Here is a 72,089-nt window from a genome sequence, read left to right on the forward strand (position 1 = left end):
TTTAGCAAATATCTATTTTATATGAAATACAGCAACAGCATAACTTTGTAGAGTTATGTACCTACTCTCCATGCAGCTTACAATTAGACAAAGGTATGAAAGCAAAGGTAAATATTGAGACCCTTATATGGGAGGGAGATATAACTGTTGGAGGAATGGGACCAACCCATCTTTTGTTCCATATGTGAATACTTAGCATGCTTGCCCAGAAAGTATCAGACTTGGGTTTCAACCCAAGTAGTCAAAGGGGAACCCACCTCTCCCATTTTCCAGGAGAGTGCATTAACTACTAAGCTATACCCTTCATCTCGCCTGTTGAATCAAGCCTCTCTGAGTAAAATGGGATGCAAGAGTCATGGAACCAAAAGGAGAACATACAAGAAATATGTAACAGCTGGTGAACACTCCTCTAGGAGGGAGAAAATCATGGATTCTGGCCTATCCTCACTTTTCTTTTTATACATTTCATTCAATGACTGTTTAATTCAGAATAGACTGTTTATTAAATTGGTTGTTACTACTTCTGCCATCAGAACACTCTTCTTCATCTACTACCCCATTGCGTAAAGTGCTGTGCAGATCTTGAGTAAATAGATGGTCTTTGCTGAAGAGAGTTTCCAATGCAATACTAGAACAGTTGTGTTCAATATTTGACCCGTGGGGTTGTGTCATCTGGTCCCTGGTGCTCCCCACAGGTCTAGAGATCTGTTGTGGGGAAGCAATGGCAATATTAATTGCTGCAGCTCTGGAAGTCTTGCCACGGAGCGTCTTCTTTATTCCACATCTTATGTGGAACCACAGTGTCTAACACTGCTACTACTCCCTCGTCACCAAATTTCAGAACTCAAATTTAGGGAGCCCTGCAAGCCAGCTCCATGTGCTGGATTATGGATTATCCTGTGTGTGGGGTCAGACTGGTCTAAGACAAGAGACAAAAGCTAGATACATAAGATATAGGATTGTAAGAAATGAGACAACTTTCTCAGCAATATTATGCAGCAGGGGTCTCAACATGCTATTAGGACCTAAAGAGGGCCTCTCATAATAAAAGGTGCCTTAAAGCTGATCTTAGTGACAAAACTGGAAAGACCTATAAGACCTATAAAATATCAGCCTGTTGTTCAGCTGTCTTATCTTTGTAGATAAACACTCTTTACTTTTGTAGATAAGCACTGTTTTTTGAATTGTTAATGGTTTTGCATACAGGGGTGTATATAAAAATTTAATGAGTGGGTAATGAGCAATGGTAACATAAGCTGATCAACCCCTTGATGTTGAATGAGGGAGGATAAGTTGGATGAAGTTGGCCATGAAGGGCTTATGTTTGATGTAATAATGAAGACAGAACCCGGGGAGGAGGAGTGTAGTGAGATGGTAGAAAAAGCCCAGTGGATGGTAAAATAATCTTTGTAGCAGCACTGTGAACAAATGGGCAAGGAAAATTTGCATTTTTCAAGAAAACAGAAAAGGCTACTCAGTACTGAAGATGTGAGGATGAAAGTCTGGATAAGAGTTTTGGCTGGACAAATAAAGAAGCAGCAATGTATGATTTTATGCAAACAGAACCTGCATGACTTAGACATAGCATGGATCTTAGGACCTACAGTGATGTCTGAGTCAAAATGATGCCTACGAAATAAGTCTGAATGAGCATGTCTACATTAGATGTTTTCTGTACAGTAGACTAATGGACCGTGAAGTAGAGCATCACTGTCTACACATGCAGGTACTTACTCCACAGTAAATTAGTCTACCATGTGGTTAATATACTACCTGAAAATGCAGGTAGCAACTTAACCCTGCCATAGTTACTGTGCAGTAGTGCAGGTCTAAAGGCCACCCTACAGGTCAACAGGTCTAGTCAGTCCCACCACCAGGGGGCCACTCTCAGACTAGCCTCAGGGTCATGGAGCTTGGAGCTTCTCCAGCCCTGGGGCTGGGATGGCTCTTTGCCTGCCCCAGAGTGCCCTTTAAAACTACAGTGACCCTGTGGCTTGTGCCACCTTCTGCCTGTCTCTGGGTCCTGCAGCAATGGTCTCAGGCCAGTTGCAGCAGCCTGCCCAGAGCCCAGCGCTGGCCCTTGACCTAGCCCTACCACCTGCTTGCCTGTCCCATGCCATGTCCCTGTGCTGTGTGCTGCAGGCACCTCTCCAGGCCCAGCAGACCTAGACTCTTGTGCACCTCCCCTGAGCATCATTGAGGGAGCTATGCTGGCATTGTCCCCGATGCAACACATTGCATTCTGGGAGCCTTACTGGTCCCAAGATGAGACATCAGACCTCATTGCTCTGTGGGGAAAGGCTGAGGTGCAAAGCCAGTTCTCTTAGGGCAGGTGCTCCAATGTGCACATCTATGAGGACCTAACAACCTGCGTGCAGGAGTGTGGGCACAACCGGTTGGCATGCCAGTGTCACATAAAGGTCAAGGACCTGTAGCCATAGTGGGTAATAGTATCATAGTATCATAGTGCTTGGGGTCGGAAGGGACCTAAACAGATCATCAGGTCCGACCCTCTGCCCTAAGCAAGAACGGGTGCCGGGGTCGTATAACCCCTGACAAATATCTGTCCAGCCTCCTCCTGAAGACCTCCAAGGTAGGAGAGCATACCACTTCAGAGACTGGCAGCCCTAACCATAAAGTAATGTCTGTTACCTGTCAGGTCTGTCTTCCTGAGGGAGGCCTAGAACCCAGCTTGCTGGACTTACAAAGGACTTTTTCTATTCACCCCCCCCCCCCACTCCCCACGCACACATACACATACCTCATCTAACCAGAACTAAGCAGAAGAAAGGTTTAATAGGCATCTCGGGCCACATATTCCCCGGTCCTGCTATGGGAGGCCTATTTAAACTTGATTGACTAAAACTCAGTTGCTGGGTTAGGGAATGCTGAGGCAAGAAACCGAGTCAGAGAGGGTATGGGCAACATTTAAACAATGGTTAATAGTTCATCATAATGTCCAGCCCGTTGGAGCCCTGCCCACAAATGCTGTCATACTTTTTCCAGGATGACTGGTGGAAGTCCTCCCCACAAAGTTTATGAACACTCCAAGTAATCAAGTCCTTTAAGTAAGATTTGGAAGTCATGCTAAACTGAGGCTTATTCACAACAGGTAAAATACAAAACCCTGATGCTGCAAGCATAGCTAGGCCTTCTGAGAAGAAACAATGAGGTATCCATATTTTCATAGTTTCATATTTTCATAGTTTCATAGTGAGTAGGGTCAGAAGGGACCTGAGCAGATCATCAAGTCCGACCCCCTGCTGTGGCAGGAAAGAGTACTGGGGTCAAACAACCCCAGCAAGGTCTAGCCTTGTCTTAAAGACCCCCAGGGTAGGCGCCAGCACCACTTCACTTGGAAGTTGGTTCCAGAGCCTACCCGCCCTGACAGTGAAGTAGTGCCTCCTGATGTCTAATCTGAATTTACCCTCTGCTAGCTTGTGACCGTTATTTCGAGTCACTCCTGGGAGTGCTTGGGGGAACAGGGACTCCCCCAATGCCTGCTGGTCCCCTCTGACTAGTTTATAACAGGCCACTAGATCCCCCCTCAGCCTTCTCTTATAGAGGCTGCACAGGTTCAGGTCCCAGAGTCTCTTCTTGTAGAGCCTGCCCTGCTGTCCTCTGATCATGTGAGTGACCCTCCTCTAGACCCTCTCCATGTTGTCCACATCCCTCTTGAAGTGCGACGCCCAGAACTGGATGCAGTACTCCAGCTGCGGCCTGACCAGTGCCACATAGAGGGGGAGGATCACCTCCTTGGACCTGCTTGAGATGCATCTGAGGATGCATGACAAGGTGCGGTTGACCTTCCTGACTGCATGCCCACACTGCCGGCCCATGTTCATCTTGACATCAGTGATGACTCCAAGATCCTTTTCTCCTCTGCACTGATGAGAAGGGAGTTCCCAGCCAGTAGGTATGGTGCCGGTTCTTCCTCCCCAGGTGCATCACCTTGAACTTGTCAGTGTTGAATCCCATCCAATTGTTGTCCACTCACCCCTGTAACCTGTCTAGGTCTTATTGTAGCCTGCTCCTTCCTTCTAGCATGCCCACATCCCCCCACATCTTAGTGTCATCAGCAAATTTGAACAGGGTGCTTTTTACCTCCTCATCCAAGTCACTGATGAAGATGTTGAAAAATGTGGGCCTGAGGACCAATGCCTGTGGGACCCCACTGCCCACATCCCTTCAGATCAAAAATGACCCATCCACTACCACTCTCTGGGTGTAGCCCTCCAGCCAGTTGGTGACCCATTTGACTGTGTGGGTGTCGACACCACAGTCCCCCAGTTTCTTAATGAGAATGGGGTGAAAGACAGTGTCGAAGGCCTTCAGAAAGTCCAGGAAGACTATGTCCGCTGCTACCCCTGCATCTAATGATTTGGTGACCTGGTCGTAGAAGACCACCAGGTTGGTCTGACAGGACCTGCCTCTAATGAACCCATGTTGGTTTCCCCTAAACCTGTGTTGGTTGCCCCTAAACCTGTATCGGTTGCCCGTAGACCTGTGTTGGTTGCCCCATCCAGTATATCTTCTATTCATAAGAATTTCAAGCTGGCTCCTAAGTGCTTGGTTACTTCTTAAAATCTTATGTTTTTCCTGGTTGTTAATCAGTTTCTTGAGATGTTCCAAACCAGATAACCCCTTGTCACTAGAAAAGACAATTATTTACACAATTAAAAGAATGCTTTGAAGAGGCTGGACTAAGGGTATAATAAGCTGTGAAAACCAGCAAACAGTATGCTATAAGAGGGAGAAATCTCTCTGACACCATCTGCTGTTGTTCTCAAGAAGCTGGACGAAAAAGATTGTCTCTTTCTATAGTCTGTTTAACCATCAATGATCATGCTAAGAACTTTATCTGTCAGCAAACAACCCAAGTGCATTGGAATGGTAAGTTCCCAGCTCTTGTTCTCTCTCTCTTTCTCTTTTTTGCTCTAGGCATAGATTTCTGAACCTCAATTGTATTATTTAAGCTTAAGCTAGGTTTCCGCAAATACTCAATGAAACCAGGGTAATATTGTAATTGTTTTTGTTTGTTTTCCCTTGCATGTCTATTACTACTAGTACCTTTATAAATTTCATATACTTAGTAATAAATAACTTTTATAGTTAAACTGGTTATAACTGGTTATATTTTTCATTCTCTACTTCCCTTTTTCCACTTTCTCTGAAGCAACACTTCTTTTACCTAAGCCAAAGATCCCTGTGAAGCACCAAAATACTGTGGCGTCTGCTCATCAAGAGGTTACCACTACTAGGACAGTTAGAGCAAAAGATTGGGATGTGCTGAGTTTAAGACACAAAAGGAGATCTGCTTATATAGGCTCGTTGACCCAGTTTGACTCACAAGGGCCCTAATAAACTGAAAGCTGGCCCATAAGGGTGTCAGCTGGACACCCAGCTGGATTCATAGGTATTCTGCTTACCTGTGTGCTTGTATCTCACTGCATTTTATTGTTACCTCAAAGAACTGATTCCTGGCATATGAGGGTGTCTGCCTGTCCATGCTGAACAACCTGGCTGGGTCAGGCGTGTCACGTTAATCTGTGTGTGTGCATGTATTTGACTGATTTGGTGGATGGAGGAACCCAGCCCCATTGAAACTGGGTCCTGCAAGACAGCTCCATTGAGGTGATGACTTACAGAAGAGAGAGATACAGGTCTATATAGAAACACCAGTAGACAAGTAGCACATTGATAGAATTACAAAGACCCTAGAATCATATCCCTAACAAATGAGCAAACCCCAAAGTGATGGGCAAATCTGGTAACATATCTCATCAAGTCCAGCCTAAACCTTCTCTCTAACAATTTGTGGGCATTATTCCTAGTAACCCCCGGTGGTGCCCAGGGGAACAGAGCTGCCATTACAGAGTTTGTAAATGGCCACCAGATCCTCTCTCAGCCTTCTCTTGTGGAGACTGAATAGATTCAGGCCCTTTAGCCTCTCTTTATAGGGCTGCCTCACTGCCCCTTGACCATGAGAATGGCCTTCCTCTGGACCCTCTCAATACTAGCCACATCCCTTTTGAAGTGCTGCACCCAGAACTGGATGCAGTACTCCAACTACAGCCTGACCAATGCCACACAGAGGGGAAGGATCTCCCTGAACCTGCTTGTGATGCATCTGTAGATGCACGACAAGGTTCAGTTAACCTTACTGACCGCTTCCTCGCATTGGTGGCTCATGTTCATCCTGGAGTAAACAATGACTCCAAGATCCCTTTCTGCCACAATGTTTACAAGAAGGGTGTTCCCCAGCCTACAGGTGTGTTGCTGGTTCCTTCTCCCTAGATCCAGCACCTTGCACTTGTCTGTGTTGAATTCCATCCTCATATACCCACCTCTGTAATTTCTCTAGATCTAGCTGGTTTCTGTTCTTCCCCTTCAGCATGCCCACCTCACCCCACAACTTGGTGTTATCAGTGAATTTGGACAGTGTGTTTTTCACACCCACATTCAGAATGCTGATAACAATGTTAAACAGTACAGGCCCCAGGACCGAGCCCTGGGGAACTCCACTGCCCACATCACTCCAGGTCAAAAAGGACCCACCCACCATCACTCTCTGGGTACGACCGTCTAGCCAATTTGCCACCCATCTGACTGTGTAGGCATCAATGTCACAGTCGCCTAGTTTTTGTAAGAGAATGTGGTGGGAAATCATGCTAAGGGCCTTCTTAAAGTCCAGGAAGATGACATCCACCCAGACACCCTCGTCCAGGGACTTTGTGACCTGATCACAAAAAGAAACCAGGTTAGTCAGGCAGGACCTGCTCTCAGTGAACCCATGTTGGTTGCCCCTGAATATTACCTCTCCTGCTGGGCCCTTGCAGATATGCTCGTTAATAATTTTCTCAAAGGTCTTCCCAAGAACCAAGGTTAAGACTGACTGGCCTATAATTGCTAGGCTCCTCCCTTTTCCCCTTTTTGTAAATGGGGACCACATTGGCCCTTTTCCAACCCTCTGGTATTTGGCCAGTGCCCCATGAGCACTTATGGAGCTGTGCCAGGACCCCACTATGACCTCCACCAATTCCCTCAGCACCCTCAGGTGAAGAGCATCTGAACCTACTGATTTAAACATGTCCAGCCCCTCCAAAAGTTCTCTAAGTAGGGCATTGCTGACTCTAGGCATGGTGGTGCCTCCCCTAGGTCCATCTGCAATTGTACTGGGGGAGATGTCACAGTCCCTGTTCAGGAACATGGAGGCAAAGAATTCATTAAAGAGGTCAGCTTTTTCATTTGCTACAATCACCAGATTGCCAAGTCTACCCTGTAGGGGCCACACATTAACTGGTGCCTTCTTCTTACTTCCTGTGTATTTGAAAAAGGACTTAATTCTGGTCACTAGTCCTGGCTCCATCTCTGCCCTGGCCTTCCTAACAGCCTCCCTGCAGTCCCAAGCAGTGGAGGTGTAATCCTTCTTGGTGATAGCTCCTTGCTTTCACTGTTTGTATGCCTCCTTTTTTGCCCTTAGGCATCCCTGGATGCCTTTGCCAAGCCATGGGGGCTTCTTAGCACTCCTGCCCCCCTTGGTGCACATTGGGATTGACTCCCTTTGAGCTCAGAGGATCATCTCCTTAAGGAACAACCACCCATCTCGGACTCCCATCTTATTGAAGCTCTGAGACACCAATGCCTCTCCTACACCACTACCCCAACTGCTATTTGGGGGCAAACCACAGGACCTTGCATTTTATGCAGCCCATAAAAGCTTCATAACCAGGGAAAAGCTGTACTATGTATTCCAGCACAGGTGGCATGCCAGAGCCTCTGCCACAGCCTGGCAGTGGTGATAAGATGTCAGCAGGGGAAGGTCCCTCAGGACACCTTGTACTGCCAGTCCCCACCCCCAGCATTGTCCAACACTTTCGGCAGCCCATGCCAATGCCTGCCCTGTCAGCTTTGGAAGGGGAGCCAGCCTGGGGCTGGCACCACCCACCCTGATGATATCCAGTTTCTCCCTGGAGGGGACCCCTGAAAAGCCAGTCATGCACTGTGCCCCTGCACCCCAGGATGTCATTGCTGCCCATAGGGACAGACTCAGATCACCTGGAATACCTGCCACACCCACCCAGTAAGCCCCACATTAGGAGGATGGCTCTTCCTGATCTTGCAGCTCCCCCTACCCCTTCCCTGCCCAGCCTGGCCAAGTTCCCCCTGGCCCATGGAGTTTCCACACAGGGAGGTGGGAGGTAGCGCAAAACTTGATTGAGCAGCCAAGCTACCCGTATCTAGGCAGGCATGGGCCTCTCACATATGGAGAAATATGTCAATGCTAGCAGTGATGTTGTTTTTGGCTGTGAGGGGCAGGGACGTTGGGTAGGCCAAAGGCGGGCAATTTTTTGGGCCGAGGGCTGCTTACCAAGTTTTGGCAAGTTGTCAAGGGCCACATGTGTAGCCCCACCCCTGGACAGGTGCCCTGACCCCTGGTCACCATCTGGGGACAGGAAATCCCACCCCTAATCACTGATCTATGACACTGGAAGTCCCTTCCCTTGTTCCTGGAAGTACTCCTTTTGGGAAGAGGGTTTGCCATCTTAGAACAAGGGAAAAAAACAAATTATATACAAAAATCAAACACCCATAATAATATATTTAAAATTAATTAAAAAAAAAACAATTGCTCTTATTTGTGTGTGTTTGTGCTGTGTATGTAGAAGTGATTGCATAATAGCTCAAAATGCAGATTTAGTTCAGGTAAATCTTCTATATTGTGTGAGGTGTGCAGGGGTGACGAGGGGTATGCATGGATTTGTGTGGGGCTTGTAGGGAGCTGTGGGTGTGTGTGTGGATGTCAGTGGCTGGGGATGGAGGGGTGTGGATGTGTGTGTGGATCTCTACTTGTGGGGTGTGCAATTGTGTGTGGGGAAAGGTGTAGCTGTGGGGTTTGTAGAAAGGGTTTGAGGGTATGTGGGATGTGCATGGGAGCCCCCCCGTGTGCATCCATCTCAGCACCTGCCTCCACCCTGCAACAGCTCAGAGCCTGAGCACCCTGTGGTATCTCCCCACCACCCCCAATAGCACGCAGCCCCAGCATGCACTGCACCTGCTCTCCAGCACCCAGTTGTGGCATGTCCTGCCACCTCTGAGCATGCAGCAGCAGTGGTGGGGACCAGAACATGCAGCTGCAACCCTGCTTATACCAAGCTGGCTCTGGGCTTGCCTATATAGGCTGAAGGAAACGCTACTCAGCATGGGGGGGAAAGAGGTCCCTCCCCATCCTACTGCCTGTGCTTCCTGGTGCAGCCACCCAGAGCCCATGCAGGGCTGCCCTGCATCCTCTCTGCACTGCCACTGCTGCCCCATGGTGCAGCCCAAGGTGGAGGTGGTGCAACGGAGACACAGGGCATCCCTGTGCAGATTTCAGGCAGATGCACCAGGAAGCATCAGCAGTGGGAGGGGGAGGGGCTACTTTTCCCCCACACTGAGCAGCAGTTTGTTCTGTGCTGCCACTGCTCAGCCCAGATGGACAAATACGGGGTGCATGGGGTTGGGGCTGCACATGCTGGTCCCCCTCCCCTGTACCACAGGGCTGAGGTGGGGAGGGAATTTGGAGAGAGTGGGTGCATGGGAGCACAGCAACAGGTGGACAGGAGTGTAGGACCTGCACCAGTGTCCTGGGGCCAGCGCTGGCAAGGCCCAGAGTGGGGCAGCAGGAGTGCAGGGTCCTAGCTGGCAGAGGCTCTATGGAGCTGGGTCAGGTTCCCTCTCTCCCTGCTGGCACAGCCCAGTCCAGCCCAGCCCAGCCCAGCCCAGCTCCATAGATCCCTGCCAGTCCATGCTCCATGCTTCTTCCCTCCTGCTCTGGTCCCCGCTGGTGCTGGCCCCGGGACACTGGGTCATGCATGCTGCTGGCTGCTCCTGCACCACGTTGCTCCCAGTTGCAGGGCCCTGATGGCAGGACTCAGCAGGAGCCAGCACATCCCTAAGAACTGGGGCAATCACCCACAGTCCTCCCCTGCTTCCCCCCCCACCTGAATTTCTTGGTCCAGTCCAGGCAGGCACAAACAGACTCATAGTCCCAGGCCAGAAGCCCCTGCAAGGGAGGAGCTTCCAGTTGGGGGTGGGGGGCTGCTGGCTCCCCCTGGGTCCTATTAACTTTGGTTCCTGTCATCTTTGACTGGCAGCCAGGGGCAAGTAAATACTAATTTTATAATTTTTCTAGGGGCCCCACAGCCCGAATAGAATGGCCTGGTGGCCAGACCTGGCCTCTGGGCCGTATTTTGCCCACACTGATGTAGGCACAGGTACCCCTACAAGTACAGCCTGGCTTGTTGCTGCTGCCAGGCCACAGCAGAGGGTCTGGCATGCTGCCCATTCTGGAATACATGATACAGCCCTGGCCAGGGTCCTGAACTGTGAGGATGTGGTCCTGCTGCTGCATAAAGATCATCGGCCTGCAAGCACCCCTTGACTGGCAGTTGTAGTTGGGGACACTGACCCACTGCACCCAGAGGGCCTAGACCTTTATGCAGCACTGGCACACTGACTGGTTGTTCCTGTGCTCCCTCATGACACCTGACAGGCCTTCACAGACATGGGCAGGGCTGTCCCCGGGTCGGGGGGCATGTATTGGGGTGACCGTCTTGGGCCCTGCACTTTTTGGGGGGGGGAGGCTGTGGAGTTGGGCAGAGTGACCATGGTGAGTCAGAGAGGAATCCGGGCATTCACTAACAGCTTCCCACCCCTGTCTTCTTCACATCGGGTGCATGTGGGATCAGGACGGGGTTGGGGCCCCACATGAGCTGATTTGTCCTGGGCCCTGCACTCTGCCTGTGTCAGCTCTGGACATGGTTACTGGAACACCTGCTCTGAGCAAACTGGCTCCAGACCTCAGCCTTACCCCACAGCTCCATGAGGTCTACATTCTCCACTTTGGACCAGTCCTGTCACCAGGAGGTGGTATGTGGAGTCAGGGATGACTCCAGTGTGGCTCCCTTGATGGGTCTCAGGGGCTGCATGTGAGAATTTGGGCTTGCTGGCCCTGGGTCAGTGCCTGTAATGCATAATGCAGGGGCATGGCATGGGACAGATGGGCTTGTGGTTGGGTTGGCCTGGGGGCCAGTACCTGAGTCTTGGCAGGCTGCTGCAGTTGGCTCAGGGCCACTGCTGCAGGACCCAGTGGCCAGTGGCCAAAAACAGGCTTGGCCTTTAAAACACTGATGAGTTTTAAAGGCCAGGCCAGCTGCCCTAACCCTGAGGCTAGAAAAACCTGGGTCTTGGGTCTAGCCTGTGGGTGGCCCTGGTGGTGGGGTTGACTGGCAGCAAATTTGCTCCCAGTTGGTATCTACATGTAAGCTACTGCACAGTAACTATGGTGCAGTTAAGTTGCTACCTACATTTTCAGAAAGCATATTAACCACACAGTAGATTAATTTACTACGCGGTAAGTGTCTGCACATTTAGACAGTGACACTTTACCATGGGGTAAATTTGTCTACTGCATGGTAAAGTGTCTCATGGAGATGCACCCAGTGAAGGCAAGATCAGATAGAGATAGAAGGAGAAACAGGAAGGGATGGAGAAGATGGGTGTGAAGGATAAGATTTCAAGAAGAACTTAGTCAATGTCAACAGGGGCTGATAAGCCTTGGAGGAAGAGGATGAAGTATTAGGTATTTGGCTAAGAAAAGATAGAGACTGGTAAGAGCTGAATTCAAGGAGTGGAAGCCTGATGCAAAAATGTCTCAGATGGAGTTGAAAGACAAAAATGCAATGAGGTGACTGTAAATTGAAAGCTCAATGGTACAAACTAGTTTTGTTCCATGAGGGTGCCTGGTACTCACTGTAGAAAGAATGTTTGAAATTCTGTTTAGGACTAGTTTTAGATTTCCTACTTTCAAATTTTTATTTTAAAAGTTATTTAAAGAGTATATCAGATACTTTAAAATAAATACTTATTGTTTATACTGAACCACCTCATTTGTTCACTTCTATGAACTATAACTGTATGGTCCTTTTCCTTTCTGATTGGCTAGGAACAGTTAAAAAGGCATTCATAGTTTTAAATATAATTAGGTTGGTCTTGACATCTGTAATGCTTTCTGAGGACATGTCTAGACTGCAAATTTACTGTGCCAGGCAGTACTAATTAGCTGGACCTCAATGTTATGTAGGCTTGATTACATCGCTTCTGGTCCAAGAGGTAGTACCTGTAGAGCAGAGTGGCATGTTTGAGACATGCTGGCTGTCAGAGTAAGTTACAATCATAGCCTGAACACCTTAAAAAAATAAAGCTAGCTTGAGCTGCAGGAATCAGAGTGTAATAATAGTGACACATTAAATCTCACCAAAGATATGCTTGCACTTACACTTTATAATCAATCACTAGTTTTACATATTCTCTATGATTAGGGGTTTAGTTTGTCATTTTTGGATTGTTCCTTTCCACACACTTTTCCCTTTGCTTATGACTGTACTGTTTGAAGTCCATGCCTGTGGGTCAGAGACACATTGAGATGGAACTTTATTTTACTCCCTTTGTCATGGACAGGAACACAGATAAATCATAAACTGACAGCCACAAGTCAGGAGTCCCATAAGGAGCATTTTTAACAGGGCCTTAAATTAGTGCATCTTGTCTATGAATTGGGCAGGTTCTCCATCATCTGAAACCTTTTTGCAGACAACCAGATATGTCTGGAAAAAGATGTAATAGAACTCAAGAAAGAATTTCAGGTTTGATATCATCCACAGATTAAACTCTTTGGGCCTAGGACTGTTCTACAGACCCAAAAACAATGGGATCCTGGTCCCATATCCTGCTACACCAAATCATAAATCATAATAGAAATCATTGAATAAAGTCCTGTAGTTTAGATTGTGCAAGAGGTCAGACTAAATGGTCATGACAGTTGCTTTTGGCTTAAAAATTCTGAACTAAATCTGATTCCAGTGGTTGCATTGTATTTGATGGGGCTTTTCTGTGCAAGTCTATTGTGTATTGCCGTATGATGTTATGATTTATGTGGGGGGAGATTTCCAAGTGCACCTATTGGAATTAGGTCTCCAACTCTCATTCCCTCTCAACACAAGATGAGGACTGCTTCCCAGAGGACTCTTATAATCTCCTCTTTAGCTACTAATGCATCCATAGAAATGTAAGTGCAAATGGTGCAAAACAGCAAAGAATGAAGAAACAAGTATGAGTTTGTAAATGCACATATGCAGGCTGTTTCAGCATGTTTCACATGCAGTTTCAGTGGATGAACTCTCTCTTCTACAAACCAGTAATGACTGCACATTAGCCAGACTTACTGACAACATGTTTATTCAGTGCAAATAACAATAGATGAAGAACAAGTGAATTTCAAACCCTAAAAAAGACCATATTTAAAACAGGTTCGAGGTCTCAAAGAGATCAACTGGTAGCAAAGGACTGATGGGCAGCTTGAACTATTTGATCCAGCTGTGAGACGTTTCGGTCCCTGATACAGTTCAGCAGAGATTCGGCCCAATTCAGTGGCTGAATCTCTGAATCTGAATCGAATGAGATGACTTTTTAAACTCGGATTTAATTTAATTTAATTGATTTAAATCAATTCGGAGAGATTTGGACAGATGTGGCAATTTGGACATAGATACAGCTTTAAATGTTTTTTCTTTTTTTACTTACCTTTAGGTAGCAGGGGAAGTACTTCTGAATCTCTTCTGGGTTTGCTGCTGAGCACACTGGAGAGCCTCCTGAGCTCCTGTGGGACCCTCCATGGGCCCGAGCACCGCAGTGATCACAAGCCTCGCTGCTACCTCATGGTATGTAGAAAAACTTTTAAAGCTGGGCCTGTGTCTGAATCGCTGCTTCCCTGAATCTTCAGATTTGGATTCAGCTGGACCAAATCAGGGACAGTGATCTGAATCAATGGATCAAATTACTGTCCCCGATACAAGCCAAATATGAATTGAATAGGGCCTGTTTCTCACAGCCCTACCATCTGATGGAAAATCAGTGTTCAGTGTGTGCATGAGCAGTGATCACTCTCTCCGCTCATGCAATGAGGTCTTAAGTCTGCAACAATTCTTAATTCTTACCTGTAAAGCTGCAGAAACACCTAATTACCTCCAAAATTTTAGGCCTTTAGCTTGAAATTGTAGATTCCTATGGTCCAACCTTGATTTCTACTTGCAACCAAAATTATAGTAGTTATATTACTCCACCCTTTTATTGCAATGTAAGGCAATACATAATATTTCTTTTTTCCCTTGCTGCAAGGAAATCCCAGGTCTGTAGGCTAAACTCTATTGATCAGTTGGAAGCTCCTGTAAAACATCACTCCCTTACAGCAAAACAAAGGCATTTTTAAAGAGCAATGATTGTAAAAATTTTCCTCAGTTTGCTCTGGCCAGACCCTACTATTCTCGGGCATCGTAAATAACAATTTTATTCTATTGTGTCACTTGTTCCCAATCCCTGTTCACAATGGGCAACATTAGTTATTTGTATTATAGAAGCACTTAGAGGCATACATGATATCAGGTCCTATATTGCACTATGTTAAGCAAACATATATTATGAGAGAAAGGCAATTCCAATTAAAGACCTAAGTGCTTACAAAATAATATGCCTCAGTACCTGTTAGGCACCTGATCTGCACAGTGGTATCTGAATCCCAGAGTTTGGTGGCTAGGCTCCCTGCAGTTAGCAAGTTAAGGAGCTCCCTACAGTTAGAGAGTTAGGGTGATATAAAAACTCTCATGCTGAGCAGGACTATTATATTCTTAGGACTCTTTCTGTTTCTTATTCAGTGGCTATAAACTGTATAAACAGACCTGCAGAAAAACTTAGGTCTCCCACTTCTTAGATGAGTACTCTATTAAGTATGATATGAACTGTGGGTGGCACCTCTCCACAATGTTTTTGAATGAAGGGGGCCATGGGTGCTGTGCTGAACACAGTACTTTTGGAATTCATAGGTGTTCTTTAAGCATATCTACCTGATTAGATCTCCCAGGAGACTTAGGGGTTTCTAACTAGACCAATTACCACTAGCACATTGGTCCTGAAACTGGGCTAGCTCTAGGCATGTCCAGAAGCAGAAATGAAGTGCCAGAAAAACATGCATGTTAAAAAGGAATTTTGGATGGGGTCTGAGCAGAGTTTTTTTGCTCATTGTAGTTTTGAACTAAAGTCGATCTCTGTCTTGTTCTACATGTTTAAGTTCTTTTTCAGATCTGGCCTAGGCTCCTTATCTCAAAAAGCAGTTGCCTTCAATCAGGCTTAACTTTAAGTTAGACCTTCCTTCCTGAAGAACAATGCCATCAACCACATCCCTAGATATAAATGTGTGCTGCAGAGTTTTACAGATTGGGGACCTAAACCACAGTCACATGGAAAGTCCTTGGTGGAGCTAAGAACTGAGCCCCAAACTTCTGAGTCCCTGTCTGATGCACTTACCACTGGAACATTACTTCCGCCTTCCTTACCACATGGCCAATTATCTTTTCATTTATTCAGAACTAAACCAGACCAGACAATCAAAAAACAACTCTCCTCCTCCCAGATATCTCAGACCACAACTAACAAAAAAAAAAAGAAATCAAAACAAATAAACAAAAACACCCTCCATGAAATAATAGAGAACCTCGGAGGTTAGCGCATCGAATTAACGTCAAGTAGAATCTCAACATCTGTATCCACTCAGTAGGATAGCGCTAACATCCTCATCACTGATTGTAAAGGATGTCATTGAAAACTCCAGGGTGTTCTTTGAAGGCATCCACAGATCCAGTATAAAACAAAAGCTGTTAGAGACCTTTGTCTCCAGTTGGTTTTTTATTATTATTTCCAAAGCTGTCATACACTCAAAAGTTACATTACAATCAGTTAATGATTTAATGGAAATAAATAAGACAATTTCCTCAGAGCTAGTAAAGCCCCAGGATTAGACAAATTTCTGTCAGGTTTTAATAAAACTCCCCAACACCTACTGGGTCCAATTTCATACCTCTTCAAAGAATCTGATAAAACACAACCCATAAGCAGAAAAATCGAAAGAGCTCTTTAATCGCTTTTTGTGTCCTTAAAATAGTACAAAGTAATCTCATAATGACACCAGCACATGTAAAATGAAACCAACAAAAAACTTTTAAGCACCTCTATTTAATGTTTATTTTGAAGTGCAGAGACAGAGACCGAATCACCAGTGAGATGCACCATGGTACAACATGGTCTGCTGATGAAACCAAATTTACTTTCCCTTGTAGGATCACAACTGTAAAATGGTCAGCAGCTATATAGCAGATACAGAAGCTCCACTACCACCCCAAAGTTGCTACCAGTTTATTAGGGAAAAATGATGTGACAGGAGGAAAGATGACATAGTTGCTATTGTGTGCCATCTGTGTAAGTATGCAATGAAGACTGATACCAACCTATAATTTAGAATATCTCTTTTCCCCTGGAGTAACTACACCTCAAAAGGAAGGGAAGGCAGGGATAAGGTTCTACCATGGTTATCCTTCACGATCTGGAATATAGAAGCAGTGCAAACTACATCCTTCAGGGGCATGGGGTAATAAGCACCATGCCACCCGCTCCATCAGACAGGATATGTCATAACGATGCCTGGCAACTGGTTCCCAAAACAGATCCTATACTCCCACCTCACTGATGGTCATACTATAGAGATGGGCAAGAGAAGAGATTTCAGGACACCTTGAAAGCTAGTCTGAAGAAATGTGATATTAACATCAATACCTGGAAGATGGGAGCACTGAATCATTCCCAATGGCATTTTGAGGAAACTTGCCTTACTATTGAAGCAGATAGATGAGAGAGACAAAGAGAAAGAGCTGTGACCCAACATCACCAGGATCCAATTCTCTCTCCCTGGAACTATTTGGCATGTTTGCAGGTGAATGTGCACATCTCAGACTGGCCTCTTCAGTTATCTGCAGACTCCCTATTTACTAGAAGACTGTCATGCTCGTATTGAGGAAGTACCAATGGCAATGGCTGTAGACTGAGGTGCTGCCATGTGTAGCCTTGGTCTGAGTTGCAATGTCTCTACTTCTGCTATTCCATGGTATCTCATCTAAGAAGAGGCATGTCTACATATGGTGCTTACTGTGCAGTTGCCTAATTAGCTGCACAATAAACATCTCAGTGTTTACACGTGAGCCCCTGTTAGGCCACACAAGATGAATAAACTCTACAGCATGGTAGGACTTGTCAATACAAGTGCAACCCTGCTGTGGAGTTTCTTTGTGCACAACAGTGCATGTATAGATACTATCTGGCTGGGGCATGAGGGTGCTTCCGTGCTAGGGCTCCCTGTCGGTTATCTCCATGCTGAAACACCCTTGTGCCACAGCCAGCCCCTCCACAGCACATTCAGCCCAGGAGACTTATTAGGTTTCTCCATGTTGGCTAGCAAAGATCTGTAAATAACTAGACTTGGGCTGCTACACATGCTCCAAAGTGATTCATTTGCATGTCTACCTCCTGCCTAAACTCTGCTGCTATCTAAATTGGCCTGTAAGCACCTAAAGTGGAATTATGTTATCTTTTCTGCGTCTAAGTGGTACTTACACAGACCTGTATGTGGACTTTTAGGCATTTACACAGTTTTTAAAATTCTATTAGTCCCTATTGTGCTTGCAGTATGGAAGTATAGCCTATGTGCATATACTGAGCATGCTCAGAAGGCTACACACTGGCTGGGCAGATATGCAGTTGCCAGCTGGGCATATACATGCCTAGTGAATAAGTTACCATTTTTTTGTTGGGTTAAAAAATGAGAGAGAGAGAGTTTAGTGGATCTTAGATGGAGGAGGGCCTTCTCATGTTTTATCTCTAGTGGGATAAAAGGTTAGGGAATTCATCTAGAAAGACAGAGATGCAATTTCTAGATATCAGTCACCCAGAAAGGGCTTGAACTTTACAGAATCATAGAAGTAGGGTCAGAAGAGACCTTATAGATCTTCAGGTCCCACCCCCCGCCTGGGCAAGACAAGAACTAGGCTCAAATGACTCTGGCCAGGTAGCATCAAGCCTCTTCTTAAAACCCCCCAGGGTAGGACCCAGCACCACTTCCCTTGGAAGTTGGTTCCATATCCTAGCTGCCCTAACTGTGAAGTAGTTCTTACACTTCTTCTTAAGTATGTCTAATCTAAACCTACTCTCCAACAACTTGTGGCCGTTATTCCTTGTTATGCCAGGGGGCGCTAGGGGAAACAAGGTCTCTCCCAAACCCTTCTGGTCCCCTCTAGAGAGTTTATAGACTGATCCCAGGTCCCTCCTCAGCCTTTGCTTGTGAAGGCCGAACAGATTCAGGTCCCACAGTCTCTCATTGTAGGGTCTGCCCTGTTGTCCCCAGATCATGCAGGTGGCCCTCCTCTGGACCCTCTCAATGTTGTCCACATCCCTCCTGAAGTGGGACACACAGAACTAGACACAGTACTCTGGCTGTGGCCTGACCAGTGTCGCATAGAAGGGGAGGATCACCTTGGGCCTGCTTGAGATGCACCTGTGGATGCACAACCAGGTGTGGTTAGCCCTGTCAACTGTGACTGCGCATTGTTGGCCCATGTTTATCTTGGAGTCAGTAATGATTCCAAGATCCCTTTCTGCCTCCGTGCTCTCAAGAAGGGAGTTTCCCATCTTATAAGTGTGCTGGTAGATACTACTGCCCAAGTGCAGAACACTGCACTTGTCAGTATTAAAACACATCTTGTTTTTGTTAGCTCACCCCTGTAGCCTATCCAGGTCTTGCTGCAGTCCTTCCTTCCGTACTAGTGTGCTCACCTCACCCCAAATTTTGGTATCATCAGCAAATTTAAACAGGTTGCTTTTCACCCCATTGTCCAAGTTGCTGATAAAGGAATTGAACAGTGTGGGCCCAAGGACCAAACACTGGGGGATTATACTGCCCACTTCCCCACAGGTCGAATATGACCCATCCACCACCACCCTCTGAGTACGACCCTTCAGCCAATCTGCAAGCCATCTGACTGTGTAGGCATCAATGCCACAGTTGCCTAGTTTTTTCATGAGGATGGGGTGGGAGAAGGTGTCAAAGGCCTTGCTGAAGTCCAGAAAGACTACTTCCACAGCGACACCTGCATCCAATGCTTTTGTGACCTGATCATAAAGGGCAATCTGACGTGGCCTGCCCCTAATGAAACCGTGCTGGTTGCCCTTCAGCATCATCCCTGAAGTTGGCCCATCACAGATGTGCTCCTTGATGATCTTATCAAAGAGGTAAGACTGACAGGCCTATAGTTGCCTGGGTCCTCCCTCCTCCCTTTTTTAAAGATGGGGACCACGTTGGCTATCTTCCAATCATCTGGCACCTGGCCCAAGCACCACAACCACTCATAAAGCTGTGCCAGGGGACCTGCAATAAGCCCTGCTAGCTCCCTCAACACCCTGGGGTGGAGAGCATCTGGACCTGCTGGTTTGAACACATCCAGTCCCTCCAGAAGCTCTCTAACCTGGTCCTCCCCAAATTGAGGTCTGGAGGCATTCTCCTTGAGTCTGTCTTGCATCACGGTGGGGAAGTCCCCGTACCTGCCCAAGAAAACAGAGGTGAAGAATTGGTTAAAGAGGTCTGCTTTCTCCTCTGGCGCAACCACCAGATTGCCCAGTGTATCTTGCAGGGGCCCCACGTTTTCCAGTGCCTTCTTCATCCTCCCTATATATTTGAAAAAGGACTTTTTATTATCTTTGATCTTGGGTGCTAGTCCTAGCTCTATGTCTGCCTTAGCTTTCCCGACAGCCCCCCTACAGGCCTGAGCAGAAGAGGTATACTCCTCTTTGGAAATAGCACCTCCCTTCCACCGGGTGTATGCTGCCTTTTTGGCAATCAGGCATTCTTGGATGTCCTTGATGAGCCAGGGAGGCTTTTGGGCACTCTTGCCCCCCTTGCTTCTTGTTGGGATGGACACCCCTTGGGACCTGAGTATAGTCTCCTTAAGGAACAACCACTCATCTTGGGCAGTGAGCTCCCCTGCCCTTGAGAACCCCAGCGCCTCTCCCACTAAACTCATTGAAGTTGGCCCTCTTGAAGTCTAGGGCTACTGCCTTACTGCAGGCCCTTGACACCCTGCATTGGATGGAGAATTCCAGCAAGTGATGATTGCTATCACCCAGGTGGTCAAGAACCTGGAGGCCCCTTACCAGGTCGTCGCCTGTGGCCAGGACCAGGTCCAACAGAGCATTTCCTCTGGTGGGGCTGTGCACTTCCTGAATTAAGTGGAGGTCCTGTATCTCGGCCAGGAACCTCCTGGAATGGTCCAACCTGGCTGACTGTTCCTCCCAGCAGTGGTCTGGGTAATTTAAATCACCCATGACAACTACATCCCTTGTCTTAAGTGCCTTTGCAAGCTGGCCTGAAAATTCCCGGTCCAGCTCCTCCCCTTGGTTGGGGGGTCTGTAGTAGACCCCCACCATTAAATCCCTCTCCCCACGGCCCCCTTGTATCTTGACCCAGAGCACTTCAGCTTGCCCCTCCTCTGACCCCATTCTGCTGGCAGAGGATGTGTATTGCTCCTTGACATACAGTGCCACACCCCCACCTTCCCTTCCTTCTCTATCCTGCCTGTAAAGCCTATAGCCCCTAATGCTAACTCCCCAGTCGTGGGATGAATCCCACCACGTTTCTGTAAGCCCTATTATGTTTGGGTTTGAACTGGCTATTCTGAAGGCAAGTTCCTCCTGTTTGTTCCCCATACTATGAGCATTGGTATATAGGCATTTAAGGCCTTGCACAGCTGCGTGTGCCACTCCCCGATTTGGGAGACTGTCTGGACCCCTGTTTCTTACCTGGGCACTCCTTGCATTTGTCACCTGTCTTGCTCGGGTGATGTCTGCATGTCTTCCTGTGGCACTTTCTCCCAGCAAGGCTAGTTTAAAGCTCACCGTACAAGATCAGCCAATCTGGAAGAGAAGACACGCTTGCCTTTAGGAGAGAAGTGAAGCCCATCCCAACCCAGCAAGTCCTCCACCCGAAAGCTTGGGTCATTATCTAGGAACCCAAGGCCTGCCTGGCAGCACCAACTGCAATAGCACTGGTTGACCTTGCCAATGCAGGCCTCGTGTCGCAGTCCCCACCTACTCACCAGAAGAAGAGAGGAGAATACCACCTGCACCCCCGTCTCCTTAAGCTTGTCCCCCAGAGCCTCAAATTCCTTCATAATGTGGTCAGGGTTGCCCCTGGCCATGTCATTCATTCCCACATGGATGACAACCATGGGGTACTGGTCTGCAGGTCAGATGTAGGCCAGGATCCTCTCCGTGATGTTCCTAACCCAAGCCCCAGGCACAAAGCAGACCTCTCACGCCATGGGGTCAGGCCAGCAGATGGGATCTTCCAGTCCTCATAGGATAGAGTCTCCAATGATGAGGACCCAGCGTTTCTTCCTGCTGGTGTTTGCTCTCTGCCTATTCCTTATCATGTGGGGATTGGCATCATCCCCGCAGGAGGCAATTTCTCTGTCTTTCTCTGTCACAGCTGCCAGGGCATCAAACCTGTTCCCCAGATGAACCTGGGGAGCTTCCGCCACTCTAGGCCTAGCAGCTCTGGATTTGGACACCTTCTGCCACTCCTGAGTTGGATGTGTCTCCTGTGGGGGCTGTACGGTGGGCGACCGGGCCTGCAGAGAACAGAGATAGGCATCGATTTCATCCTCTGCATCCCTGATCCCCCTCAGCCTGCTCACCTCAGCCTGGAGCTCCCTCACCTGCTCCTCCAGGGCCCTAAGTCATGCACAGGAGGGACAGGCAAAGGAACCACCAGCCCCCCCCAGGACCTCACCGAGCCCCCCCCCACAGACAGGGGGGCAAGGGTCCACTGACCCCACCATGAGCTCTGTCTGGGTAGAGGCTTCAGAAGAGCCCATGGCAGGTGGCAGTGCCAGGGCGGGGCCCCTGGCAGCTGCACTCTCTGTCTACAACATGTCTGCAGAGCTGCGCCTACTGCTTTTGCTCACTGGAGGTGCCGCTCTGGGCAGCTACCTCATGCCCACCTTATGCGAACACCGGCGCAAATGCTGGTGCGCCCTTACAGAGTGCACCTGTTTGTGCTCACTGTTCGCGCATGCTGCGTACGCGTGGCTCCCTGTCAGGTGAGCTAAGCGGGCTCCAAAGGGCTTCCCCTCCAGATCTGCCTCAGCTGCGCTGTACCCTCTGCCCCACTTACCTTAGGGGGAATCAGCTGTTGCTGCACCCACCGCTGTCTCCTCCGCAGCTGCTGCCCCCGCCACCAAGGTAAGGGGGTACACGTGTGTGTGTGGCACATGTGCGCCCTGCTCCCTCTGCTCTTGCTCCCCAACTTTCTGTTCCTCCCTTGCTGTCTCCTGCCTCTTCCAGGAATTAGGCCACTGCGTGTGTTCCTGTAGCTACCAATCATGTGCATAGCCTACTCAACATGCACTGCATAAAAGCCTGCACTTCCACATCTGTTACACTGCAATGATTACACAAGCACAATCTGTGCCTAAATGCCGGAAAAGGCACTTACACAGCTAGGCAAATGCCATTTAGGTCTCCAAAGACTAACAGAATTTTGCCCACCGGGCACAATTCTACACATGCAATTAGCACAGAGCAATAAACTCTGGCACAGTTCATGCTGGAGTTTATTGTTCCCAGGCACCATGTTTATATGCACACCTGGGACCACAGAACATTCAGCCAGGTCAGAGCAGCCCTGGCTGGCACAGGACCCTCGGGGTCAGGTTCCCAGTCTGGGGCTGTTCCAACCAGGCTCAATGTACTGGCTGGCTACTTCAATGTGGGGCTGCTTCAGTGTGGGGTTAACTGGCAGGCAGCCCCTGTACTGAAGCACCCTCATGCCCCAGCTAGTTTCGTCAGCATCTAGGTGTGCATTGCAGCTTAGCAAATAACACCACCACAGGATGGGACCTGTGTTTACAAGTATTAACTTATGGCAGCATAGTTTAGTGTGCCCTCGTATGGGCATATGGATAGACACAATCTTTATTGTAAGGCTAATTAGGTAACTAGTAAAAATCTCATGTAGATGCTCCCACAAAATCTTCCTAAGTCCCCAATTCCTCAGATGCAGGCGAAACACGCCTAATAACTGAAAGGTCCTGAAAAAATGAGTTTGGCTCATTACAAAATGCTAAGAATAGCACCTACTTTGTTCCAAATAGGGTAGTGCTTTGAGTACTTGCCCAAGACATGGGGTACCTGGATTCCAGGCTTCAGTCTAAACAGACTCAAAACCATGTCTCCTCCTTCCAAGGAGAGTGTCCTAACTACCCGAATAGTGGGTAGGCCTTTCCCTTCTCCTGTTGAAGGTGGTCCATTGAGCAACCAAGAGTGCAAAAATACCTTAAAGACTCTTTTTCTTTCTTTGGACGGTAGACATTGTTAAGGCACCAAACTGTATATTTTGTAATGTGTCAGGTAATTGTTAATAATACGTAGGTAATAGCATCAGTGTACAATGGTGGGTATGTGCCTCATGAATGTTGCACTTGAGCCAGACTCAAGTATTATCAAATTCTTACAATTAAAGTTATTTATGTTAATAAATCCAAGCTTTTCAGTATAGATGTATTTTTATATCAGTTTCTTGGCTATTCCAAAGGACTGAAGTTCACTCCAGTAAACAGAGGGATACATTTCATCCTTAGGGTTTAATTATGCACCCTTAATTGTCATTAAACATTGCCCAGACATCATCATGTATACAGAGACACAGCATGCTTTTCTACTCTTCCCCAGGAAAGAAGAAAGCAGTATATGCTTTTGAAAATGTATTTGTTTCTCCTGAAAAATCTTAGCTACAATGTATCTTAATTCTGGAAGGAAAGAAGCCAGACATCAGGCCAGAAAGAATCTCATGGTAACTTGTTTGTTTCAGTTTCAATTCTACATTGATCTCTCTCCCCTCAATTCTCATATTCACTACTAAATCAGGTGTAGAAATTGGGACTGTAGTTATTGTAATAGAGTGTTACAAGTCACCCAGTATTATCCAGGTATTAGCAATTTACTGGGGAGGCAGTCCCATTTACACATTCACTGTTCCATTTCTAATTGTCTGACACCTATTTAGTATTGAACGGAAGGACACAGCAGGGATCATCGAAGCACGGCTCTCTACTCTTCCCCAACCGGTCTGCGTGGCTTTCTAAGGCATTTTTGAAACAGACACTCACTTGCTCTCTGTTACTACAAGAATTGAGAAACCCAAGATCCGGAAAGGCACCAATTACAGTATTTTATGGGAATATATGTTGTTCATTTTTAAGGCGATGGAGGACAAGGAAATTGCTTTTTCCTTTTAGAATACTTGACTGCCCCTCTCATATTAATCAGAGCACTTCCCAGCTCAAGAACAGCTAGGAATATATATTTTTAAAATGCCTCATACCTGTCTTACTCTATGAAACTTTAAGTGCTGGTGCACATTTACATAAGAGAGAATCTTGCAGTCTATTATGTGTTGTTGAGTGTTTCATCATCTCCACCAAATGCCATTCAGAGTGTAGAGCTGACATGGATTGCGATCACCCGGCTGGCATTGTATATTCATTCCATTAGGACCTGGATATCATAGCTACTGTATGCTTTGAACATACAAAATCAATTTTAATATAGTTACATTCACTTCCAGTGTCTATCAGGGAGCAGACAGTAGGGCTAGGAGAGATCAATAAAGTCCACAAAAAGAAGTAGAAAATATATAATTAAGGGACTAGGTGGCTGAGGGGCTTGATAATGGGATATTATGATTCCAGTACTGCCAGTGTGAACCTAGCTTAGACTGATAGCAATGACTAACATTGCCATTGTCTGATAGTTGTGTGTTGCTATCTGAGTTTTGGGCTTTATATTACCATCCATTGCTATAGTGCACTTCCTGCAATGATATACCATACATTCTTACAACATATAAACCAATAGTTAACTTCATGTGAGTTTTCAGGCAGCATTCCTGGTATCAAACCTTCTCCTCATTAACTGAAAGGGTGTATGATGCTAGGGATGGCACAGTATTTCATAGTAGATGAAAGGATCATTTAATGAGTAGGACAGAAGGAAAGGCAAAAATATATAACAAGAAATATGCTTTTTGCCCTTGTGGGATTCATTTCCTGTTCAGGATTTTAATCCATCTCTATATATGTATATTTTAAGAGGATAAAGTATGTAATTTTTTTCTCCCACTTGCCTAATTGGCCAGGTAAAATCATAAGTTATCTATTAGTAAGCCATCTTGGGTTTAGTCCTAGCACTAGAAGATGTGGATGTCAGAAGCATTACTTCCAAAACATTACTTCATTTCAACAAAAGATTTTATTAGAAATACAAATACACAGTTTGCAATTTTATAAACACTACATACTAGGTTCTTCCCAGTTTGGAGTAATACTGGGAAGTTAAGAAGGACTTTCAAGATTTATTTATTTTTATTAGCAGTGCGCATGAAACTTAAAGTGAATTGGAGACAAACTTTTGGTTAATTTCAGGTGGGAGAAGAAGAGAATATCATCAAAACATTAGGTGATATCTGTGCAGCTGGCAATTCGATCACCTTGGAGCATTTTACCTGCCAATTTAATTTTGGCTAAAATGTAGATAGCAATTTTTTTATTTGTTCCTACTGAAGAAGAGCATCTTGTACTGTATGCAGTAGACGAACTGAAATTTGGAGGTAAATTTAGAAACTCTGCTCTCTCCCCTTTGTTTCTGTACTCAAAACACCACCATATGGGCTTAATATTCAGAGCCTTCAATATTAAACTGAAGTAAGTATGAACGGCGTCTCCTTTTGGTAACTTCCAATCAATAGGTTCAATCAGTTCTTCTCGTCTCCAGGCCACTACTCCAAAATCAATACCCAAGTCTGAACATACTTTCTCCCAAATGAACAGACAGCAGGTGTAATATCCAGGCACTTGTTCAAGGCTGCATCCTCTAGGGCTGCCCAAAGAGCAACCTTTCATTCCCATATTTGCAACAGCATCAGTTTTGTTTTGTCTTTCTTTAATGAGCTGTCTTTGGTGTTACCAGACACTGTTGTGCCATTTTCTGCTGACCAATATTGCTTCTCATTTTTCCAGATTACTGTTACATCCACTGCTCCACTTATAATTGTCTGGAGACTGGAAATTGAATAAGGTGCCCTTTTACTTCTGAGTGGTCTGTATGAAACCAATTCTGTAGAAAAAAAAATCATCTTTTTCAGAAACCCAACTGGGGAAAATAAGATGAAAAAGAATCTGAAAGACTGCTAATCAGATAAAGATCTTTCTCCAAAAGTAGCTAGGTACACTGCCACTAACATTTAGTTCTTCGTTCTTTCAAGGAAAATCATAGTGTATTGCAAATAGAGCATCTTTTCCTTTTAGGCTGTTCTAATCTCCATGAATGGTACTTTCAGCTTGAATTCTGCTCTTTATCATCTACAGGAGAGTACTCTTTTTCACAGGGATGAACAGGGCAGTGTGAGAGACAAGTCAACTCGCAGTGAGAATGGCTTTTCATAAACTGGTGACCTAGTAAATGTTGCCTATAATTACTTGTTTTTATACCACAAACTTTTTCACTTGATTTGGCCCCATCAAGTAAATGCAACTCCTTGCAAATTCCACAGGGAAGGCAGAGGCATTGTTTGTGGCTCATTTCTTGCTTGAAATATGCTCTCAATATTTAAGTTTTGCAAATGTCTTTGGTCTTGTTCCCCTGCTTGCATCCCCCCACCAGAGGATGGATTTCCTAAGGGATATGCCAGGAGTAATTTCTATTGCACCTACACCATTAACTCCAAAGATGAATTATTGTTTGTGTTGGATTGATGTGAATAACACAAAATGATAAACCTGAAAGGTTGTGTTATAACCTTCCACCTATTAAAATAGCTAATTTGTCATTGCCTTGTGACAGAATATACATAACAGTCGCAGAAATGGTTTAGGAAATACTCAAATCAGGACATAATCAGATAAAGCTTTCTCAGTCACAAAGCAGAGGTGCAACACTTTGGTGAAAGTCCTGACTCGGATTCAGGGGATGTGAATTCAGTTTTTCAGTTCTGTCAGACTGTCTGTGTGACTCAGGCCAAATCACAGTTTAGGAGACAGGGTAGAAACAGTGAATGTAATATACCATCAGCTCCATTTATATACATATCAGATAGGAGCAGCATTCAATTAGCTGTATAACATGAGGTCCATGTTTTTGCCCATTATACATATTACAGCAAGCATAGGTGATTTATATACCATTTTAAGGATATAGGATAGTTCAGCCCCAGTATCTATTTTGTAGTGCCACTGAGCCCTGTTTAACTGCCTAATAATTGGCACCAGAAACAGGGAAGAGGAAGCAGCTGTCAAATACCTGCTTTTAGAAGCCCTGTGAAAATTCAGCGAGGAATGACACCGCAGAGAAACCTTTAAAGGTTATAATAGATCACAAACTGAAATACTTACTATTAGGGAAAAAGCTAAAACCATGCTGCAAGACGTAAACAGGACTACCGTATGTAAAACACATGAAACAACTTTATTGTGCACCAGTGAGGCATCAGATGACAATCTGCTTTGTATTTGGGGCATCAAGGAAGATGCGAACCCAAGGAATGAAGTGAACAAGGTCACAGATCTGCCTAACATGACTCGTGAAGATGAATTGAAAACAGTGTGGGTTTGTTTAGTTTAGAGAAGACCAAACTGAAGGGAGACATGAGGATGAACTTCAAATATGTAAAAGTCTTCTGAGAAGCTGAAGGTTATAAACTTTTCTCCATGTGTAGACCAAGAAGTAGCAGGCTTAAATGGTATGAAACAAAATTTAGTTTGGCTATTAGTAGAAACACTTCTAGTTGTAAAGCTAGATTACCTGGACAAGCTGTGGACTCTATCACTGGAGGTTTTTAAGAGCAGGTTACATACACGTCTTTCATGAGTGATTTAAGAATAGCATATTCTGTCTTGGGGCTAAAAGGTATAAAAGGACCTCTTGCGGTCTCTCCCATCCCTTCTTCCTTACAATTTGTTGATTCTCTGCTGCCTTTCTTACCTATCTGTTCAATATGGATAATGTGTATTAAATTCAAACCATCTTCCTTTCAAAAAAGAAAATGACTGTTATTTAAATGAAGTAATCAGTCTCTCATAAATGGAAGACCATTTCTCAGAAATGTGATCTGATCATGGAGAATACCAACTTCCAGAAATTATTCTGTACGGAGGGACAAAATTATCATCCCAAGGTAGCATCAAAACTCAGTGAAGGAGTGACATCTGATGTGGTAGGAAAACAAAAAAAAAGAGAATTTAATTGTTATGTTATAATTTATTATGCAGATATAGTGAATTCTGTTTTTTTTCATTTTCGATTAGATGATACTTTTTTCAGTATTTTTATTTTCAGGTTAATTTTACCTATAGAACTCAGATAAAAAGTCATAGTCATAATTTTAAAACATTTTAATCTGTCATGCAAAATTACTTAATAGATTTTTTTTTAGAATCTTAAGGTTTCACAGTATATATTACGGACAAGCTATAAAAATATGTTTTCTCTAAAGCAAAGAATAAGAAAAGTGAATGTTTCCAAATTCAAGAAATGATCATTCAAAAAAAAAATATTGAAAAAGACCAATAAACAAAAACAGCTCCATTTAATGTATCGGACTTCAAAGAGCTTTTTTTTTCAAAAAGGAAATTAACAGAATGAATTGTTGTAATAATGATTGCCTCAGGTTAAATAAAACTTAATGGATACATAGAACAGTGATTTATGAACCATTGACTTCCTTTGAGGAAAGACACCTTTAGTCAGTGTTAGAAAAAATGATTTCACCGATTCAAGCATGGATGGATTTGCCAAACAGAAGAACTTGATTCAACTAAACCCAGAAAGGTGTGAATCAAAGAAACGCTGCCAACACTAAAATCCTTCAAAACATAATTCACAAGAAAAAGCGAGCTTTTGTGAACCACAGTGTGAAATTAACATGTCTATGTGGAAAAAGAATAATCAATAGCTCCATATAACCCAATACGAACAATACGAACAAATAGACCAGATAGTGTCTAGTAAAGATGATTTTCTTTGCTTCTCAGAAGCATCTATCTACTTCAGAAAACAAAAATGATAACTTGTGTTGTTTGGTCTACACTACCCAGTCCAGTTCCCTTTATTTGCAATCTGCCATGCCCATTTACGAATATTTTTTCTAGTTAATAGAAACCCCCCCGTAAAAAATGGAATATCTAAATGACGAATATTAAAATATGCTTACTTAAAACCACAGGCAACCAAAGACAACCAAAGCATTTACATGTCTGTCTCCATTAGAGCTAGTCATAGGTGATTCTAGACCCAAGACAGAATCACTTCCATTTTCTGTTTCAATAACCAGCTCTCTAAAACCAGTAATTTTGCATGGCAGTACTTGCAGTACAGCTAGTAAGAGGGAAGAAGTCAATTTATACTGTCTTTTAAATTGAAAATTATTGAGGTAGCCCTGGTAAGAGTTCCTTGGTGATTCTCAGAAGCCTTCTGATAGGTATCTTAAACTGGGTGGCTAAGTACAGTGCTAGGGCGTCCCATTGGTAGAAACAAAACAATGGTTTTCAGACATTTTTGGATTTGATGTGGTTTTGGTGTTCATGTTTGTAATACTGCTGTATACCCCCATGATTCATTTTTATGAATAATTAAAAATAATCTTTATGTTACTACAACCACATTGTCACCTCTGGCAGCCCAAGCAAAACTCTAGGGGCTGTTCTTCGTGTTTCTTCCTCCCCCCCACCTTTATCTCTATTTACATTTTCCCTTCTTCTTCCCCAGTCCTAACAAGTTGGGTACCCTCTAGAAATTGATGACATTCCTCCACATTCCTTGTGACATTCTTAAGCCCAAGCTGAAGGATTGGGACAGGAAACTGCCATAGGAAGAGTATGTTTTGGCATGAGATGAATCCATAAATGGGGATATTGGAAAGTCAGCACTATCGGAACAGAAAATGAAAGGTCTGAGATCTTGGAGGGCCTCATGCTACTTACAAAAACCCCCCCAAACCCTTCCATAAAGGAAAGAAATAACTGAGGGAATGTGATATTCCCTCCCAACCAAATTTTCAAAGCTTCAGAGAGTTCTCACATACTCTTCTTTTAAGAAGTAGAAAGTTGTTTTGAGCATTTTGTGCAGAGATTTATTAGCATGGGTAGTGGTGCAAGTGAGATGAATCTTGCTGTAGGATTAGCTGAAGGACTGAGCTAGCCTACGTGATAGATGGAGATGCCCCTGATGCTGGTGAGCCTGGAGAGAATGTTTCTTATCTGTAGGCTCGTGATGAACCTCTCCCTATTTGTCATGAACATTTCCACACACCAAAGTATATGCTGAAAAATGTCCATAGAGCTAATGGAAAGCAGATGCAGAGAGTAACTTTCATTACAGTTAAATACAATCTTGCTTGTTAGGTTTAACCACACAACTCCCATAGACAAGCTTGGCCAAATATAGCAGGCCAGGAAAACCATGACAATGACAAGGCTCAAAGTCCAATCCATGCCAAGGACCAGATTGTTTATGGATCCAGAACAGTTTTGAAGATAAGAGGGCACAATGGACTCAACGTGGTGTCAACCATGATCGTAGTCCCTGGTTTGTCCTGCATGCTAAGACTGCTTTGCCTTGCACAATCATGTCCTCTGGCATCCACAAAAGTGGATGGAGAAAGTTATGGACCATAAACCCTTCTCAAAGGCCAGCAGAGCTATCTGACAAGGAAGCAGAGGGAGCATGCTGCATCTCTTGTATGACTCCCTCTGTGCAGAGTTGTTTTATATCACCTGTAATGTAGGCGGGTGGCTGTAAGCTACAACTGAGGCCAGCATTTGCAGAGGATAAAATTATTAATTTTACTACAAAATAGGTTGATGGGAAATGCATTCTTTATGATAGCTTCTTATCTGAGGACAAATGCCTCATTAATCTTAGACATATCACGCTAAGAATATTATTGAAGTTAGACAGAATGATAAGTAACATTATAGGAAGCACAGATTGCTACATGCAGGAATGCATTTGCCCATTAGTCTCCCTGCATACAGTACAAGCAACTTCTTTTGTTCATGATGCTGCAGGCTGAAGCATGCTGATTTTTCCCCTGCTCCACAGCTTCTGATTAAATTAACACAAGGCAGACAGAGTGAATTAGATTTGTTGGTGCTCACCTGAAATCCTTTTGCTATAGAAACAAAAAAAAATAGAGAAAAAGAGGGAAAGATCTTGAACTCATCATGAAACATTACAGGAAAGAAATACAGGGCAGAATTCTAGGTCATCTAGTGGACCAAAGTGCATCTTTCAATTAACTCTGAGTTAGCCACCTTTGAGTTACACAGCTATTTTAAAGCAGCAAATTGTTATACTCTTTGGGCATATAAACACCTGAGAAATAAGGAGATCTCTGTATGTCTCCAGAAGGTGATCCTATTCGTACAATGTGGTTGCTTATGTACCCGGTGGGGTTTATAGAATCACATGTATACTTTAACCCAGGCTGCAATTTGGTCGCTTTGCTCATCCACTTTGGTCACTTTGGTCATGCATGTTGCCTTTAAGCAACAAATCCATTACAAATTGAAATGGTAAATATTTTGCAAAATGACCTCCAATCCTTCCTGTCCTCTTTTAGTTGTATATTTTTTGTCGATACTTCAAATCTTATTATGTTTCATGACACTGCCAAGTACATATGAGATGAAGTATTTAAGCAGACTTGCACTTTAAATGTGGAATTTAATCTTCAGTTTTAGAAAATGCTAACAAGATGGTGCATGAGTGGCTTAAAAGTGCAAATTCTGCAAGTGTAATTGGAGTTCAGTTAGGAATAAAAGAAAGGGGTCTGTCACAAGTTCTTAACACACAAGCTAAGAAGGACATGGTGCTTCCAGAGGTGACTCATTACCCATGGACCACCAAACTATTTCAGAAAAAACGTTTTATTTCTGTGCTCTGTCACAATGACCTGTAACAAACCTTCTTCACACTTGGCTATAGAAGTTCATAGGATCATTACTAAGTAGGGCTGGAAGAAGCCTCACAAGGCCATGCTGTCCAACCCTCTGCTCAAGGTAGGATCAGTCCTGGCTAAACCAGCCCAGCCAAGTGTCCATCCAACCTTCTCACAGAAATCTTCTAATGACAAAGATTGTACAATTTCTCTAGGTAGTCCATTTCAGTGTTCAACTACCTTCATAGTCAGAAAGTTCTTGTAATCGCTAACCTTAGTGTCCATTGATGCAGCTTGAGGTGATTGTTCCTAGTCTTGTCCCCGAAGTCAAGTATTTGAACACTGCTATCAAATCTGCCTCCATCTTCTCTCCTATAGACTAAATATCCTGAGCTCTTCTGTGCTTTCCTTATAATTCATATTCCCAGACCTAATTATTTTTGTTGCTCTGCACTGGACTGTTTCCGATCTGTCCACATCCTTCCTGAAGTGTGTGACCTGAGACTGGACACAGTACATCCTTAGCCCTACTCTGAATGCTGGGGTAGGATCCTGTTTCTCATTCCTAGGTATGGCAACTTCTTCCAAAATGGCTGCTACATGTCAGTCTCCTAGAGCCCTTCTTTTGTTGTTGGGCTAGCTATTCTCCATGAAGCTGTCTATGAAATTGAAGAAAAACCCAGATAGAAACTGTTTTAAAAGAGAAAACTTTTTGAATGTGTCCCGGGGTGGGGAACCTAACCCCAGAGTCACGGTGGGCCGGGGTGGCAATTAGACACGATAACAGGCCGGGTTCTATTGGCTATGGAGAACTGAGGCACGGGAAATGTAGCGGTTTCTTAAACAAGTTGGAAATTTATTTGACTTACGCTTAGGTGCGTAGGAGAACGATATCTTCAGTTACAGTTTACAAACTTACGAATAACAAGAACAACAAAGGGGTCTGTTGGCCCACGAGGTTCAGTCAAAGACCTAGTCCCAGGGCTGGTCAACAGCTCATTTAGTGGATAACACAAACAACAAACTAACTGTAATGCGGTGAATGATGAAACGAGACGTGACGCCAGTTCAATATTGGTGGACGATCGAGTAGTCGTAGAGTAATGCCGAGGTCGGGATGCCAGAATGTTGAGGTGAAGTCGTAGTGGGATGGTCCAAAATCGTAGTCAGCAATCAGTCAAATTGAATCAGGAACCAGGAGATCAAAACCGCAATCGCTCTAACCAGCACAGAGTGCCAATCTGGGGAAGGAGACCAGTAGGCCCAAGAGCCTGACTGCCAGACAGTCCCTGGAAACACCAGCCTCTGTCTGCAGTGACGCCATCTTCTCCCCCCAGAGGGAGGGGCCCTCAGACCTTTTATAGCAGCCCTATAGCCAATCAGGCTGCTTGGCTAAGAGAAATTTCTAGAGGTATTACCTCATTCCAGTCGTACACTGGGCATGCTCTGCACTAAGATCTGCATAGCAACTGAGTCTGCTCAGAGCTGAAAGTGGGTCAGGGCTGATTGACAGCTCCTGAGGTCATAGAAGGGGTAACTCAGGCCCTGCATGGAATTTTCCACTCTCAATCAAACTGAGTTCATGCATTGGCAGCACCTATACTTAAAATTTTGCTCCAACAGAATGTTGCACATGCATTGCACCTTTGTGAAAGTTGCAGTCACTAGCAACCCATTTTGAAGAAACTCTAGAAATAAATAGGGATTAGTCATTTGTTAAACACAGGTACTGTGTTTGGATCTTAACGTTACTTATTTAGCAGGTTCTGGTAATCTCTATTATATGTTTTCATTTGATAGGCATGGTCTACATATGTAGGAAGGCAGTTCAAGAAGCTCAGTCTTATGAACCAAAGCAATTGTCATAAACCATCTATTTCCGTAGAAGTTGAAAGGTGGTACCAAGTATCAGTGGGAGTTATTCTGTTCCACCCGTTCCAAAAGGAGAATTAGTAACCACATGGTCTTATGACTTTGTGAAATCTTCTATGCATAACACTGTCAAGCTGTATCCTTTTAAAATAGCCTTACAATATAACCAGATAGATATCAAATAAACTCTCTGCCCCTGTTTCCTTTGACTGGTGTAAACATGGTGTAACTCTCTTGAGGCAAGAATTATAGGAAAGAAGGGAATGGACCCACTTTGTCAAATTAACAATGACCAGCTCTTACCCTTTCATCTGTCACCTTTTAATATTCTGGAAATTTTGATCCAGCGTCTTGAAAAGACTTGCTCATAGATTTAAATGTTGATTTGTTTTTTTGATGCAAAAGTCAGAGCGTATAGATATATGGGTAAGGAAGGAATATGCACAGATAGAGTGAGCTTGCTCTTAGGTAGCACTATGGGATTAGTTTTAATTGTGTCCATTCCTATAATTCTGGTGGGGGAGGGAAATGAAAATCTACCTGGGAAATGATTGAATTTTCTATTTTGTCACAATGTCACTGAAAACACACCATAAAATTAATATTAAATATATGGGGTTTCTGTTGCCGGGGGGGGGGGGAGGGGAGGGGGGTCAGTTTAGCAGAGTGAAGTAATTTTTATCTACCTGTGTTGGCACATCTAAATTTCTCTATCTCTATAGCCAAGCCTGAACTTAGGGCTGAATCTTATTTCACCTTTATGCACCTAAGTGACAGTCACATCATTGTGCAAGTACATTTTTGGTGTTTACATAATTTTTAGAACCCCTCATGGTGAAATATCATCACGTAGGTATGTGTGTAACTGTCTGAAGAGAAATGGAAGAAGAGGACCCTATTGCCCTCTAGCACAATAGCTTAGTATATGTTCAGGGAATAAGAGGGTAAGAGTAAGCAAAGTTTTCCCCTCCTCAAAAATGGATTTCAGTTGCGTTTTCAACTTCCCTGCAAAGTCCTCTAACTACTGTGCCATACTGTAGGCATTGCCTACAGTCTTTCAGAGCTCCTCTTGAAGCTGGTCAACAAGCAAGCAAGAGAGAAAGGTCCAGAAGAAACAAAGTAAGCCAGAAAGAGCATGTGGCTTAGAGAGAGGACTGTCTTGCTTTTTGGATAAAAACCCTATAGGATAGTTTCTGCCTCACAGGGTGGGATCTAGGGACAGAGCCACTTTGTTTATATGCTCCTGTCCTATCCGAAAGGGTGTTTAGCCACCGGCCAGCACAATGGAGCCTGGATCTTGAATGTGCCCTTCAAACACCAAACCAAGAGAAATAAATAATAATAGTACAGAGTCTCATATTAAGGTTCGGATCCTTGCCTGGTGTAAAAGTAGTGCAATCCCTTGAATTTCAACAAAGCTAGGTTGGTTTATATAACCTGTAAGGATTTGTCTCCATGTCAACAATTGTATTGTCTCATAGGTAAGATGGCTAAGGAGCCATTGGGGTACCTGTGTTATCTTTCAGACTCTTCCACAGATTTCCTGTGTAACCTGGGCAAATGAAAACCTTTGTGCACTCCAGTTATCATTATCTCTACAGTAGGGCTAGCACTGACATAACATGGCGTGTGTGAATAGGGCATAAGGTGTGGGCACTACTTAGAGGTGACACCAGAATGGCACCACAGTCTCACCTCTGGTGGCTTATCTAGGTCAGGTTTCAGTCCCCGCTACCCTGAAGTGTTTTGCCTGGGGTACAAAACCTGCTAATTATGCTTCTGGGGGATAGAAATACCTATAATTTGAGGACGGAGTTAAATGTTTTGATATAGGTGAATCTTCTTGCAGTTCTTGCAAACAAAGCACAAAGAAAGTGCAAAGTATTACAGGAGCTAACTGGAAAAAAAACCCAAAACCTGGCACTAGCTCTGGCCTAAGAGAGCATTTTGGTAATGAGTTTTGCTGTGTTGGGGATGTTTTCCAGATGTTAGGCAGAAGATGCTTAATGTTAGATCATAGGAAAAAATCTAAATTTAGCTTTGTCTTTGGGTTTAAAACTATAATTATACTTTAAAGTCATCCAATAATTCTCTGAATGCTCTAGAAAGAAAAAAATATTGACTATCTTGCTATTTGGACTGACGTACAAACTATAGCCTCACAAGGAAAGATCATAATCATATAGAAAGTAATCTGAACATGGTGTTACTTTAGAAAAAAGCTCATTTTGAGCTGCAACAGATTGTACTAACAATGGTGAAGCAATGGGTTTTGTAATATATCTACTGTATAGCCCATGACACTCTAGACTGATACATACACAATTTCTATGCTGTAAAACTATAATTCAGAGAAGAGTTCTTCCCTTTGGCACCATTTCCTTAAGCATTTCATGCAGGTCGCTAGAGTTAATCACATTTATTGTCAAATTGTCGAGAACCTTGCCACATTTTCATTTTTTCTGTATAAATTATGAGACTCAAATTATGAGATATGGAAATCGAATGGCATCTATTCAAGCCTGGAAGATGATAGAGTAGGAACAGTTACTATATCTGTTGTAGAACATGCCTTGCTGGGTAGGCCATAAAACCACACTTCTGTGCTTTACACACTCACTGCTCTGACTTTTACCTTTTCTGAAACATTAAAAGGACCAAAACAAGAAACAAAAGGCAGAGAAGGAAGAAAAAGCCTAATTATTGTTTTCAGCAATACAATTAGCCTCTGTAATTGTCTCTCCTCAGTGATTTAAGCCAACTCCAAGCAACTTCAGGGAGACAAACATAAGCTATTCCTGTAGCAACAACATGAATCTAAAAAAACAACAAAAAAAAGTTAAATGCAAACTTTCGATGGAATTTTTTTTTCCCCCAAGAAAAAAGGAAAACAAACATAAATGACCTTTCCACAGTAACAATTACAAATCAATTTACAGGGGTTTAAATTGTGATGGGAGTTTTGTAATTAAATTTGTGTCTCCAATTAAGACTGTATCTGTTCTTAATCTCCGTAATTCAACTTTCTTCACAAATAAGATTGTTGTTGGTTTTTTTTAAGAACAAAGATAAAGCTGCCTCGGTGAGTTGTTTACTGGAATCTTTACTTACCAGCTCTGAGAAGCAGGAAAGCTGATCTACTTTTGCCATACTATGGAGGTCTTTATACCAGTACTTGAATTTCAAGTATGTCACTCCTGAGTCACTGAAAGAAGAAAAAATCCCAAGCAGTATTTTGGGCTTTATGTTCTATTCTTTCAATCCTTCACCCTTTAAGAAGGGGTATTTTAAGACAGGCTATGTCACATCTTGTGTACAAGAGATCTAAGAGCAGATCCTAATTGAGCTCTAAGATGACTCCACTTAAGGGCTGCACCATCTGAAAATCAGGACCTTTGCCCCAGGAGAGCGATGCTAAATGAGAAGTCCCTTGGAAATCCAGATTGCCTAGTCACTCTGCAGGAAGTCACCTGCAGATAACTACTAGGAGGGAGTTGACAACGGGAAACTACTAGGAGGGAATAGATAAAGGGATTGTGACTCACATGTTACCTATAGACACCTGAGCGTTACATATACGCCTTCATTTAGATGTACAAGAAGCATTTTGTAGCACTTACGTGGATTTTAGATCCGATTTTCACCTTGTGCTGTCATGCTAAGGACAGATTGGCTATAGCTTTTCCTGCTCTCTGCTAAATGGAGACTGCCTGGAAAAGGGTGGAATGCCAAGTAAGTCCCCGCAACTGGGAGAAGGAGGAACCCACCTTCTTACCTATTAACTCAATAGCCTTTTAGGCTATGGAAGCTCCCCTGGAGGTGTGAAACTTCCACTAACCAGAGGAGGCTCCATCAGAAGAGATTTAAACTCATATCTGTTTCTCAGCAATGTACGCTGAGCATGGGACCATGAGCTAAGTAGTGCCACGACCCACCCTTCATCTTCCAGCTGGCTTACTGGGTATCTAAGATTGCTACATGGCTCATTAAAATGGGTTTTAACTGCTGTTTCTCCCCCACCACCTTCTTTCTCCCTCTCTTTTCCAGTAAACATTAAGTGCAGCAACACCACTGGGGGCTAGAAGCCATGGCTAGCCCCTAGGATCCTCCCAGCACACATCCAAGCACGTGAGGATCTTTCAGTCAATCCAATGTCTAGCTATGGCAGCACAGAGTTGAGTAAAGTCTGCAAAACACTACCAGAGAGGCAAGGTAAATCAGATCACGTTAAGTTTTGTGCTGCCTGCAAGTAACCCTGGGGATAGCTACACTATACTGCAGCCCTGTGTATCGTAGACATACCCTTAGTTAAATAGAATTTAAACTCTTTGAAATAGTGCAACCTGGCAGTCAGAAATAGCATTACACTTTCCCATTAATTTCAGGTATGTTTTTTCAATGCATAAACCGTACGTCCAAAAAATCCAACAGTTTTGCATTATTTCTCTTTATTAAACTTGTAACACGTTTACAACATTCATCTGTCCTATCGATGGACCTTTACCCAGCATGTGTACTCTCCCACATTTACTGAAATGTTTCCTCTGCTTCCAGGCTTTGGAATTCACAACAAAGAACTGGTTTTGTGGCGGTGACAAAGCAAGCTGAATTTTTTTCACTTCATTCACTATTTCCTCTTTGGTGAATTTGGCTTGTGCCATTTCATATTTAAATCAAGCTTAGTTCCCTGCTTTATTAGTTTTCCATGAACTTCTGGTGATTTTTTTTTTTTTTTTTTTGCAAATGTTATCCTATTCTGACTCATTTCATCATTCTTAGGCAGCAACTTTAATTAACCTAGAAATACCTTTGTTATAAAATATATAGCACGTCAACTTTGGGTTAGCTTTTGGGTTGACATATTCATCAAACTTAGTATAATATGTTCGGCTCTTTTTCATTTCAGATAATACATGGATTAATAGATTTTTAGGCAAGAAGGAAACATTTTGATCATCTAGTCTAACCTCCTGTATAAGAGGCCACAGTGATCCTTGCATCTGTTTATGTATTCTAAATGTGTCTTCCTTCCTCTGCCTGGGAGATAAGCAGATAAAACCCCTTTTTCTTCTTCAGCTTTGGATTTCAGGGGGTACTTTGCATGCCTTATAAATTTATTTTCCTACTCTGGAAGGGTCTTGCATAGTTAATTAACCTTGGATGGAAGTGCCCCTCTTTACAGTGGTGACTGATGAATTAGAAATTCGTAGAAAGATTAAAACTGGCAAGCTATATGTCAAAAGCGTTGTATGCTATTACTTGTTAATGTGCCCAGACAATCTAGTTCCTTCTATTTCAGTTGTGAACTGCTGATTACTTTCTCATCCAAGTTCTCAACCCTCCCCCCCCAAAAAAAACCCCCCACAACAAATCAAATAAAAAACCAAGAAACAACTTTTCTTGGTGGTTTCTTTTTAAACACAGAAAACCTGATTGCAATTACAAATCCAGAAGACAGTCATCATTATTTTGATAGTTTAATTAGAAATAGACTAGACATGTATGAATAGGATTTGGAGTAAAAGATATTCTATAAGCAGATGTTAATTTGTGCAGAAGTGAAGGTGTTAAAGCTAAAAGGAGTTAAAATATGTGTATACTAACAGGAGATTGGGGGAAATGTGCTGAATCACTTAAGATGATGAACATTTAAAAATAGGGCACAGATGTCTAATTTAAATACAGAAATGTTCTTGGCATCTTATTAGTTGTTACTACATTTTTTTCTTGTATTTTATTCACACATTTAACTTTACTTGTTCTGATTTGCTTTGTCAACTACAGAAGGCTGAGGGATAATCTGCACGTTGAAAGCTGCCAGTGAATTTCAAACGAATGTGAAATTTGGTTTTAAACTGTGAATCTTAGAAATATTAACATTTAGTTCATGCTGCCATTAGGTGAAAGAGCACTTTTGAGGAATGAAGACAGGAGTCAATGAGAAAAAGCCCCAACAACATTGAAATCAATGGCAAAGCTCCTTGTGACTGTAATGGGTTCAGGAGTTCATGGGCTGTTATCTATTCCAATATCTATCTGTGCATGTTTAATATAACCATCAATGTGGAATCATAGCTCTAATTTTAAAACTAATGCAATGGAGGCTCTTATTCCTCCTAACTGACTCCGTTGAATCTGAAATGTGCAGGTGTTGTAAACTGTGCACAGCTTGACGTGTCCTGATAAAAAGTCCTATGCTACAAGAATATTCCTATTTTTATTGTATCTAATATGTCAGTATGTTTTAATTTTAATAGAGTACATCATGTTTTGTAGGAAAAAAATGACCAAAGAAAAATACTTTTTGACCAAACCCTTGTTTTTTTTCATTTGGGTGACATTTCACTCAAAAATCAAAACTGGAAAGAGCAATATTTGTTATTTGTTAAAAGTTCCAGTTTTCAAATAGTCTACTAAATTATTATTACCAATGGTTGAAAAATGGGATTAAAATATGTGTGTGTGTGTGTGTGTGTGTGTGTAAAAATTATAAAACCAATACTTTTTAGATTAGTTTCTTTTTCTTTGAAAAACTCTGAAAACACTTTACACATAATACATTCCTATAACAATGGTATTGTTAAGACAGCTCTAGATTTGATCATGCTTGTGATCTAGTCATACTAATATGTTGGTAAAAAAATGTTACTTCTTTGTAATAAAACATAATCTAGCTAGTTTACTTACCTTATATCTATAAATCATATTACCTTCAAAAAAATCAATAATGCCAGTAGAAAGTGCTACACTTTAGGCAGAACAATCAAATACAAACACAAAATGAGGAAAAGCTAGTTATGTTGTAGTACTGCAGAAAAGGATCTGGGAATTATAGTGGCTCACAAACTGAATATGAGTCAATAATGTGATATCATTGCAAACACGTAATAGCATATTGAGAAGTTCTGCATGCAAGTCACAATAAATAATTTTTCTATTTTGTTTGGTGCTAATGCGACATTTCTTATAAATATGGTCACTTTTGGGCCCTGTGCTTTAAGAAAGATGTGCATAAAATGGGAAAAGTCCAGGGTATAGCCATAAAGATGATTAGATGGCGTATGATTTAAGAGGCAAACTAGAAAAAATGGGATTATTCAAACTAGAAAATGGAAAACCAAGGATGAAGGAGTTGATAGCAGGTTTCATATACCTCAAACAATTGCCGTATTTAGGGTTTGTAGATGTGCAGGGATGCTGCCCTGATGCGCAGTAATTATATTTACAGTGCATGCTAATTAGCACACTGCAGCAGACTCTGCCTCATGTATCAGCATCCCCATACTTCCAAGTGGCAGTGGGGGCATGTTAACTAAAGCTTGTTGAATGAGCTTTAGCTAAAGTGCCCCTGCTGCCAGCTTGAAGCACAGGGATGCTGATACACGTGATGCTGCAGGTGCTTTAATTAGACAGGCTCTTGGAGCCGCTGTAATTAAACTGCCCCCTCCTTCCCCCTTCCCACCCCTGTACACTCCTGGAGCACATGTAAAGAGGCACATAGAAGCTGGCAATCAGTAGCAATGGTCTTAAACTATGACAAGGAAATGTTAGGTTTGATATTAGGAAGGGTTTTCTAACTATTATTGTGGCTTAACACAGGATCGGTTTACCTGGAGAGGCTGTGTAACTTCTATGTTGCTGGAAGTTTTTAAGCACAGATTACACAAATATTTGTCTAAGATGGTTAGGACAGAGATGATCCTACCTTGTGGCAGGGGTTTAGCTTAGATGACCTCTTGAGGCCACTTCTTGCCCTATTTTTCTATGATTTCTAAAGACTCCCTAAGAGCACTCAACTTATCCACAAGGGCTGATCTAACTTTGTTCCCGAAGTCTGAACTCTTTTATTCTAACTCATCAAAGATGTGTTTTTAGAAAACCGTTAGTCATTCACAGGAATGGATTTCATACAGGAATTATTAGATGAAATTATTAGATGCATTATTAGGTGAAATTATATGTCGTGTTATGCAGGAGGTCAGGCTAGATAATTATAATGGCCTTTTCCAGAATTAAAACCTATGCATCTATATTTATTTAGTTAATACCTTTTTTACTAATGAAAAAAAAAAAAGAAAAGAAGGGGGGGGGGATGAGGCTGGTAATCTCTTTTCCCCTGGCATGTATGCGCCACTTCTCTGAACATCAGACACATATACGTATTCATAAAAGCAGGTTCCAGAATGCTTCAGAGTACTTGGAAGGGAAGATATTGGAAGGTGTTAATGTCTGCTATCAAGTGGATATTTGCTCTATTGACAATGACAGATGTAGTTAAAGCTGATAGATGCAGTAAGCATCCGTCTTGCAAGCTAAATGGAAGGAGCAATTAACTGTCCTTTAGTGGAAGAATAACTGGAAACCATAGGAGGCTGCAGCCCCAGGTAGGAGACCACATTTCAACATGTTTGTAAGCTTCAGCCTGTGCTTTTGAAAAACCTCTGAGCCCTGCCTGGGATGGGTTATATACTTGCCCCTGGCAAATACTTTTTGGCAGCACTCTGTCAACAGCTGTTTCTCATCAACAATTCACAACTCTCCTCCCATAGGATGATCTCCTTTAAGGCTTCAGTTTGCTAAGCTCAACTTTCAAATGAATTTTCTAGGGACAAGTCCAGCCCCTCCAATTATTACCTGCAGGTTCCATTTGAGAACTGATTGCCTAGCACTTAACCACTGGCAAGAAGGTTGAAAATTTGGACCCTTCTTTTATTTAATGGATAATGTACATAAGTTGGTTATCGAGTGGTATTCAGTGATATGCATAACATATCTAGGAAAGGCAAAGTGCACTAGAAGCTAAATATATATTCATCAAATATCAGAATATAAAATTAACTACAAACTATTAATTTTGATTCTGTTATTAGCATTGAAGTTGATATTGTAAGCAAACCATTAAAAGCATCTGCCAAGTAGAAGGAAAGAACACATCCCTTCTGTTTATGTATTTTGTCTATTTAATTTGTAGAAGGAATTGCCTCCTAAAATAATAAGGATCATAAAAATGAATAAATCATGTTTCTTTTTATTGGATGCAATAAAGCCATAGATATCAGGTAACAGGATCTTTAGTTGCTATTATAGGACTATGTAACAGGAATTGGATAGAAATATATTCTGCCTGTGCTTCCACTGGGATGTTTCAGGGACTCTGCAGGATTGAGGCTTATACAAAAAAGTATGGCATTCTGATTAGGTGATTGTTCACTTCCAATCACAGTGTTTGAAACTTTAAATCTAATCATCAGTCAGTACAAAGGCAATTTCGAAATTAGCAGCATGGTTTTATATTTGATCTGTGATATTGCTGTCATGAAGTGTTATTACCATACTTGCAGGAACATATAGACAAAGATATATCTGTGCCTTGAAGTTTTGCTAAAATAGCATTAATTGAGAAGGATAAATCAATTAGGATAATTCTTTCTTTTTTATATCAAGTCATTTACTCTATATATATAACCAATCAGTTAATGATATATATATACACATACATATATATATATATATATTTCCATATATATCTATATATCCTATTTATATGTGTGTGTGTATGTGTATATATGTGTGTGTGTGTGTGTGTGTGTATGTCATTAACTAATTGATAATAATTATAATCGTTGTAATGCCTATTAAAAAGTTTATTAAATTTTGTTTGGGTAGGCGCACTGTTTCTAGACTGAAAATGGAGGGATGCTGAACAAATGTTAATGAAAGAGTAATGCGTAAGTTTTGGGGGAACCTTCTAATAGGTACTGCAGGGATTATTTCAATTTATTTAATATCTGTTTAATGATCTGCATGTGGTGTAAACAACACATTATTATTCATATACATAATAATGTAATACTCGTATTCTGTTAAATGAGCGATTGAGGACACATAAATAATAAAAAAGAAAAACTGGGCAAAGTATAATTATCTTCAGCTTAGTAAATGTAGTTGTTGTCAGACTTGGTAAATCCTAATATTAAACAAAGACTAATTCAATAGTTTTTGTACCTTAACACTACCCCTTTCCTCTATAAAAAAAGGATCAATTAAAATAAGAGCACTAAACATAACTGCTAATTTAATGACAATATTCTGCAACCTTAACTGTATGTATATGACATCTTGTGCTGCATAGCTGCTGTAGTACAATACGATTCTAAGTAACCACTGTAAATCTTAGATATATTGTACTAAGAGTTAAGTGGAAATCTATAAAAATTAAAGTCTTTTGTGTGTGTGTGTTTAGGGATAAACTGCAGGGCCATAAAATATAGAGGTAATTTGGAAATGAAAAGATTAAGCAACTTTTGAAGGGGCTCCTTTTCTTCCTAAATCATATTTAATTTCTTTGTGGGTGTTGTAATGTGAGGCTTACTCCAGGTTGAACATTGAATATGCTTTTAACTCCAATAATGTGACTTGAAAATCTCCAAGCTTTTATGGTTCTAAAAAAATCTGTCACACAATCATCTACGTTTACTGATTTCTTCATGAATTATATATAGGTTAAAAGAGTCTGCCATAAATAGTGGGTTCACAGAAAGGACAGGGTGAACATTTGAACTCATTGGTAAAAAAGGGAAGCCGTTTTTCACTTTCTTCAGTCAACTTTCAGTCACCCGTCTAATGCAGTTTACTACGAACGTAACATTAGTTCAACATTAAAATTCTATAAGCCCGTTTCTTAGTTTCCTCTGACAGGTCTCAAGTACCATATAGATAAGAACTCCCAGGCTTCCTCTGCAGCTTTTTCAAACATTACAGGGAACAGGATAGCATCCTGCTTTTACTTGACTTATGTAAGCCTGATGAATAAAGGACTTAGAATTATTTAACCCTGCGAGTTTCTAATTCCGCCACCCAAAACAAAAAAGCCCCCCAATAAAATAATGGATGAACAAAAAAAAAAAGCCTTTGATATAGGTAAGCTAAAAGAGAAACGATAATATATGAGAAAAAAGGAAGTTCTTCCCAGTTCAGGAAATATTGCATAAAGCCAGGAACTGATCAAACAATGTGAAATAGTGATTGCTTATTGGGTAAAGAGTACTGTGTGTAGGATGAGTTTAAGGGGTTATTTCTGCTCTCATGTACAGTACTAAAAATTAGGAACAACTCCACCCAAAACAATGAAGCCAAAACAATGTAAAGAGAAGACATGCATTTTGTCTTCCATTTTCTCAATATTCTCAATATTTATTTCTATTCTATAGACAATGGTTCCCTGCCTATAGGGAATACACACTGATCTTGCTGAAAAGACATATCACAATATGAATTTCTCATGTACCTTCTGTAGCAATTTTTGTTGGACGAGACCCACATATTAAATAATATTTCCATCACCATTATGTTGTTTTTAGCCAAACCGGGGGGGGGGGGGGGCAGTATTAGAACTTGCCTGACAAAGACAATTACTTTCTTAAAAATATCTCCCCTACTTCTTTCTAGATCAAGAGTAGCTGTTTTAAATGACTTTAGAGACCTTTTGACATATATGCCTAGTCAGGCATATGGAAAAGTGGACCTTCCATCCCCTCTTTAGATAGGATCCAAAGGCCAGACTAAGTCTGCACATCTTCTGCATTGGTACACATCTGGGAATCAAACCTGGGTCTCCCTCATGGCAGACAAGGATTCTATCACTGAACCACCACAGTGAGCTATTCAGTTGTAGGGACTGCAAGAAAACAAAGCCAAACAAGAATAAAATAAAATGCAAAACTGCACCCGTGCATATGCCATGATCCAGAAGGATTGATGGTTGCCTATGTAGATGGGCATCTGAAAGTTTGTGTCCTCATCCCTCAATTTACAAAACAAACAAATAAGCAAAAGCTTATAATCAAAGATGGAAATAGTTGTTTGGTTAAATTAGAAACATCATTTCCGTAAACAGTTTTATGATCATAGACATGTCTGTATTTACAAAAGTGTTTTTCCACTCTTTGTCTTAAATAAAATACCCAATATCCTTACTATTTTAGGTAATAGCAATTGGTGCATTCTCACATATAAGACGACACATATTTTTCTTCAGTTAAAAATAAACTAGAAGCTTTACTAATCAGCTAGGGGCCTAGGGCTATATTATTCAGTTTAAGATTGAAGCAAAACCAAATATAATGTTATTCTATTGAGTTAAAAAACAATCTGCAGGGCTGTGAAATAGGAGGTAAAAGACAAGAGAAGGGCTCACGTAGATTATAATGAGCCATGAAGTCAAATGACTCCCTCAGCACTGCCTGGCTAGAAATGCTGCTGCCACTGTCAGGCAAGTGGTTTTAATCTCTGGATAGAACAGGAATCAAAGGGCGATTCCTTGCTGACTACTTCCATAAATGGCGTCTCCAGCTCAGCCTTGCTAAAACCATGGCGCCAGCCTTCCACCTAAATAACCAAGCAAAGGAAGAAATAAAAGTCAAGATTTGTGACCAGACACTTGAATATTGTTACATCATTACGTATTTAGGAGTCAAGCATCTGGAAGGGGTCCAGGGTAAGGTTAACAGCAGAGGAGTTCATATCCATTACTTGTTGGCACCCCATGGGGTGCAAGTTTCCAAACACTTCATACCTCTGCTCTGGCACTTGCATATACTCCTGCTGAGCACTGTGCATCTGTATGGGGCCAGAGAATGCACATGAAGTTAGTGGATTCCAGCCTTAACATTATCATGGGGCACATCCAGATGAGCATGGTCATGTGGTATGCGGTGCTGCAGACATGTTTGCAGCACCACATATTGCATAGTCTGGTGTTTTCTGTAATGCAAGGGAATGCTGCCTGAGTGTGCACTGTGCTGGGTTTTTTCCCGATGGTTTTTTGACCCCTGGATAACCAGGGGACAAAAAAACCCACAGAACAACCCCCCCCCCCGGTACAATGCACACTCAGTTAGTGTGCGCTGCTGAAAAGTAGAGCCGGGCTACCAAGGGTCATGCTGCGGCTGCCGGCCAGGTTCCACCTGGCAGAATCGCCACGACTGCAGCCCCTAAAGGCTCCCAAGACCTCAGGAGGGAAGCTGCTGCCCTGGCCCTAGGCCTCAAAGCCCAAGATCCAGACCATTCGTTGCACTCCAGCCTTGTAGCCACAAGCCAGAAAACAAACTACCATCTGAAGACTTGGAACCCGTTCCCCACTGAGACCAATAAGCTGATCGAATCTGCAGATGGCATGTCACTTACCACATGGATCTCCCATCTGTGGAGCAAGAAATATACTGCACAAGAACTGCAGCTAAAGAACTTCATCCCCAACACCAGCTTCTGCCCCCTTAGGATGGCAGCTGTCCTGCAGGGCCTGGACTGCTCTTGTCCATTTCAGAATGGGTGTTGGATGGATTAAGCCAAGCATGCCAACTTGGTGCCTCTCCAATGATGCTGGCTACAGCTGTGGTACAAACAAGCCCACCACATCATCTATGAATGCCCTTATGGACCTCCTTCAGGTATCCAAGGTCTTATTAACATTGACCATTCTACCTGTTGCTGACTTTCTGGCCCTCGTGTTTCCAACGTATGAGTGTGGCATTTGCTTCATCACCATCACAGGGTGATGCAAATACATCCCCCTTGATCCACCCTGGGCCTTACCATATTTGAACTCTAATAGCTAAATGGTTAGAGCACTTGCCCAGCAAGCTGGAGACCTTTTGAAGCTGAGCCACTACAGCTTGCATTTCATACATGTACCGTGAAGATGCCCAAGGTACAACCCAGTGCTTACTTCCTTTCAGGGTATCATCCACTCATTGTGCCCAGAGACATTTACTGCACAATAGACTAATTATCTGCACTGTAAATGTCTCCGTGTCTACAGGTGTACCCCTATTAGTAATATATGCATGTGTACCCCTATTAGTCCACATGTGTACCCCACAGCAGGGTAGTAAAAAACTCCACAGCAGTGCACATGTAGATACTGACCTGGCTGTTTAGGGCATGAAGGTGCTTCACTGCAGGGACTGCTTGCTGGCTAGTGACACACTGAAGCACTATTGTGCCCCAGCCAGCCCCTCTGTAGCATACTGAGCCAGGGGGGCAGGCTGACCCTCCAGACCTCTGCTAGCCAGGCTGCTCTAACATGGCTCAATGTATTGTGCTCCCAGGCACATGTTCAAATAGCAATAAACTCCAGAGTTAATTTCTCCAGAGTGTACTGCTTCCAGGTGCTCATACAAAAGGTGTGCCTGGGAGCAATAAACTCTGGGGTCATGTCCAGATGGGGAGTGGTGTGCACTTGCAGCGGCAAGAATAGTAGTGGCACACATTTGTAGTGCAGTTGGGGGACAAATTTTCTTGCTTTGGGCAAACTACCTTGCTGGCTGCTCCCGCCTCCTAGCATGCTGGAGGGCTGGGGCACAACTGAAGGAGTGGAGACACCCTGCCCAGCAGGCAGAGCATCTCCCTGGAGGACCAAGTTTATGTTCCTTCCTAGTGCATTTTTTGTCCCCACAATTTTGTCCCCACTTTGCAATTTTGCAGTGCAGGGCACATTTTCACATTCCCCACATGTGGTTTGTGGCACCACAAAGAGGTTTGTGGTACCACAGACCCCACACCCCTGCTCCTCTGGACACAGCCCAAAGCATTAAATGCACATGTAGACATGCCAAATGAGCCCCACACCCTCCAGGTTGGCTTTTTTGGTGGTTTTTTGTTTTTGTTTTTTTGTCCTGGCCCCACATAACCCTGTCTCCCTCTTGGAATACCAAAAAGGGGATGAATATGATGCAGTGGTTAGAACATTGTGCTAAAAAAATCTGATTCAGACCATTTCTGAGAGATGGAAATTTAGGACCCAGGCCTCTAGCTGAATGCTTTAGCTACTGGGGCTAGATTGCTAGAGTATCTGCCTCCTCCAGCATCTGAAACTCCCCTTGTCATGAGTTTCTGGCCAGCTATCGTTGGTGATTTAGACATGACTACAGATACAAAATGGGCATGTGTATATGTAGCAGCTTGCATACCTGACCGCTTTGTAGCCTACTGCACATTCTCAGTCTACATGTAGACATGTTCCCACTGCAGGGGAAATAGAATTGCAACCTGTGCCATTTCAATGCTATTTCAATGCAAAAAAGAATATATAGAATTCCCCCCCCTAGTTTAGCAGTTGGGATTTGTACCTTCATTCTGGTATCATAGTTCTCCAAATGTCTCCCATAAGGTTAGGCATCTTTTGAACAGTGTCCTAACCATGAAACTTTTTTGCTTGTCATACTTCATTAGTTCCAGGATGCTTAAAATGCAATGCTTATTCCATATTCAGGATCATTTTTGCAGAAGCTGCATTCTCAGAAAAATGCCATTTTTTACTTTAGGTTCCTTCATGCATAGAAAGTATTATTGTCTAGCTGTTACATATTTAACCTAATTAGCTAAAAGTTTCAGAAAATACAGAATTACTTTCTTATTTACGTGCATGACCAAAGGCTCAATTCTGCAAACACTTTCCTCACTTGAATAGAAAATTGCAGTGGGACTATTTATCTGAGTAAATTTGTAGCTATGTTTAACTGTTTATGGGACTGGACCATAGTTGTGCTCACAGGTTTATACAATACATTTCTTATCCAAAATATGAAGTATATTTAGAGACAAAGGGTGGCATTACAGCTGATTTAATAAGAAAAAAATCATTGAGATATTTATTCTTTTTTATTGTGTCTTGCAAATTTTCAAAAAATTTGGACAACACTGCCCTTTCTGAATTTATGAACATCTAAAAAATTGACTCAGTTCTGAAAATGGTAGAAAATTCTGAAAAAAATCAATACAAATGTCTAAAGTTTCAGTATGTTTTTGTTGAATACTACTGTTTTTATTGAATATATTGTTTTTATTGCAAAATCTTGTTCCACCCTAGGCATCGTTTTCAAAATTACACGAAGGAGTTAGGGAGGTGACCAACTCATTTAAGTGTTTTGAAAAATCCCCACCCATACTTGTATCTTGTGAATTTTACATTTCAGATATGTTCAATATGATTTATATTTCAGACAGCCTAGGCATTTACATAATTTGGCTGTGAAAATTAGGAATTTACTTTAGAATGATACCATGTGCAATAATCACTTGCAACATATAAAGAATATATAATATTTCTATATTGTTTCTTTAAGGAGATTTACTGAATACATTGGTTACATATATGCCATTAGTTTTATAACTGATTATATATATGCCATTAGGACATATAACTGGTTGCATATTTGCCATTAGTTTTATAACTGATTATATATATGTCATTAGGACATATAACTAGTTACATATATGCCAGTAGTTTTATAACTGCATTATGGAGTTTCTGCTGGATGTCAGGTGAAGGAGATATATAACAATTAACTAAGTAATCATAGGTAGATCAAGCTATTACTATATCTATTGTGCAAATCTGAATTTAGAACAGAAATTAATTAATATATTTCACTTGAACCAGCTTTACTCTTTTAGGACTAGTCAAAGTATAAAATATGAGGGAAAGCTCATCATTCATTGTGTGCATTTTGATATGTGCCTTGTAGCAAATTCTTACATTTCTCACTAAATGCTTTGTTTTTTATTCTTGAAGAGTTATCTTGCTTTATTCTGACAACATTAAGCACAAAAGGGTTCAGTGTCTACAGAGAAGAGAAAGCTGCCTGTAAAATTATTTTCCTTCCTTCGTTCCTTTCTCCTTCCTTCCTTCCTTCCTCCCTCATTGTGTCCAAGGATTTATTTTACATTAATTTTAGACCACTTATCAAGCAGAGAGGTTGTTCATGTGCATTAACATTTATAAAACTCTGTAGTAAGTAAGAGGTTATATTCTCGTGTTTAAATGACAGCATATAATTCACAGGAAAATAGCACAACATGTCAGGTTACACTAGGCAAAGGGGTATTGTGAGATGTGTTCTTTTCTCAATGAGAAACTTGTTGGACCCCGGAGAGTCCTTAATTACATTCCCTCTAATCTACAAGAGTAGTTGTTGTTGTTCTTGTTTTTTAAATAGAGTTTACTTGCCAGGTAGGTTTATAAATATCCCCAGTGTCTCAGTCATCTAAGAAACAGACTGAGATTTTTAGGAGAGAAGTTTAGTGCTTATCTAGCCATTAAATGGGTGCATTTTAGCTACAGAAAAAAGTAGCCATGCTGTTAAGACACATCAGACTACAGCTGCACAAAAGCAAAAAGAGCACTATGACCTCAGGATAACTAGACAGGTGTATGAGCCAGGGGACCTGGTGTGGGCATGGGACCAAACTAGGAGAAACAGATCAATAATTCATCTAGCAAACTTCCTTTGTTGCAACTTGAGACCATTGCTCCTTGTTCTGTTACCTGCCACCACTGAGAATGGTTCAGCTCCATCCTCCTTGGAACCGTCCTTCAGGTAGTTGAAAGCTGCTACTAAATTCCCTCTTCATCTTTTTTAATAAACCTAGGTCCCTCAGCCTCTTCCCATAATTCACATGCCCCAGCCCCCTAACCATTGTCATTGCTCTCTGCTGAAGTCTTTCCAATTTGTCTACATCTTTTCTGTAGTGGGGGGCCAGAATTGGACACGGTACTCAGTCACCTGCAAAGATGCTGAGGCTGCATAAGCTGGTGTGGTTAAGGTAACTGCATTGTAGCCTACAGCCCGTCTTTCACTAAGGAAAGGTGTGGACGTTACCTTAATCACTGTACCCCTCTGGTCCTTTGAAATCCCAGTACTTTTAATCTACCACTGAAAATTCACATTTTGTAATTCTTTTTCAAGTAATACATTTTTGACCTTGCTTAAGTCTCAAATTTGCCAAAATGATTCCTTTGCGGTTGTGGGTTGGCAGGTTAATTATGCATTGCAAAAAAATGACTGGTAAAATTGAGGCTGATGACAAAACACATCCCACACCCGCCCCTTGCATGTCAAGTTGTCAATAAGGAATGTGTTTATGAAAATAGTGGCTATTGAAAAATTTGGCTGACAGTTCTTCCAGGGATGAGAACTTGAATGGATGAGGCACAGTAAGCCACTTGGCCCACAAAGAGAAAGAAGCTGTTTTGAGCAGAGAAGACAGCATATAGGGCTGAGCATGACAGAAGGAAGTATAGGGTCAGGGAGGGGGAAGCTGTTTATCAGCAAGCCAGGGGAGTAGAAGGTGTCTAATAAAGGGGAGAAATGTTATTTCTGGAAATTACAGGCCAGTTCATTGGCTGATTTTTACTTAAATGGAAGTTTTAGAAACTGTTTGAAGGGATCTAATGGGAGGATTTGGAAAATCACAGCTTGACCAAAGACAACCAATATGGTATCAGGGCAGGAATACCATGCTTCACTGCCTTGTAATTCTTTGTGGATATTACAGCCAGAGCAGGCCACAGGATATTACATATAGCAGTTAGATTATCAGTAAATGTCTGACCGAGTGCCACATTAGGAGTTTATGTCTAAGGTGCTGAGCCATGAGATAAGTGAGAGGCAAGCTCATCGGATTGTGAAATTGGTTAAAAGGAAGGAAACAAAAAACAGCTATGCTTTTATTTATTTTTTTAAGCCAGGGGTAGGTGGGGAGGATTGTCTAGAGATACCAAACAATACATTTTGTATTCCCAGTTTGTAGCTATGTGAGAAGCATGGCTGGTAATGCTGATTGGAAGAAAGACTTTAAAGCTGATAAGTAGCTAAATGTGAGGAAGTGTAAAGAATGAGGGACAAGATACCGGGTGAGTTAAAGCAGGGACTAATAAAATTCATTGTGGATAAACAGAAAGGCAGTTGTCTGGGTGAAAACAATGGAAGAGAGGATCTTTAGGTGAATGTGTCCTTTAAGGCTTCACGCCACTGGTAGAAGCTGCAGCTTTTAAAACACATCTGTGTGGCAGAGCTGTATGGTGCAGAAGATCTGATTTCTATAGTTATCATCAGTGATCTGGGTTTTCTACTCACCGGGGAAAAATATGGTAAAACCCAGATGTTCTCATTTTAAGGAGAAAAACCTGGATTTTCTCCTTTAAAGGAGAAAAATGAAGGAAATGGTGGGTTTGCCCTTGCAGGCTGGCAAAGTCCAGCCCACAAAGGGCTGGAGGGGAGTGGGAGGAGGACAATCAGCGGGGAGCACCATGTGTGCATGTACACTTGCACATGGCTGCCAGACAGCCTGGGGAGCGGCTCCCACAGGTAACTCTGGCGGTGTGGCAGGGGTGTGGAGAATTGAGGCCCTTATAGTGAAGGACAGAGGGAGCGAGCTGGGGCTGAGGCTGGGGCTGCTGCCCAGCTGGGGTGCTGCATGGGGCTTGCGGCAGGGAGCAGGATGGGGCTACAGGTGACTTAACGGCACGCTACACTCCCGGGGAAGACACAGGGGGCATATGCCCCCCAGATTTGTGTGTGGAGCAGAGGTGGGTGTGGGCTGCCCGCTTCTGGCTGGGGTTCACCACCCTGCTGCTGTATGGTGGGGCTTCCGCAGCCCAACAGGTGAGATGCGGCATGGCAGGGTAGACCGGGGCAGCGAAGCACTGCCACGAGCTCAGCGCTGCCATGCCAAGGTGCCCCCTGCCTGCCTGGCAACAGAGGAGGAGGTGGCACAGTGTTGTGTCCCTTGCTGCTTCTGGGTGGACAGGAGGTGCTTTGCCATGACAGTGTGGCGTTCCCAATGGTGGCAATGAGCTTCCCTGCCTGGCCCCACACTGCCCTGCCGTGCCTTGCTCTGCCCTGCCCTGTCCTGCCCTGCCACACTGGGTCCTGTCCGCTGGGCTGTGGAGGGCATAGGGTGGGGAGCCCTGAGCCCACAGTGGGCAGCCTGCACCTGTTCCCCCCCATCCCTTCCACAGGTCCTGCCCTGGTTGTGCTGCCCAAGGAGGAGAGGGAACCAAGCTCCTCACTGCTCCACCACAGCAGCTGCTGCCTCCTGCACATAGCAGCTGGGGTTCGGGCATTGCTGCAGGGGGAAGGGGGCTGTGGACCTGGGCCCTTGCCCCATAGCCCTGGCAGTTGGGGCCCCCCTCCAGCAGGGCTGGGGGGGTCAGGAAACTGTGGGCAGGGAGTGAGGAGCATCAGCAGGGCCCAGGGGCTGTAGTTGAGGAGTGAGGGGCATCAGTAGGGTTGGGGGGGGTTGGGGATTGAGGGGCACCAGCAGAGCTGGGAAGCTGTAGGTCAGGAGTCAGGGGCAATGGCATAGGCAGGGCGCTGGCATATCAAGGCTGCCCAGTGCCACAAAGCAGTGAGGGGAAGAGGGGCAGTATGAAAATGGAGGAGCCGCAGCTGCACCCATATCCTGGTGAGCAAAAGGGGGCAGAGGGAGCTCTGATTTTCCATGATAAAATCTTAAAATCAAATGCCTAAGTGTATAGGTATTTAGAATTTTTTTTATTATAGTGGTTGAAGTACTGCTTGACTTCCAAATTGCTTTAAAATTCTAAATATATCAGTAAAATGTTGTGTTCAACTGATACCTATATATGTACTGGAATGTCATTATAATCATGGAGAAACAAGGATGGGGGGGCAGTTAATCAGAGAATTTCTGATTTTTATAAGAGATTTTGTCATTTTTAAACAGAGAAAACCAGGATCTCTGGGTATCATCCCAGTTTAAGATGGGTAGCTACCATAAGTAAGGGTCCTGTTACATGGTAAGTTTAGGCAGCTTCTGGAGCTCTTAAACCCTGGATTGGTTGCACATTATCCCCTTTAAGTCATTTAAAGCACTTGCTATTCCACTTAAAGTTATGTTGAACAGTATTAGTTTTAATCTGCCTAATTTTGCTCCTGTTCTGTTGAAGTGTTGCCACTCTCTATAGCTATTCTGCCCAAGTTGAAGTTCTCCGCAATCCCAGGATGGAGTGGCTCCTCCTGAGTCAGAGAGAGTGGGGAAGCCAGGATGCAGCAGTGCTGGCGCCTTGTCCCCCAGGGATGTCGGGCGGAGTAAGCGCCACAGTCACAGAGCACCCAGCGACCATGGTGCCTCCTGCCTCTGCCTCGATCAGCTTGCTGCTCCTGCTGCTGGTGGCATGGGGTGGGGGTGGAGGATGGGGTGGGGAGGAGAGTGGGCTCTGGGGAAAAAAGGATTTGGCCCCTTTTTACATAAACTTTTAGTCCTGCCCCTGCTCACCAAGTCTCCATTGGTGAGTGAGAGCTGTGCAGATGAAGGACAGTCAGAGATGTTTTTTTGCCTTAAGGTGTGACTGCTTCACTAAACCAACCAATAGTAAGACAATGAACATTTTTGCAGCTTACAAAGTTATAACAAGGCCCTAAGTCTCATTAAGGAACTTCCTTATTCTCGTCTTTCAAATCTCTGTGTAACATCCCTTCTATTCCCACACCAAGTGAATTCTGTTATATGTATTTTTCTTCATGGGTGGCCAGATCATGATTTCTAAAGAGATTTTACCTTCATGGTATATTTTAAAGTCTATTAAAGAACTGGTGATGTGTTAGACAAAGCAGTGATAGACAGAAATAACTTTTTTTCAGTGTAACATTTCAATGGCATATAAATGAAAAGGAGTTTGCTGAAAACTCTTCAAACTTTGCACAGACTTTCTCCTTTGTTTTCTGAATAACAGTAGCAATTTTCAAGCCACGAATTTTCAAGGCAAAGTTATGAGAATGGGAAAGTAAAGCCTTATAATGGAAGACACTTACAATCTTTAATCTGAAGAGGCTAAGCCTTATACATAACAACTGCACAAACTTACACTGTCACTCTGAAAACCATGAACTCTGGAATGAGCAAGATGATATTCTTTTTGTCTGACATTCATCTACAATTCAAACCATACAAATGAAGTGCAAGCTCAAAAAAAAAAAAAGCCCAAAAGTTTCCTGAGAGGAGAAGTTTAGAGAATTTCTTACTTCTCAAACTTAAATCTGCCAATGAAGCAATCAAAGTGTGTGACAGCTGACTGAAATGAATGACAGGCAAAGATTTCTTAGGGCGATATGCCTAGTTGGGATAGAATTAGACAAGCTTTTGAATGTGAGACAGTCTTCCTCAGGTCTGACCTTCCTGAGGTGGGAGAGTGGAGAATAAGTGGAAGTTGTTTTTCCTGAAGCTGTTGTGGGAAAGATTTAAGGATACTTGCTTCTGCTTAGCCAGTTGATCCCCATCCTGTACCAGTGTGTGACATTGTTCTGTCCCAAGTGCAGGACTTTCCACTTGTCCTTATTAAATTTCATGAGATTCCCTTTAGTCCAATCACCCAATTTGCCTAGATATCTCTGAATCCTAGCATTACCTTCTATTACTAGGCCATCTACTACTTGCCCGAGCTTGGTGTCATGTGGAAACTTGCTGTAGGTGCACTGGAGTGCACTTTCCAGGTCCACCTTCCCATCTTCCAGGTTATTAATGAAGATATTGAATAACACTGGTCCTAAAATGGACCCCTGGGGTGTGCCACTTGATACCTGCAACAAGACATCAGGTCATTGATTATTACTTTTTTGAGCTTGATGACCCAGCTAGTTATCCAGCCACCTTACAGTACATTCATCCAACCTGTACTCCCTTAGCTTGCTTGCAATAATGTTGTGGGAGACCATGTCAAAAGGCTTGCTAAAGTCAAAGTATATCACATCCCCGATCCACAGAGCCAATCATTTTATGATAAAAGGAAATGAGGTTGGTCAAGCATAACTCGCCCTTGGTGAATCCATACTGGCTGTTCCTAATCACCTTGGGTGTTTATAGATATGCTCTGGGAGGTGAAAGGGGGTGCTTCAATTAGAGAGCCACGCTAATTAAGTGCCCGAGCATCACATGTATCAATATCTCTGTGCTGAAAAATGGCAGTGGGGTGCTTTGAACTAAAGCCCATCAAACAAGTTTTAGTTTAAAGCGCCCCATTGCCATTTTTCAGTGCAGGGACGCTGATAGACATGATGCTAGAGGCTGCTGAAGCACATTAACTTCCACACTCCAGAAGGGTAAATTAAGAGTCTGCTCTGATGTGCTGGATTTACAGCACATCAAAGCAGCTTCCCTGCACATCTATAGGAGTCCCTTCTTCTCCAAGTGCTTAGATATGAATTCTTGAGGATCTGCTCCATGGTTTTTCCAGGGATTGAGGTCAGGCTGACTGTTCTGTAGTTTTCTGGATCTTTCTTCTTCCCTTTCTTAAAGATAAGCACTATATTTGCCCTTTTCAAGGTGTCCAGGACCTCTCCTGATCACCACAAGTTTTCAAAGATAATGGCCAGTGGCTCTGGGATCATAGTGATAAAATCTCTGAGCACCCTCACGTTCATCACATCAAGCCCCATGGACTTGTACATGTCCAGCTTTTCTAGATGGCCTGTAACCTGTTATTTTACCACTGTTGGCTCCTCTCCTCCTCCCCAAACTATGCTGCCTGGTGCAGTAATCTGGGAGCTGACCTTGCCTGTGAAGACTGAGTTGAAAATGGTATTGAGTACTTCAGCCTTTTCTGCATCCTCTGTCACTACGTTGCCTTCTGGATTTACCAAGGGGCCTACACTATCCCTGATCTTCCTCTTGCAGCTGACATACATGGAGAAACCCTTCTTGTTACCCTTCAAATCCCTTGCTAGCTGCAACACCAGTTGTGCTTTGGCCTTCCTGATTTCCTCCCTTCGTGCCTCAGCAATACTCTTATACTCCTCCCTCGTTATTTGCCTAAGTTTCCACTTCTTTTTAGTTTCCTATTGGTTTTAGTTTCCTATTTTAGTTCACTGAAGAGTTTCCTTGCTAAGCTAAGCTGGTCTTCTGCCATATTTGCTAGTTTTCCTATACATCAGGATGGTTTATTCCTATGTGCACACTAAGGTGTCTTTGAAATACAACCACCTCCCCTAAACTCCTTTCCCCGCTCAGGATGGCTTCCCAGGGGATGCTGTCTGTCGGTTCCTGAGTGAGAGGGATGTTATGTTGAGCGGCTGCCATCAGGTATTTTGCTAGTACATTTGGTTCTGCTGCATAGTGATCAAGTATGTCTCCAAGTTAACATCTCTTAGTTTAGCAGCATAAGTAAGTATATTGGTCCCTTTTGCGGGGTAGATTAGGTGAAGTAGATGGTTTTTCAGTGTTTCTGAAGTTTTTCTGCATAACTGCGTTGCATATATGGCGTTCTGTGCATTAGGTACAGGTTTTAAGTGGTATATCCTGCATAGGCTTAGGAAGAAGATGTCACTGTGTAGTCTGGCTTCTTTTTTCATTAGGTTGTGGATTTTCCATTGTAAGTGGCAAATTTCAGTATCTTCCATGTTACGGCAGTGTAAGAGTGATGTAGCCATGATGGTCTATAAACTATGTGAGATGCAGTGATTTCTTAGGATGATATCTTTTATTGGACTAACTATATAGCTGGGCTATAGTTAGAAAAGCTTTTGAATCAAGGCATTTTTCTGCAAGTCTGACCTGAAATGAAGAAGGCAAGGAGGCTGAATGAAGGCAACTTGATTCTGTCATTGTAGAGATTGGGAATCTCTCTTTAGTTTTTTCTGAAGTGACTTTGTGAAATCTCTCTTAGCTTATTTGTAAAACTTGGGTATCATACTTATCTTCCTCCTAGGGCATTTATCAGTAGAGGCTGTCAACTGTACAGAAAAATAAACAGACCACTTAGAACATATGGACTTTTTGTGTTCCCAGATTAATCCACCTTCACCTAAGCCAAAGGTTTCTCTCTAGAGTCTCATTGGTTTTCTCTCCCCACCTCTGTCTGCAGAATATCACTTAGGTTTGCCGTGCTGTAGAGCAGGAAAGCTAACTCACTGTAAATGTGGAAAATACCAGAAAAGACAAGATGCTTCACAGGTATAGAAAAATACAGTTGTCTATTGACAGTTACTATACTGAGAAATGGTAGGGGTTGGAAACAAGGCAAAAATAAGCAATTATCAAAAAAGAAAAGAGAATCAAAATATGTATAGTTTAGCCAAGCATACACAGTTGAACCTCCACTGAAACATGTCTCCAACTCCAGTGTCATTTACTCCTGAGTTTGATGACAGAACACATTTACAAGGTTGATTCTTCTCGGCCTTTCCTGTGTCCTAAATGATGTTGGTCTATTTCCAGTCCATCTTTCAACAAAAGAACAAGCAAAATGGCATGATCCTTGTTTCCATCAGCAAGAAAAATTGAGCTTCTAAGGTGGCAAAGAACAAATGTAATCATCTAGTAACACAGCAAAAATAGTATAAGTGCACAGCAGGAAGTAACTCTCAAGAAACACACAACTTACAACCTTTACCCTTGAAGTCAGTCTCTGCCTTCCTCCCCATGTTTTATTTTAGAGGCTGCTAATTTACAGAAAAGCAACATTCTTAGACTTGCTATAGACATTTATTTTTTTGGAATCATTGCTTTTGTGCAATACACGCTTTTCACCCTCCTCTCAGCATTTGAGTGCTGTAATGAAAAAACAACATAATGTGCTCTAAGTGTTTGCAGTGATGTAAAACAATCTAGCTTCAAGTTGGATGAGTGCCAATCTCTATAAACTATTAACAGCACAACTTTCGCAGCACAATATTAAACATGACAAGAACACATCGAAGAGCACTAGTGCAAGGAGAGAGCCCTTCTGTGCTGTCCTCTTGCTGAACTTACAGTTCCCAAGCAAAAAAATTCATTAGTTTTCCCATTATGATTGTGTGTGTCAGTGTCTTATGGGGGAAAATGGCACGCAAGCTAGGGTTTTCTCCAACTGTTAGTAAGCATGAAAATTCCAAAATGAAAGTTTTATTTCGACAGTAAGCGCTTTCTGGAAGAGGAGCTGTCAGACGAACGTGCCACGTGACAGATACCAAAGACGATACCATGTAAGTTTCTCTTGGTTGGTCTTTGTTTTACTTCTTATTTGCTCTCCATTTCTCTTTCTCTTGAAGCAAAGTTTCTTGCACCTTTCTTTGACTCAATTAAAAATAACACCCATTTTTACATACACAACTTGGAATGCCTCAGACCACTACAGCAGTTGTGAGATATGTCTTCTAACTCCGCTAAGTTGAACGTGTCCCTGCTTTTATGCTTATGAGACTACTTATTACCACTTCCTAGTGTCCTACAGTGTTTCCAAGCTCAAAAAGAAGACTATGCTTGAGCACTGTAAAATGCATGCAGACTTTCATCTTTTCTTCGTTGTACTACTGCTGAAATCCACTACCGTCCAATGAACCAAAGGAGTCACTAAGCATGTGCTGAAATCTCCCCAGCTCAGCAGCATATTTATCGTGAATGGAGGATTTTTTTTTTTTGCTCAGTACCCTAAATAGTAATAATAAGAATAAGAATAACAACAACAACAACAACAATAATAATAATTATGATGATGTCCTTTGCATCTGTCTCTTTCCATTGAGAAGCATTGTAATCTTGTAGGCCATCAGTGCCATTTGTAATTGTTCTAAGTCCCTTGCTCTGCCTTTCCTCATGAGCATTTTGCCTTGACTTCACACCAGGTTCACAGATACTCCAACTATGAGTGTGCAATGAGTGCTGCGATGAGCCAGATTGTAGTTTTCTACAGTCCAAATTGGATTTCCATATCTGCTTGCCTGCTTCCTTTAACCTTTAGCTCCTCTAAATGCCAGCAGAGTTGCCCACAGTATCGTTTATACAGAAAGCAAACTAAAACAAAAGACATTTAGGCTATTTAGTTCTGGAATAAAAACAGCCATTTTGGCACATGAAAAGACATATCCAGGCATTATTTTAATGAACTAGACCGTTAGTTTGTTGTCTGATTAATAAAAGAAAACTGCTTGTGTGAACAGCAAGTCCTCTAAATGTGTATTTTAGCCTACTAGGCCATTCCAGGCACTTGGCATATTACACTATAAGTATGTTGTTTTGGACCAGTGACAATTCCTCTTGCATCCCTAAAGGAAGATGCACTCAGAGTAAACACTGGAAAAGGGCCAGCTCCTACACAGAAATGGCAATTTCTTGTCAAAGGCATGACACATCTATATTCTCATTTCCCAGAAAATGAAAGTGTTCTCGCTGGCACCTATAAGCATATGATGCTCTGTTCTTTGACTCTGATAGATGCAAGATTGACCCTCGCTTGACAGAGCTGCCTGATTATGGCATGCTGACAGGGACACCATAGTGGTCCATATGTTATAAGTGCCCCCATACATGTACAGCTGCTAGTGACAATAACAAAGGCTTTGGCTTATCCTACTAGTGTTGCCATTTTCTCCTCCCTTTTGCAAGATTTTTTATGATAGCTGAGCTTTTCCATCCTACGGTGCAATGCGCTTTGCCTGCTGATGGAAACAAAGGAGGCAGAAGAAGAGGAAAAAGGAGCATTTCACAGAAAGAATGACTTTCTCCCAGGACACATCTGTGCCCTTGAAGAACACATTTTCAAGTTAGCCCTGTGAATATATATAACATTCTCTTTCTCATTGTCTCTAAAATGTCTTTCCATCTGGAAGGGCTAGATGCTTCGTGCCACTTTGGTTTCATCAGAGCTACATAAATTTGTAAAGCATGTTGATATGTTGCTTTGCACAGCAGTTTTCTGTAGCTTATCCTATATAACCTGTGCTATATTTAATACTGGAAAGCACTTAAAGCAGGACCAGATTCTCCTTTAGGCCCATATCTGCTATATTACATTGGCAGTTTTAATTTTTACCCACTTTTAGGATTGTTTCAACTGCCAGAATGGTGTAATAGGCCCTCCTATTCGTGTAAACAAGAATCAACCTTTCTGTAACCGAGCATTGGTCTTGGGGAAGATGTACAGCTCAGAGCATCTTTTTCGAGTCCTGATCCTACAAGCTTGGTGATGTTTAATCCCTAGGAGAAATTATTGGGTGATGTAGTCCCCAGGGCATCATGGCATAAATGATGGGGTTATGTGAATGGCAGGGTTATATACGAAGCCTGTGGGTCATGTGTAGAGTCCAAGTTTACACAGAACCTCTTCCTGCACCAGCTTGAAGGGACTGGTTAGAAGTGTGAGATACTTCCTTTCATAGAGGGCTTTGGAAAACCCTGCATAAAAGAAGGAAGGTTTGACTTGTGGGAAGGCAGAAGCAGAAGTTTATTTTGTGTGATAGCTTGATCAATTGGATCCCAAGAGGGGCAGTGTGTGTCTGTGTGTGTCTGTGTGCACGCGCACACACACATGCGTATTAGCATTTGTGCACAGGTCTACAAGTGACACTGTTAATACAAACCAGTGTAAAACCCAGGTGCCTTTTTTTTCCCAACAAAAACGCACTGCTTTCTCTTTCAGCTTATAGTGAACTGTAACCCCCCGCTCCTTCTCTGCAGTACTGCCTCCTAGCCAGTCATTTCCCAGTCTGAAAATGGGCATGTGGTTATTCCATCCCAAGTGCAGGACTTTGTATTTGTCCTTGATGAATCTCATCTGATTGATTATGGACCATTTCTCCAGTCTATCTAAGTTTCTGGATCCCAGCCATGCCCTCCACCCAATTCCACCCAATTTGGTATCCTCCATAGATTTGCTAGGCATACACTCAGTTCCATCATCCAAATCATTAATGAAGATAAACAATGCTAGACCCATAACAGGCCCCTGGGGATCCCCACTTGATACCTCCTCCCAGCTAGATACTGAGTCACTGATGACTACTTGTGAGCATGATGATCCAACCAGTCATGTATCCCCATTACAGTACATTTATCTAGTCTGTATTTCCTTAGCTTGTTTCCTTAGCATTGCCAGAACCTTCCTCTTTAAGGTTTCCCACTGCACCTTGCATTTAATATAGATTTCATAGATTTCATAGACATTAGGGCCAGAAGGGACCTCTGGAGATCATTGGGTCCAGCCCCCTGCCCCAGGGGCAGGAAGTCAGCTGGGCTCAAAGGATCCCAGCAAGATAAATGTCTAGATGTCTCTTAAAGGAGACCAGAGTAGGTAATTGCACCACCTCTGGAGGCAGTCTGTTCCAGGCTATGGGGGCTCAGACAGTAAAGAAGTTTTTCTTTATGTCCAGCCTGAAATGGTCTTGGAGGAGTTTGTGACCGTTTGACCTTGTCATCCCTTGGGCTGCTCTGATGAACAGGCATTCCCCCAGATCCTGATGTACACCCCTTATATACTTATAGGCAGCCACTAGGCCCCCCCTGAGCCTTCACTTTTCCAGGGTGAGGAGTGCCATGGCTCTCAGCATCTCACCATAAGGGCTGTTCTCCTGCCCTCTGATCATGCGCGTGGGTCTCCTCTCCTCTGGACTGTATGCACTAGATAAACATGATTGTGATAGTTATTGCCCTGTTGGACCCAAGGCCCAGAGCCATTTGTTTCTATCTGGCTTGTTCTTTTCCTTCTGGTCCTACTTATTATCTTTTCCTGGTGGCTCAGTTGGCTGGAGAACAATGCTTAGCTTTTAAGGACTTTGCTGTGATGTAGGGGATAGAGCTTCTAACCTCTTTTGCATCTAGCAGGCCTAGAACCCACTTCTCTTCATGGAAGTATCTTTGTTTTTGGGCTACTGGGTGGGAGGTTCTCATCTAGCAACAAATACTGACCTGTAGGGTTTTTTTGCGGAGGTTACTCAATATTATGTGCATGCCTGGGAGATATGTTTTGCCCATTCACCTGTGCCACCAGAGAAAATGGTACTGCGAATGTGCATAAAAGAACAGGCTCAACATAGCCATGTTTAATCTAAATTGCACATAAGTGACAAAATTGCCATTACATGGCTACATAAGTGCCATTTCAATGTATGAACAAAACAAACCAATTACACGAAATAAAACTGTCAACATTAATATTCTGAATTCCTCAGACACTGTAGCTTGATCTAAAGCCCACTATAATCATTAGGATTATGTGGATCTAGCCCATGAAGGCCAATGTTTTTTATGAAACAAGGCTGCTTTTGTTTTCAAATTCGATTTGTTCTCATTGTACCAATCATACAGCCTTGATATATAACAAGTCCTGAATTTCAAAATGTGCAGTTGAAGTTGGGTTGCCAGTGGTAGCAACTAATAATGGTCCAGGGAATGGAGGTAAGCCTATTCTATAGACTGAATTCAGGGATTTTAAGTAAACTTTACAAATTCCTACTTTCATCTTCAGCTTCCTCTGTGCAAAAATGAAATTTATTTTCTGCCTATGGGGACTTTTTCCATCTTTAATTTTCCCTGAGCCTGAGGAAGGGTATGTGTGCCCAAAAACTTGAGGTAATTGTTTTCAAATGTCTTTGTTGGTCTAATAAAAGGTATTATCTCTGAACCAAGAGTTCTAGAGTTTTGCATTTCTCTAACAATCTACTAAGCATTCAGAGAATTCAACTGAATAGAAAACCACAAGTGGCAACACATAGCGTGTTTCAAACTCCAGTATTTTTTACTGAAGGTTGCCTGTTCAGGATAACTCTGTATAAGGATCACTAAACTTGAATGAGTTAGGCATTCATGTTTCTTTTGAATCATTCCATTCTTTTGGATTCATTCCTCCGTTAGGAAAAATTCATGCAGTTTTTAAGAAGATTGTTTAATTCTGAATATTCTTGCTTCAATATTCTTTGCTTTATGCCCTTTCACTTCCTTATTACAGCTTAGCTTGGCCACTAGCTGTAAACCACTGAGCAGGTCAGCTTTTTATGCTAAAAAATATTGCCCCAAACAGGGCGGATTTTCTTTGGTATAAAGGATGTTCTTTATGCTAGAATACAAATACATTTCCCTTCATATGTATTTTCCCTTGTTGGACACATCCAGACAAGCGTGCATACACTTTTCCCCAGGAAGGGAAGACTGTGGCCAGCATCTGGGCTGAACACAGCAGCTTTAGCTGGGGGTTCTGAGAGCGTGCGAAGGCACCAGTGGTGGCAACCTGGCCATGTGAAGCCTGGCCAGCAACAAGAGTGTGGCTCTGACTGGCCAGGCTCTGGTTTTGGGAGGTGCACACTGCAGTCATGAGTGCCCCCCTGCTTTTTGTACCCTTTTTTTTAAGATTAGGATTTCCTGCTTTCTAATTTTGGCTGTGTGTTGCAAATAGGAAGCATGGAGAACCTTTTCCCATGTTCTGTGTGGATTTTTCAGTGTCTCTAAAGCCTTTGAGCACCACATGGTGCATGTGCATGCTTGTCTGGATGTGGCCCTTGAGTTTCTTTTTGATACCTGCATGCTGTAGTTAATATCTTTGGAGGCATCAGCCCATGACAAGACCATTGCCTAGGTAAACATTTTATGATACTACCATGTTGTTTCTATTTTGGATTTCCTTTAGGTGAATACAGATGAATTTAACAACTTAATGCAAGCTGGTGGCTGCCACGGAGAAGTGATCATGACTGACCTGACTACAATAAAAGAAGTGCAAAGAGGTTACCATTACAATAAGTTATATATAAACACACACAATTGTGCTTAGTATTAAATGCCTCAAAAATATGATTCCATATGAAGAAAGGGGAGTGCAACAAGGGTGATGTCATGGTGGGGGTCTGATATAGACCACCAGATCAGGAAGACATGGTGGATGAGGCTTTCTTCAAACAGGTAGTGGAAGTTTCCTGATTACAGGCCCTGGTTCTCACTGGGGACTTCAGTCCTCCTGACATGTGAGAGGAGGGCAATATAGCAGTGCACAGGACATGGGCAACTGGTGCCACCTTAGTCGGGGGGGGCACATGCCCTCCTACAGCAACCAGCGACCAGCACATGCCCCCTCAGTGACCAGGGGTGGGTCTCCCTACTGCTGATCATACTGACTGGGGGGAGAGGGGTCTCTCATGGCAAATTGAACTCACCTGGAAGTGACAACTTCATATGGCACTGGAAGCAGAGGCAGCCGCTTCTGGGAGTGCCACAGACACTTCATCCGGCACTGCCACTCCCTGGCCAGTGCTCACGGGTGGGGGAGAGAGAACTGGCACTCCCACCTGCCCCCCCTGCTCATCACCTAAGTGGGGAGTGCAGCCTGACAGGGGGTACACCAGCGATCTCAAGGGGTGCATGTGCACCCCTATGCACCCCCTGCGCATTGCCACTGGCACAGAAAATCCCCATAGTTTTTGGACAGTTTTGGGGACAACCTTCTGATGCAAGGGTCGGAGTGGCCAATAAGGGGCCATATTTTTCTTGACGTGATGCTCACAAACAAGGAAGAATTTGTGGGGAATGTAATAATGAATGGAAATTTGCCCAACAGCAACTATGAGATGATTGAGTTCAGTTTCCTGAGGAAAGGAAGGATTGAGAGCAGCAGAGTAAGGACCCTGGATTTCAGAAAAGCAGACTTCGACTCACTCAGGGAACTCATGAGCAGGATTCTCTGGGAAGCCAGCCTGAGGTGGAGAGGAGCCCAAGAAAGCTGGCTGTATTTAAAGAAGCCTTCCTGAGAGTGAGGGAACAAACCATTCCAGTGTGCAGAAGGACTAGCAAATAAAGCAGAAGACCAGCTTGGTTTAGTAGGGAATTCCTCAGGAAACTTAACCAAAAAATAGAAGCCTACAGAAAGTGGAAACTTGGACAGACAAGCTTGGGCATGCACATATGAAGGCAGGAATGCTAAAGTTTAATTGGAGTTGCAGCTAGCAAGGGACAATAAAAAGGGTTTTTACAAGTATATCAGTAACAAGAGGAAGATCAGGGAAAGTATGGGTCCCTTAAAATATTGGGGAGGCAACTTAGTGACAGAGGATGAAGAAAGGCTGAAGTGCTCAATGCCTTTTTCACCTCAGTCTTCACAGGCAAGGTCAGCTCCCAGACTACTGCACCTGGAACACAGTTTGGGGAGGTAGTGAGCAGCCAACAGTGATGAAAGACCAGGTTAGGCACTATTTAGCAAAGATGGAGATATAGAAGTCCCTGGGACCAGATGGGATGCACCTAAGGGTGCTGAGGGAGATAGCTTGCAGCACTACTGGCCATCATCTTTGAAAATTCATAGCTATCAGGAGAGGTCCAGGATGGTTGGACAAGGGCAAACATAGTGCCCTTTAAGAACGGGAAAAAGTAACAGGAGGATCCCCAGGAGGGAACTACAGACAAGTCAGCCTCACCTCAATCCCTGAAAAAATCATGGAGCAGGTCCTCAAGGAATCCATTTCTAATCACTTGGAGGAGAAGAAGCTGATTAGGAACAGTCAGCATGGATTCACAAAGGGCAAGTCATGCTTGACCAACCTGATTGCCTTCTATGGTGAGGTGAAAGGCTTTGTGGGTGCAGGGAGAGCAGTGGACATGGTATCTCTTGATTTTAGCAATTTAGCTTTTGATATTGTCTCCAACAACATTCTCACAGGCAAGCTAAGGAAGCACTGTTTGGTTTAATAGACTGTAAAATAGATAGATAACTGGCTGGATTATCAGTTTCACAGGGTAGTAGTCAATGGTGTGACAATGCGTCATAAACTGGTATGAAGTGGAGTGCCCCATGGGTTGGTCCTGGGGCCAGTTTTGTTCAATGTCTTCATCAAAGACCTGGAAGATGGCATAAAGTGCAACCTCAGCAGTTTTGTAGATGACACCTAGCTGGGGGGAGTGGTAGATATGGTGGAGGAAAGGATTAGGTTTCAGAGAGACCTAGACAAATTGGAGGATTGGACCAAAAGAAGTCTTATGAGTTTCAGTAAGGACAAGTGCAATGTCCTGCACTTAGGACAGAATAATTCCATGCACTGGGGCAGGCTGGGGGCTGCCTGGCGAGACAGCAGCTCTGCAGATCAGGACCTCGGAGTTACATTGGACAAGAAACTGAATATTGGCCATCAGTGTGCCCTTGTTACCAAGAAGGCTTAAAATGTACTGGCCTCGATTGGTAGGAGTGATGCCAGCAGATCAAGGAAATCAATTATTCCCCTCTATTCAGCTCTGACAAGGCCACATCTGGAGTCCTGTGTTCAGTTTTGGGCCCTCTACTACAGAAAGGATGTGAAAACATTGAAGAGGGTCCAGCAGAAAGCAACAAAAATGGTGAGGGGGCTGGAGGATTTATGAGGAAAAAACTGACAGAACTGGGCTTACTTAGTGTAGAAAAGAGAAGACTGAGAGGGGATTTAATAGCAGCCTTCAACTACCTGAAAGGTGGTTCAAAAGAGGATGGAGGTGAACTGTTCTCAGTGGTGACAGATGAGAGAACAAGGAGCAACGGCCCCAAGTTGCAGCAAGGAAAGTTTAGGTTAGCTATTAGGAAGAATGTTCTTATTAGAAGGGTAGTAAAACACTGGAACAGGTTACCCAGAGAGGTGGTAGAATCTCTACCCTTGGGGTTTTCTAAGACATGGTGAGACAAAGCCTTGGCTGGCATGATTTAGTTGGGTCTGGTCCTCTTCTGAGCATGTGGTTGGACTACTTGACTTCCTGAGGTCCCTTCCACCTTTAATTTTGTATGATTCAGTGATTCTAAGAAAAATGATAAGCATGGATTAAAGTGAAGGTAGTCATAAGAAATTTAAAAAAAATGGGAAAAAAAGAAGAAATAATAAGAGTCAATATATATTAAAAGTGATGAAGTTAGAAAAATGATAAATTGATAAAGAAAGCCAGTGACATAAGGAAAAATACACACCTTGAAGTACTAAATGTATTAAGAAGGCTTTTCTTTTTTTCAGAATATTGGAAACAAAAACATTTATCAATGGTTTAAGTCCAACTGATATAGAAAAACTACTAATAGTGTTGTGAGAGTGTTTAAGAAAGATAAAACAATAGCATTGTACAGAATTGATAGACCTCACATTTAATGGCTTGGGAACTGATTAACTGGCAAATGACAAAAAGTGGGAGTCAGCTAAGTTTATCAATCACTCCTATTGCAGCAGAAGGGCATTGATATTTCTCTAATCTTCTCTGTTTTTTACATATGACACATTATAGGGTGTTTTTAGCTTTGGTTTTCATATGGCGCTTTGTAGATCCTGGCTAAGGACAGAAATTACACATAAAGCGGTATAAGTGATTGGAAACTGGTTCAGATATGTAATACACTGGCGCTAAGAAAGAAAGTAAAAAATCCCAAGGCAGAATCAATTCAATCGTTGCAGCTTCCTGTAAATTGTGAAGATTGAGCTGATAACCAAGTACACTGATGTTCTGATTTTGATTGGGAATGGCTGGGGGAGGCCCGCACAGACCCTGATCAGTAAGTGAGGGTGCTATAGCAAGTCTCCGAGCCTACTGGTCATTTCCATCCCAGCCAAGTGGGTCCATCCCTGATTGGCTCCCCAATACATGCCTGCAACCCCCTGTTGTTCCCCTACAGGAGGTTGAGGAGTCCCTTGTCTGGTGCTGGCACACCGTGGGGAAGCCTCCCCCTCAGAGGTTTTCCCCCAGCCTGGGTTCCCCAGCCAGGCAGCCCTGGCTTCTTCTTCCCAGCTGCTGATTGCTTCAGCCACTGCCACAAGAGGAAGAGGGGAGAAATCCTCCTAGCTGGGTGCTTCCCCATGCAGCCCAGCATGGAGGCCCCAGGGAACCCCTCCTTGGGAGGCTTCCCACACCCCAGCCCAAGGTCCCCCAGCCCAGGGCAGGAATTCTTCCCTTCCTGAACCCCATAGCTGCTTGCTTGCCTTAGCCACTGCTAGTCTCTGGGACAGCCCAGGGCAGCCTCAGGGAGTGGAGGGAAATTCTTCTGCTGGCATCAGCTGGAGTCAAAAGATCCCAGCAAGATAAGATAAGATAAGATAAGGTAAGATAAGACAAGATAGGCATCCGAGTGTTTCTTGAAAGTTTCCAGAGTAGGTGCTTACACCACATTTAGGGGGAGTCTATTCCAGGCTCTGGGGATATGGTCAGTAAGAAGTTTTTAGATCAATACCTTTCTGAAACATGTGCTTTTAGTCATATACTAATCATTTGATTTGATACACAGGTAACTGGGTAAGATTTAATGACCTGTTACAAAACACAAGTCAGACTGGATGATTTAATGTTTCCTTCTGGCCAGAAACTTTATGAAGCTATCAATATTGCCTAGCTAGCTTCCACTGCATGAGGCATCAAAATGTTCAGTCAAGATTCAATCGATAGTTCTGAAACAGTAATATGAATATAAAAGGGTCTATATCTTCCATGTCATCCTAACCCATCTAGCTTCCCCTCATATTTTGAAGACAAGTTACTCTGTCTTAATATGTTCAATTATTACAAGCAGGGTGCATCGACACAAGATGCTTTACTGAGCATTAGATTAATATAATGTGCAGTAAAGTGTCACTGTCTACATATGTGCAGCAATTACTGCACAGTAAATAAACGTAAAGTGCCGCCTGCTAGTACCCACAGATACAGGTTCTAGAAAACGGCACCTTAAAATAATTTGCTTCCAGTCAGCCTAGGTGGCAGGGGGGAGCTGTCCTGGCTTAGTGTGCAGCTCCCTGCCAGTTGCTGGGAGATTGGGGGTGGCTCTGAGACCCAGGGGAAAGGGAAAGCTGTCCTAGCTCAGGCCTCAATTTGGCCCCCATTGCACATGGCAGGCAAGGAGCTGTCTGTTGAACTGTGGCAGTTCTTCTCCACCACATCCAGATTGGGGCTGCCCCCAGAACGATGACAGCTAGGGGTAGGGGGGCAGAGCAGGGCAGGAACAGCCTTGGACTGGGCTGCTCATGTCAGATGCAATGTGTTCCTGATGCAGGCACATGTGTAGATGTGCTGCCCAGGAGTGGTTTAATGAGCCTGTGCAAAAAAATTAGGCACATTAACTGCATGTGTAGACAAACCCAAAACTACTTGCAGCAGAAGCCCTGCTCTGATCATGGAGCTGGGTCAGGACAATGTCCCCCTGCCCCAGCAACAGGCAGCTCTCAACCCCAGCTCCACAACTGCAGCTAGGCTGGGAGATTGCTTCCTGTCCGCAGCAGCTGCCAGAGCATGGTGCCATTGTCCCAGCCTGGGCTCCATGACTGGAGCCTGTCCAGCAGTGGGCAGCTTCTGAAGGTAAGGAGAAATCTCTCAGCACCCACTCCAAATTTATAGCCAGGAGCCAGGAGGTACCTGCTGCTGGAACAGGGTGACATTGTTCAGGCCTGGGCACCATGATTGGAGTACACCTAGTAGTAGAGAGCTCTTGGGACAGAGGATTGTTCTCCTGCCCCCCTGTTGTCCTGGCTGACCATGAGCAATTTGCTCCCGGTCAAGTATCTAACCATGCATTACTGTGTGGTAGCTACTGCATGGTAAATCTACTACTTGTATTTACAGCTAATGGAAAACTGTGCAGTAGACTAATCTACTGTGTAGTAGCTCATGGGGGTGGTTACATAGTGATACTTTACTGCACAGTAGATTAGTCTACTACACAGTAAAGCATCTTGATTGGATATACCCATTGTGTGAAAGTTATTGTAAAATATGACACTCACCCAAGAAGGACACACCTCCAGAGAGATAGATCGCATGTTTGGAAGAGCCACCCAGATACCATGTGAAGAATTTCTGTAGTACAGAAGAACCCCCCACGAATCGCACACCACTGGTTATGACATATAACCACTCCCTCGAACCCATATGGAAAATCCTCAAACAATTGCAACCCATACTAGACAGAGACCATATTCTTAAAGAGATCTTCCCAGAACAACTTATCTTAACCTTCAAACAAGCAGCGAACCTTGCTAACCTCATCATCAAAAGCAAACTTTCTCAGGCCCAGAACTCACCAGATGGATCCAGACTATGCCATGACAAGAAATGCTAAAGCTGCCAACACCCCTCCACCACCCCCACAATTATTACACCCCACAACAGAGCCATCTTACAGCTGCACCTCCAGAAATGTATGGAAAATACATAGGAGAGACCAAACAACAATTGTGCACCAGAATGAACGCACACCAGAAATCTGTCAAAGACAGGAATACCCAATTACTTGTGGGGGCACATTTCTCAGAAGAAAACCCCTCTCTCTCCAATCTCTCAGTTCTGATCCTCAAAGGGAACTTACAAAACACTTCCCAGAGACGAGCCTATGAACCTCACTTCATCAACCTCCTGGATACAAACAATTATGGACTAAATATAGACATTGGATTTATAACACATTATAACCTGCCTGACATCCGACTCCCCTGGTACCCCTCCATTATTTAACTGCTACATTCATCCCCCTTATCTCTTCCCCTCTACCCAGTCTGTCTCTCCCCAATCACTCTTCAATTAACCTTTTCAATGACTGCTTGTTTTGCATGCATACCAGCCCAGCCTCTGGATTCTTTACTATTCATTTCATCCAGGAAGAGCACACACCAATTGCAGATGCTTCCTCAGCCTGATGAAGGGTTTTTAAACCCGAAAGCTTGCTATAATTTTTTTTTTTCAACTATTTAAATTGGTCTAATAAGAGATATCATATTCACCCAAAGAACCTTATCTGTCC

General features: G+C 43.2%; 1 pseudogene; it reads right to left on the bottom strand.

Moving 5' to 3' along the window:
* Positions 1-20,849: 20,849 nt before the first annotated feature.
* On the bottom strand, positions 20,850-57,318 carry LOC149872585 (uncharacterized; annotated as a pseudogene).
* Positions 57,319-72,089: the final 14,771 nt, after the last annotated feature.

Source organism: Crocodylus siamensis, chromosome 1 (assembly GCF_052110815.1).
Source record: "Crocodylus siamensis isolate JL-2025a chromosome 1, ASM5211081v1, whole genome shotgun sequence".
In the NCBI taxonomy this organism is placed as follows: domain Eukaryota; kingdom Metazoa; phylum Chordata; order Crocodylia; family Crocodylidae; genus Crocodylus; species Crocodylus siamensis.